Source organism: Plecotus auritus (assembly GCF_963455305.1).
Source record: "Plecotus auritus genome assembly, chromosome: 4".
NCBI lineage: Eukaryota > Metazoa > Chordata > Mammalia > Chiroptera > Vespertilionidae > Plecotus > Plecotus auritus.
Genome location: NC_137775.1, coordinates 176338116 through 176410204, shown reverse-complemented (window position 1 = coordinate 176410204; position 72089 = coordinate 176338116). Strand labels below are relative to the sequence as shown.

The following is a 72089-nucleotide window of genomic DNA, read 5'->3' as shown; positions in this document are numbered from 1 at the left end:
CTTCAGTCCTTGGCCTGGTTTCAGTTTCTCAGTCCAGCACTGTAAAATAAGACTGCAGCTCAAAGCTCTACTTTTTAAAAAAAAAAAAAAAAAAATTCAGATTTCTCTCTTGCATGCTATTGTCAAATCTCACCACCTCCAACATTATCCCTCTAGTCCACGCCTTCATTTATAATTAATTGTAATAAACTCCTATTGCTTCTATCCCCACCCCATCCTTCAGTGGTTTGTATTTGGAGTCAGCAGATTGGAAAATTGATTTTATTAAAATGTAAAGGATATCATGTCACTTCCATTCTCAAAAACCTTTAATCTGTTCACCTAGAATTAAATAAAAAATATTACCATGATCAAGAAGCCTTACATAATCTAGTCCCTGGCTATCTCTGCACTCTCATTTCCAACCACTTTCCCCCTAACTCAGTCTAGCCACTCTAGAAACATACAGTGCTCATCTCTGCCCTTTGCCAGCGATGCTTTCTCTTGAGTTCTTCCTCAGGTTTACACACTCACCTCATTTAGGTCTCTCTGATTGTGTGTCACCATCTGGACACTGTGTAAAATACCCATTTATCACTTCCTTCCCATACCTTGATTTAATTTACTCCACTATCTGAAATTTTATCAAATAATTATTTGTTGATTTGTTTATTGAATGTAAACTGTTTTAAAGAAAATATTCTTTATTATTTATGGGGTGTCTCCAGTGGCTAGAATAGTGTCTTGTACATAGTAAACACTCCATAATGTTAGCTGTTATTAATTTTTAATATTATCTTATAAATCAGTATTACCCTGTCCCCCTGCTCAGAAAGTGTTCCAGGGTCTGAGACGTTACATAGAATCCCAAGTCAAGGTCTGGTGTATCGGCAAAGGAAAACTAATTAGAAGAAGAAAATTTAATTTAATCAAACTTTTTAAACATTATATTATATCTCTCTTCCTAATCCAAGCCCCTCAAAATAAAGTTTGACCAACTTCTTTTCAGACAATGCAGCAGTTCAATCAATAAACCTAAAAGTTTTCGTTGCTATTGGCTACATAGAGTTCTGAACTGAGAACCATTCCTAAGTTATCAAAAACTTCGATGTGAGAGCAAAACATTGATTGGCTGCCTCCTGCACACCCCCTACTGGGGATTGAGCCTGCAACTCGGACATGTGCCCTGACCTGGAATTGAACCAGCAACCTATCAGAGTAGAAAACAATGCCCAACCAACTGAGAGCCACACCAGCCAGGGCAAGAACTTCCGGTGTTTTTATATTTATTCCCAACATTTGGCATCCATGCTGAAAGAATATAGTGTTGGCTGAGCAGAAAGGGTTTCCTTCGAAATCACAGAAACTTTATGCTTATTCAACCCCTGTGGCATTTTATTTGCTACAGTTATAACCTATCACTGGAGGGATAAATCCTTCTATATTATTGGATTTTCAATGTTTCCTTCATTCCTAAAGGGCAGAAGAATTCATTTTTTTAAAGCTTAAAGATTTCTTATTTAAAAAGTCATTTTAAAACTTGTGATTTATTCCCCTGGCTTCTTCAACTGGGAATAGTCAACATAATATAACTTTAATTTCCAAACATTATCATTATTAAATTAAATTTTAATATAATGGTGGTCTCTGGAGGTATTGAGATTCACAGGCATTTTCCTATGAATACTAATGATCATTTTTAAATATTTGTCAGTCCCATGTGAGAATTAATGACCAATTGCACATTTTGCTATTGAGTCTGAACACCTTTTAACATGTTAACTAGCCATTTTTATACTTTGTTTGGGCATGAAAATTGCCTATTCATACATCGTGACCTTTTCCATCAGGTTATTTTCATTTTGGTTTGAAATAGCTATTTATATATGAATAAAGAAACTTTGTCATTTTGTCATAAATGCTTTATGTTTTTCCTCTTTCATTTTATTTTTAAATGGATCAGTGAGAGAAGTAAGGAGAGGAATCACTATGCTGATTTGATTTTGGTAATAAAATGTAAGCAGTTGAATAAGTTGAAGTAGATAAAATCTTGGAAAAATAACACCATATCTCAGTTTTTCATTAATTCTTTTACTTTTTTATATATTTGTTTGACAGATATTTATTAAGTATTTCTTCAGTGAGTTTATAAGTTAGTGTTGACTCAAAATAGGGAAAACAGCTTTGACACAGTGAGATAGTCACCCGAATCCCTAGATCATGGAAGACAAGCGCCTGGCCAGATACTTTAGTTTTAAGGTAGCTGAACTGGATAGGGATCTCTTGAAACCAAAATTCTGACTCTAACTATAAATTCCCCATCTGAGGGAAAATAAAAAGACAAAAACCATTAAATCATGTGCCTGCCCAGGAACAACTCTGGTATTTTGAGGGAAATATGAAAAGCTCAAAGGTGGGGCAGGGACATGATGAAAAACCCTGGAGTGGCAGGAATCTGAAATAGAGACAGAAATGCAAGAGGCATAAATGAGCAGAGGCTTGTTAAAAATGCCGAAGATGGTAAAAGTGACAAGTTTTAGAAATGTTCAGAACAAGAAGAATGAAGCCAGAATAGGCCCACTGCTTGGGGGCATATGATGTAATTTTGGAAAGAATAGCAAATGCATCAGATGACAGAAAGGGGATTCAAAAAGATTTCTACAGGAAAGAATGACGGGCCAAACCCAGCAAGATGAAATTAGTGATAAATAAATCAACCTGCCCTTAGGTTAAACAAAAATCAGCTGTTTCCTGCAACTTTACTGTATTTGTTCATTGTTTCTAATCATTTTTTTGTTGGGAGTCTTTAGGATTTTCTGTGTACAGAACCATCTCATCTGCAAAAATGTGACACTGTTACTTCTTCTTCCAAATTGGTATCTACCCGAAAAACTCAAAAACATTTATTTGCAATGATATATGTACCCCTATGTTCACTGCAGTATTATTCATGGTGACCAAGACATGGAGACAACTAAAGTGTCCTTTGATAGATATGGCATATATATACTATGGAATACTACTTAGCCATAAGAAAAGATGAAACGCTGCCATTTGTGAAAGCTTAGATGGACCTTGAGAATATTATTCTAAGCAAAATAAGTCAGTCAGGAAAAGCTAAGAACCATATGACTTCACTCATATGTAAGAAACTCATAGATATAGACAAGGGTATGGTGGTTACCAGAGGGAAGGGAGTGGTGGGGTAGTAATGAGTAAAGGGGCCAAATATATGGTGACAGAAGATCGTTTGACTTTGGGTGGTGGGCACACAGTGCAATATACAGATCATGTACATTGAAATGTGTACTTGTAACCTGTATGGTCCTGTTAACCAATGTCATCCCAATAAATTTAATACAGGGGAAAAATCATCTGTACAAGATTGGGGACCAGGGAAAATACTCTGGGTTTTCATTGAAAATTCAGTATGAATCGGTGGTTCAGAGTGTGGCCAAAAATGGTCGCATCACTACAAGGCACATTTATAAAAATACATACTTACAGAGGAATTATCCTCCAGTACTTGGTTCTGATCAGAACACAGCAGTTGTACTTGATAGTTGTGTTTTTACTTTAGAGAAACAGGGACAAATTAAGACTCGCTAGAATCAATGACCTGAATCTTTTTATATGTTCTCTAAGGGGCTGGGAAATTTCTCCTTTAATGTCAGACTCTACAGAAGGCATGGAAATTATAAAATATTTGAATGACTCTGATGATAAAAAATAGGTTTTACTTGTTCTCTGTTGTTCCAGAAGATAGAACTGAGTGGAGTGGATGGGATTTATAAAAATATAGGTGTTTGTTTGTTTGTTTGTTTTTGTTTTTGTTTTTTTTAATATATTTTATTGATTTTTTACAGAGAGGAAGAGACAGGGATAGAAAGTCAGAAACATCGATGAGAGAGAGACATCGATCAGCTGCCTCCTGCACGCCCCCTACTGGGGATGTGCCCGCAACCCAGGTACATGCCCTTGACAGGAATCGAACCCGGGACCCTTCAGTCCGCAGGCCGACGCTCTATCCACTGAGCCAAACCGGTTTCGGCTATAGGTGTTTGTTTAATGTAGTGTGTTTCTGGTTACTGGAAGAGTTGAGAAAGAGGTCAGGAATGTTTTACTTTAAATGTAAAGACAGGATTAAATCTAATAAGAGGCATTCTGATGGCCCTATCATTTTTACCATTCTATGCTAATCTACTTTTCATATCCTATCTAATAAAAGAGTAATATGCAGCCCTGGCCGGTTTGGCTCAGTGGATAGAGCGTCGGCCTGCAGACTCAAGGGTCCCAGGTTCGATTCTGGTCAAGGGCATGTACCTTGGTTGCGGGCACATACCCGGTAGGGAGTGTGCAGGAGGCAGCTGATCGATGTTTCTCTCTCATCAGTGTTTCTAGCTCTCTATCCCTCTCCCTTCCTCTCTGTAAAAAATCAATAAAATATAAAAAAAGAATAATATGCAAATTGTCACTCCAACACACAAGATGGCTGCCCCTATGTGGTCAAAGATGGCTGCCCCCATGTGGACACAAAATGTTCGCCACAAGATGGCCAGCAGGGAAGGGCAGTTGGGAGGGACCAGGCCTGCAAGGGAGGGCAGTTGGGGGCGATCAAGCCAGCAGGGGAGAGCAATTAGGGGTGACCAGGCCGGCAGAGGAGGGAAGTTGGGGGCAACTGGGCCTGCTGGGAAGGGCAGTTGGGGGGGACCCAGGCCTGCAGGGGAGAGCAGTTAGGGGAAAACAGGTTGGCAGGGGAGCAGTTAGGCATCAATCAGGCTGCCAGGGGAGTGGTTAGGGGATGATCAGGCTGGCAGGCAGAAGCGGTTAGGGGCAATCAGGAAGGCAGGCAGGTGAGCAGTTGGGAGCCAGCAGTCCTGGATTGTGAGAGGGATGTCTGACTGCCCATTTAGGCCCGATCCTAGTAGGACAACCCTCGAGGGGTCTCAGATTGGAGAGGGTGCAGGCTGGGCTGAGGGACACCCCCCACCCCCCATGCACGAATTTCGTGCACCGGGCCTCTAGTTTGTTAATATAACCTAATAGTTTGCTGTCATTGATTTCTTTGTCTCTGAAATAATTTTGTAAAAGTTTGTTCAGTTAATACATAACAAAATAATTATTAAATAACTTAGCACTCATTTTTTTAAAGTATTCAAGAGGGTATCAGAAATCAGAAATGGTGTGAAAACTGTCTCTTTCTGGAAAGAATTTAGGCACACTGCATTTCACTGACTCTCAATAGCCAGTCAGCGGATTCTTTTTAATGTAGAAAGCAAGTCTCAGTAGGCATTATTATCCCTGGTTTATGGATTAGAACAGTTGGTTAGTAGGTGCCGGAAATGGATCATTGTCCCACTAATAGAGAGATGTGGAAAGGGAATCCGGAAGGCTGGTCAACCTTAATTGCTCTGAAAGGTCAGAGCTAATCACTCACTGTTTAGTTGAAACATTGTTAGCTGAAGCAGCCTCCACCTCTGTTTCTCCTATATAAATTTCTGTTATTGGAATTTCCTGCCTAAGGGCTATGGGTGTATCCCATAGTCTCAATAAAAGGGATAGCAAGGCCAGAGCAGGGGGTAGTCCTTCCACTAGAGGTGGGCTCCTGCCTGGCCCCCAATATTCCCAAATTAATACTTTTCTAGTCTCTGTCATTTGTGTGCAGTCTTCTCCAGAACCCGAACCCTGAACCTGAACCCTGAACCACGTGGGACATGAAAGGTGTTCCCACAAGTAGGGTTGACTATTTCTTCTATACCTTTGCCAATTTTTTCTCTATTTGGTCTATCAGTTGGGTATTAAATATCTCCACGTATGATTATGAAATTTTCCAGTTCTCTTTTAAAGTCTATTAATTTTTGCCTCATGTTTTGACATAGTTGTTGGGAGTTTCCACATTTATGATTGTTATGTCTTTGTATTAATTAGTCTGTTGGTCTGTAACATATCATGCCAAAACTTAATAGCTTGAGACAACATTTATTATCTCTGTTTCTGGAGGTCAAGACCCCAAGTGCAGCTTAGGTGGGTCTTCTCTTGCAGTCAGATGTTGGCTAGATTGGCAGTCATCTCAAGGCATGTCTGGTCAAAGATCTGCTTCCAAACTCACTTATGTGATGATCGGCAGGATTCAGTTCCTCATCCTGTTGTTGGACAGAGGGTGTCTATTCCTCATCGACTATTAGTCTGAGGCTGCCCTCAATTCCTTGTCTTGTGGGCCTCACAACATATCAACACGCTTTCTTAAAACACACAATCAGAGGCAGCAATAGAGAGGACCGTAAGATGGTAGTCAGTCTTTTGTAACCTAATCAAAGAGGTGTCATCCATCACTTTTACCAAAGTCAAGGGGAGGATGTTATACAAGTATTTGAATACCAGGAGGCAGGAATCATTGGAGTCAGAAGCTAACTGCCACAATCTATTTGTTGAATTAACCCTTTTATCCTTTTATGTTCATTTCTTTCTGTTTTGAAGTATATTTTATCCTTTATTAATATAGCCACTGTTTGCATAAAATATTATTTCCTTCCATTTGTTTTTATTCTATCTGCATTTTTATTTAAAGTGTATATCTTATATTCAATATGTAGTTGTTAGACTTTATAAGTTACTTAAAGAAAAATTGATACTTAAGGGATCTGTTTTATAGCATTTGAAGGCAAGATACAGAGTTGTCTTTTCTTCAGATGTGGTTTAGCCCCACTACTTGTGTGTACCCCACCTGTGTTCTCCACTGAAGGCTGAGTGTTCAACAAGGACTCTTAACTCTCTTTATTTAAGTATACTAGTACTAGTAGCCCTGTGAACGAATCCATGTGCCAGTAGCTCTCTGTGGGGCCTGGCTGTTCCAGAGGCTCTCCGTGACCCAAAGGCCCATCCGTGGCTGGGCGCGGAACGCTTGCCTCATAGCCGCGGTGACAAAGCAAGCATTCCGCCAGGCCGCTCACATTGCCCGCTCTCAGCTGCCACCCCCGGGGACTGGGGAACTCTGGCGCGGCTGAGAGAACTGGACACCGCCATCTTGTGGCTATGGGTGCCACCATCTTTGTGATGGAGTGACAGATAATTTGCATATTACCCTTTTATTAGATAGGATTGTATATAGTTGGAGAGTAAATCCAATCCCAGTTACTCCAGAATGGCCAGGAGTAGAAATATCCACACTCTTTATTAAAGAACAGAAATAACTTTAAAATTATTTGATTTTTCTCCATGTTTAAAATTTATTAATAATAAAGATATTTAGACATAAACAGAAAATTATAATTAATATGGTACCAAGTACTATACTTTCTCTTATTTTCATAAGTAATGATATTATTATTAGACTAGAGGCCTGGTGCACGAAATTCATGCACAGGGGGGTGTTGTCCCTCAATCCAGCCTGCACCCTCTCCAATCTGGTACCCCTCAGGGGATGTCTGACTGCCGGTTTAAACCAGCAATTGGACATCCCTCTCACAATCCAGGACTGCTGGCTCCCAACTGCTTGCCTGCCTGCCTACCTGCCTGATTGTCCCTAACCACTTCTGTCTGCCAGCCTGATCACCCCCTAACCACTCCCCTGCCAGCCTGATTGACGCCTAACTGCTTCCCTGATGGCCTGGTCGCCCCCAACTGCCCTCCCCTGCAGGCCTGGTCACCCCTAACTGCCCTCCCCTGCAGGCCTGGTCCCCCAACTTCCCTCCCCTGCAGGCCTGGTCGCCCCCAACTGCCCTCCCCTGCCAGCCCAGTTACCCCTAACTGCCCTCCCCTGCCAGCCTGGTCACCCCTAACTGCCCTCCCCTGCCAGCCTGGTCCCCCCCAACTGCCCTCCCTCCCCTGCAGGCCCGGTCCGGTCGCCCCCAACTGCCCTCCCCTGCCAGCCTGGTTGCCCCCAACTGCCTTCCCCTGCTGGCCTGATCACCCACAACTGCCCTCCCCTGATGGCCATCTTGTGGTGGCCATCTTGTGACCACATGGGGGCAGCCATCTTATGCAAGGGCATGATGTTCAATTCGCATATTACCTCTTTATTATATAGGATTATATAGGATAATAACCTCTAAACTACATTATTACTATAAGACAAAAAAGCTAAATTCAGATTTTGTTATCTCTGCTTCTTGATCTTTAAGTAAGAAAAAAATCCTCAATATTTTGTTTTCTTTTTTTCCCTTTTTGGTTGAATCACTTTATCAAAGCATAGCTAAGTCTTTGGGTACAATCATTTTTAACCACAATGACAATAGTATTATAATATTACATATATTTGTAGCACCTAAAAACAGCTAAATGGTTTGTAACAATTTTGTGATTTTTATTTTCCTTAATCGTCAATTCTACTTCAGCCGTTCAGTCCAGTGCTTATGGTCACCGTACAAATTTAGTTTACAATATCTTGAACACTAATTCAGATTTCAAAATTAATCACTTTCAAATGTTGACCTTTTCAGTCACTAACCCTATATTTGTGATTGAATTATTTCATTAATTTACTTCACTATATTAAGACAGGTGGTATTTGTTTATCAAATCTTAGATTTTCCTTTACTCATATGTTAAAATGTCTATAAATCTTATTTGGATAAAATGGGTACAGAAGGATCCCAGAATTCTTAAATACTTATTGGCAGAATTTAGGTCCTTGAAGAGAGCAATTGTGAAGGATTTTATTCTGATTAACTGCTATGTTTAATAAGAATTACTTTGAGGTTATCCACACATTTGTATTCATTGTGTCATATATAAGCCAGCAGGTGGCAAACTTGAGATTTTTTGTACTATTGCTCTTGTTGAAGATGTAATAAACAATGTGTCAATGAATCTCATGAAGAGCTCTTTCGGTGTACCATAGCATAAGAAAAATTAAAACCTCTAATTGTAGAGCCACTGGTATTTGGATAAAAATGTACTTATTTAGTTTTTTCTTGAGTTACTATTTTATCCTATAATTCTTTCTCTAACAGATAGTTTTGAGACATGTATGATGCCAGTTTGAACCTATTTTTGCTGTGATTTTCATCATTAAAAGATAAATTTAACTGCTCTTGCATTTACTATGGGAGGGAAAATCTTTACATCGTTTAAGAGACCATACAACATATACTTTGTCTCCCAGAACAGGCATGTCATATTCTTTTGAAAGTTTTAACAACATTGATCCTCATGTTTTTAAACACAAAACAGTAATTTCTTCTATGGGTGATAGTTTTTTATTTTATTCCTACAAATATTTCCATTTTAGTGTCACTTATTGTAGTAAGTAATACATGAAGATGAATTTAATTTCTTTCATGTACATTCGATTTTCAAAAGGTTTACATTTTGGCCCTACCCGGTTTGGCTCAGTGGATAGAGCGTTGAACTGTGGACTAAAAGGTCCCAGGTTCGATTCTGGTCAAGGGCATGTACCTTGGTTGCAGGCACATCCCCAGTAGGAGGTATGCAGGAGGCAGCTGATCGATGTTTCTCTCTCATCGATGTTTCTAATTCTCTATTTCTCTCCCTTCCTCTTTGTAAAAAATCAATAAAATATATTTTTTAAAAAGGTTTACATTTTGTACCAATAATAAAGGATCAATCAAGATTGATTATATTGAGGCATATGACTAGACTTTGGGGTATTTAAATATATTCTCTCTGTCACATTCAGAGACAAAAATTCAACCACAATACATGATTTGCTCATTTTTCTCTCTGTGAATTTCATCTATTGTTAACACTACCTCTATGTTCTCTACAAAATTCATTTCCCTTTATATGTTATTTTCTTTCTATATGTCTGTGTTATATTTTAACAATAAGTATAGCTTGTTATTCTCTTCCCAATGGGGAATACAAAAAAAAAAAAAAAAAGAAGAAGAAGAAGAAGAAGCCCTAGCTGGTTTGGCTCAATGAACAGAGCGCTGGCCTGCGGACCGAAGGGTTCCAGGTTCGATTCTGGTCAAGGGCACATGCCTGGGTTGTGGGCTGGGTCCCCAGTAGGGGGCCTGCAGAAGGCAGCTGATAATGATTCTTTCATCATTGATGTTTCTATATATCTCTCCCTCTCCCTTCCTCTCTGAAATCAATAAAAATATATTTTTTTAAAAAAGAAGAACAGCAATGATTTAAAACAAAGCAAAGTTAGGTAGTGAGATGCTTCATGATTTCCACATATAAATTGGATCATTTAGATGACTTCTAGAAGATTTAAATAAAATAAAATATGTTTCATTAAAGTCACAAACTACTTGAAGGATTCTAACAATTGACTGCTTGGTGGATTTAGTTGTTAAGAAGTAAAAAATGAATCCACTCATTAGTCAACATCAATGTATTAGTTCTCCAAATATCACAATAACTGAAGACTCTTTCAGGCCTAGTAACATAATTCTCCCATCCTTTCTATTTTATTTGTAAGGGAAGAAAACTCAATTTTTTAAATGTAGAATATAAACATCACATAAGAAAAGTAAATTATAGTGTAAAATTGAATTAAAATATGAAAGAAGCCCCGATTCATTCAAATTGAAGAAAACAGAAGCTGCTGCAATTGTATATAACTCAGCTTTGGTGTTCTCATCAATGGGGCTTTTAAAAAAGAAGCTTCTAAAGAGAGAGGTGCCCGCACTGCACAGGTCTGCATGTATTCAGAGGTCACGTAACCCTGGTCTTGCTAATGTGTCCAAATCAATCCTCCTTTCTTCTATTTTCCTTCAATCCATTTCCAACTGGGGCACCCACTTTTCAAGAAAGATGATCCACACCCCAAAACACCTTCTCATTCCTCCATGTCCTGGGTCTCCTTGATGAAATAACATGTGATTTTCCTGGGATAAAATCAGAGCCGTGAAAACAGGGTCCTGACCCAGCGATTTGCAGGCTTCAAGAGTCCCCTATGCATCAGACTACCTCACAAAAATACCCAAGTGCAGGTTAGGCCCTGCCCATATGTTTCTCTCGACAGTAGACTGTCAAACAGTTGTGCATTTAGGCAGATACCTGTTTTTAACAGCATCCTTTCCAATATAGTTAGTACTTAAATGTACACATCTCCCAAATTCCAGTGAGCACACAGGGTCCCAGCCCTGCTCCATCAGGGAACGCACCCTAGAAGCTGTAGCAGTGCTCACAGGGGACAGGGACAGCAAGGGTCTGCTGGCCACATCCCCACCAAAGTGTGGTCCCGGCCAATTGCATGTCCCTCACGCCCAGACAAGAAAGGTGACAGGGGAGTGGATGCTCCTTGAGTCTAGCTCTTCCAGAGAGAGGAGTTCCATGGCGAGGGTCCTTCAGTCCTACTGAATTTAGGGGTCTGGCCTTTCTCCATCTCCTGTGCTCTCTCTTTGCCCACTGCACCCCCACCCTACCCTCGCATACACGTACAAGTGTTTTACACCGAAGGAGCCCCATTGACATATGCATCCCTTCCCCTCCCATCTGGATAGAAGCCCAGAAGGGAGCGAGTAGGGGAGATGCGGAGGTGGGGATCCCTCCTGTCTCTGAGTTTAGGGTCCCAAAACGAGACCAATTAAGGGCCAGCCAAGAGTATTGGTTCTAGACCCACAAACAGACCAAGCATTTCCCTCCTCCATCAACCCCTTCAATCCCAATGAGGTCACCGCAATGAGAGAGAAGCAGATCAAGAGAGAGGGGGAAGAAGAGGACGAGGAGGAGGGCGAAGAAACCCAGACTGGAAAAGGCCATCAGACAAGGTTGCTTTTTCTGGCCACACAGCAACTGCGAGGCACGTGGTGCTGAATCTCATCCGCCCGCTCAGCCTGGGGAACGGGGGGCTGGCAGGAGCACTTGGTGGTGCCGCGAAAACAAAGGCGAGAAGAGGGGCGGGCGTGCAAGGGAGAGAGGCTCTGAGCAGTTTGGCTCTGCATCTCCGGGAAGCAAAGCTCATCTCCTTGGCCAGAAAGGGAAGGGGAGCCCGGCCGTCTGGGAGGCAAAGGAGGGAGCGGGTTTCCCTGCGGAGACCAGGACGCGGCAGAACTCTGGACAGCGCCTCGTGAGCCGCGCTCGGAGCTCCCGGCTGCTCCAGGTTTCCGGCTCCTTTTTGGAAACCCTGCGACCTGTTTCCTCTCCCGTCTTGGACTCCGACCACGGATCCTTCCTTCCACGATCCCTATCTGAACGGGCCCGGGAGTGGAGCGGCTGTCTTGCCTCTGGCCCGGTCAAGGAAGCGGGTCTCCGGTCCTGGAAATCCAGTCCTTGTGGATAGTGCTCGGCTGGTGAAGAAGGAAAAGTTTTGGGGTCTGGTAGGGGGAGGGAGGGGGAAGGAGGATAGCGGAAGAAAGAAGGTGGATGGTCGGTTTCCCACTCTGATCTGGAAGGAATGATGACCGAGGAAGGATGTGCACCAGCGGCCAGATTATTGGGAGCCTCTTGGTGCTCTCCGTGCTGGAGATAGGGCTGGGGGTGTCCAGCGTGGCCGTGGGGGCGGTCAGCTTCAGCCTGGCCCTCCGACAGCACAAGCCGCAGCTCGGCGACTCGTCCCCGGTATGGAGCGGGGTGTGTGTACGTTGAGCCATTTCACTCTCTTTACCTCCTTAAGGTGATGGTCAGTGTGCGTGCGTTAGTCACCTCCCCCCGGGGGAAGAAAAGCTTAAAGCTCCCGGGCTTGCATGTAGGTTCATGTGGACGGGCTATGCCTCTTTACGTTGTCTTTTTATTTAGCCCAGCAATTGTTTTCTTTTTCCTTTTTTGTTTTTTGTTTTTCTTCCTTACCTTGACTCAAGACCAAATTAAATGCCTTTGTTTAAAGTTGGGGAGGGGGCCCCTTGTCACCAGCTGAATCTGCAGAAGCCTGCCCGGTGGTGCTGATTCGGGGTCACACCTGTCAGGGGCAGACTGTTTCTTTTACAAGGGAAATCAAAATGAAAGTGTTACATCATTGCTGTGTACCAGGAACAAGCAAGGGTAGACTTTGTGCATTTATGTCTGAGGACACGAAAGGCAATACCAGTACGACAAAAAGAGAAATGTGGTGTGAGTAAAAGGAGCATTTTATCCCCTCCCCCCCCAAAAAAAAACAACAACACTGCTCTGAATTTTCCCATGCTAGCTTCCTATACTTCATTTCTAAAAACTCTCTTGCAAGTTCTAGGCAATAAGTTGAACAACAAATGGTATGGTATTTAACAACATTCTAATTGGAGAATAACTTAGCTCAAAGAGTGCCTAAGGCTCAGAGAAAATGCCATCATCTTTTCTAGGTCAGATGGCTGACCCAGAGAGCTTCTTGTTTATTTACTTTGGGTGAGTCTCCAGGAAAGCCTTGGAGACCCATCGCTTCCACCAAGAATCAATAAAGTAACTTAGCACTATTCCTAGTATGGGCCTAATTTTGAAAATCAGCTTTTCTTCTCCTTTAATGTATAAAGCTGCTCTATTCTTTGGGGTCTCTAGCTCCATCTTACTTTAGATAACTTATGGGATGTTATTCTATCCCTGATAATCAATGGGCATAATTAGCAATCATAGCTTAGTTACTTGTGCTTTAAGTTACTGAGAAAAAGATGATCATGTATGAGTTCAAATAAGTTTTTACAAAGCAATTCATTTTTGAGGGAAATTCTAGCACACTTAAAATTCTAGCATTCTTAAAGCATTCTGCTTTAGAAAATTTGTTTTAATATTATAATTTTTCAAAGTGAAGTGAATGTTTTTAAATTGCAGAAGTTACAAGAAAAATGGTGTTCAATTCTAATGGTGAATTCTTCCAAGAATCCTTGTTCTAAATGCAATACTAACTTACTACCAACCTCTGAATAATTACTTTTTTCTTTATTATACAATTTTACCTATGAATATTTTAAGTTTAAGTATGAAAGTCTAAAGGCAAATCTTAAATCTGACATTATGTCTTATATGTAGTAGTGATTATTTTGAGAGTTGTAGTTATTATAATTAACAGAAATAGTCATACTCTAAAACTTCTATCAGACAATTATAAAAATGAAATGTAATGTCAACATTTAAAACAAGAGGAAGAAAATGTGATCTTTTCGGGCCAGATCATAGGATGTTGTTCACCAGTTCAAGACAATGGACTTATTTCTTATGAGGGAGAAGCCTCAAATACTTTTCAAAACACTTCCCCTCTGACATGTAAGAGATTGAGTGAACAAACTTAAGTTGTCTCTAAATATTACTGAAGTATCCTGTTTTTATTTAAGAATTTAAAAAGTTACATTTTCTTGACATCATGTAAGAAAAATAATTAAATTATTTGTATCCCTCTTCCCAAACTATTTACTGTTATCTAGATGAGTTGATATATGTGTATATACAGAAAATGAAAATTTGAATCGGATTAGTGAAAAGCAAATAAAACAGTTATATATGTAGTCATTATCATAAAGAACTATTTCCATGTTTAACTGGTTCTTTATATATATCTATATCTATATATATCTATATCTATCTATATATATATATATATATATATATATATATATATATATATATCTTTATTGATTTCAGAGAGAAAGAGAGAAGGGAGAGATAGATAGAAATGTCAATGAGAGAGAATCATTGATTGGCTGCCTCCTGCATGTCCCCTACTGGGGATCAAGCCTGCAACCTGGGTATGTGCCCTTGACTGGAATTGAACCTGAGACCCTTCAGTCCGCAGGTTGATGCTCTATCCACTGAGCCAAACCAGCTAGGGCTTAATTGGTTCTTTAGAGTAGCCAAAATTCACCTATGATCCTAGAACAATAGTTTTGACTCAGTAGAAAATTTTAAAAACTACATGTGATTGAATGAAAGGATTTGAAACTAGAATGCCCAAACAGTTAGTCACTTTTATGAACTCAAATTAAAAAAGCAAATTTGTGAAAGAATCCATAGCAAGTTGTGATCATTGTTTATCAAATTATAGGCTTGCTAAATTGATTTTTTAAATCATTTTTCAGAGGTCATTTCTGATCCAGTTTGAATTATCTCTTCATTCTGCCAATGATGAATTCATGTAACCAACATTTATAGAGGGATTGCTGTGTGCAAGGCATTTTACTGTATAGCACCAAGACTATTGAGATGAATCAGAATGCCTAGTAAAGGAAACATGATGGATAGGTATGTCACTAACTTTTCAGTGACACATTAGAGTTTGGCCTCAGAGAGATACGGGGGCAGGTAAAGGGAAGAGAAGTGGGGATGGCCAATGAAACATCCATGGGAGAATGATTATTTTTCTCTTGATCTTACAAGTTTACTGGGAATTAATGTATCACAGTGTTGAGTAATGTAGCACAGTGTGAAATCTGGAGTCTACCTGGGTACAGATCCCAGATCTGCCATTTACTATGTGGTTGACTAGCCAGAGTTTCCTCATACATTGTAAACCGTGTTGTGAGAAGGCACAAATGAAATAAGGCTCTTAGTAAAAAGCACAGCATGGAGTAAGCACTGAGTAAATGTGAGCAGCTAATACTGGGTGCACAGACCGGCAGAGAAGAGCAGGAGGAAGGAAAATCTTTCAGGCAGCATGAATGAAGGCAAACACCTGGGATGGAGTGCGTTATGTCCCAGGAAGAACTGGCTCCTCTATTGTTCTGGGGTGTAGGTTTGTGAGGAAGAGATAAGGTTGGGAAGAGTGGTTGGGGCCAGATCATGGGAGGTTGTTCGCCAGTTCAAGGCAATGGATTTATTTCTTAATATTTTAAAAAATTAATAATAGCAATTCTTACTTTCTAAAAAGACTCCAGGGAGAGGCAAAGGAAAACTAGACAGTTTTCTGGTATTTTATGAATTAAAAGTCTGTGTTATTTATGAACACATGATGATATTTTATAATAACCTGTCAGGATAACCATAGTCTATAATCAGAGTGTGTTTTTTGATTGGTGCATGAAGATTTTTTTTCACACATTAATATCATTATTACAAGACTTCTGACTTAAATTTTAGAAGTCAATGAAAATAAAAACTGTACTATGAAAAGATTGCTTCTTACTAGCAGAGAACCCAGCATCATAAGCTTTTTGTCTAGGTCAAATGCACTAAGAATGTGGATACTTATTTTGATTATATGCCCCTAAAATGTTAAATATATAAATAAAAGATGGCTTAAAAATAAAATAGTACCAAGATAAAGGACTTACTAGTAAAATCAATGAAACTGATACTTATACAGACTATTTTCAGTCTCTATTTTATAATCAGGCAAAGGGTGCGTCTGCGATCAGTTTAAAAGATGTGGGCATTTAGAAGGGGAAAAAATCATTTAGACTTAGAGAAAGAAAGCTATAAATGCCTTTGTAGTATGTTGCTTCTTCTTGATTCTTTTTTATAGCTGATATATGGTCACCTCATTAAAAGCATAAAAGACATAACTGTCAGATAACAATGAATGAACCATTGAGTAAACTGCTTTGGAAAAAACGTTGTCATGTGAAATATAATTGATGTGTAAGATGTATTAGCGGGGCATTAAATAGATAAGGCTATGTTTCCAAGTTGCTGTGTGATAGGTATTTTCTCAGTCTCCAGTGCATTATCTATAATGGGAATGGACTGTATTTACTAGCACACAGATTCATGGGTCCAAGAGAATTTTATTTTGTTGCTCTAGGTTGACAGTTGGAAATCTAGAGATTCAGAGGGCCATGCCCAGAACAACCTGTCAGGATTCTGAGTTGTAGTTGATATATCCCATGGTAAATTCCATTATGTATATCTGATAATCATTCTATAAACTAAGTATATTAAAAGAACTTTCTAAACCCTGTTCACCCCACATATAAACATAGTCTTTTATAATATTCAAAATGTTTTATTTAAGTCATATAAAGTTTTTATTGATTATTTTTCTGGAGCATACTTGTTTTGTGTATCATAACTTTATCTGCTTAATAAATCTGATAATTTAGGTGAGTGAAATGTATAACATAATCAAGGCACATGCCTGTTGTGTGGACGCCTGATTCACCATGGCAACAACTCAACCAATTTTAAGATTGTGATAAAATTCACCTACTGTACATTCTGATCCATACCATAGCAATACAAATGATGTGCTATATATGAATTATAGCTGCTCCAAAGTCTTATTTTTAATATTTAAATCTGCCCAAAACAAAATGAAACAATCAAGTGAAAGAAATCCCTCAGTTACTTCAAATGTGCAAAATTTGAAGCTAGTGTGTCTCTGACCAGATAATATATCGTTATTTGTCAGAGTCAAAATATATATAAAAACACTATCCCATCCTAAGAAAAAATTACAATGTATATTTATACCTTGTTTTAAATTAATTTTAACTATGCAAGTAATTAACAAATAAATTCTCATTTCAAAGGATTAGAATGAATTAAAACTGAAGTTCTTTCTCCTGTCATATTATCTAAATTAGACACACTTGTAAATTTAGTGTGTAATTTCATAGATATATCTCCATGCATAAATAGTATTGTTTGAACATATGGACCAATTTGATCAATTTTCTGGATATAATAAAGCCTATATATAAACTCTGAGGGCCCAGGTAAAGAATCTCTTTCTCATCTGGTATACACTCTTATTCTCAAGTGCTACTTGTTATCTACTGGGGGTTAGGTTAGGGAAATTAGAGAATAGGCAATTAAATAAGTTAACCAAGCCAAACTACTGGGAAATGTGCTTATTATTCAAGGAACCTCGGTCACCTTCAGTCATCTACTTGTTGACAATTTGTTTGATACAAACAATCTAAATAAAGCCAGTCTTTCATTTGAATGGTTTTGCCTAAAATGTTCAAGCTGGTTCTCTGCATTGACTTAATTATCAGTCAGATCATCCATTATGTGCTTTGAATATGGCCAAGCAATGTAACTTTTTGTACATTTACTTTGCCCTGAGATAATACTTAATTTGATTGGTAGGTAAGAGCATAGCCCAGCCATCCCAGCTGAAGTGCTTGTCTGGAAAATTCAGTAAAAACTAGAATACGCCCACCAAAGGAAGAAAAAAACATCTAGGTTATGTTCAAATAATGTTGGGTCATTCATTTCTGAAGTGAACAAACTTTTATTTTACTACTGCACTAAATATATATATATATATATATATATATATATATATATATATGGCATAGAAATGGTATTCATTCAAATAGCATTTTATACCTAAACTAGAGGCCTGGTGCTTGAATTTGTGCATGGTGGGACCCCTCGGCCTGGCTGGCAATCGGGGCCAATTGGAGGGGGCGGGGGGGGTGGCCAGCTGGGTGAGGGACCGCAGGAGGTTGACCCCAGCAGCAAGCTAACCAACGGCTGACTCCGCGAGGAATCAGGCTCCCTCCTCCCTCCTGTGTGGGTCTGGGGTGTGGGTGAACCAGATTCGGGGCTGTCAGGGCCCCAGCAGCAAGGTCTGGGTCAGTGCGCGTCATAGCTACCAGTGGGTCATCCGGTCGTTCTGGTAGTTTGATCATAATGGTCACTTGGGCTTTTATATATAGAGATAACTAAGTTCAGAGTTGTTCAAAATACTTCATTTTCTTAGTAATTTAATCAAATAACCAGATGGTCACTCTGCAGATAGATGTGTATTTTAACACCAAATAGACAATGCCAGAATAATTAGATGATGGTATATAAGGTCTATGATGGATCATCTTTCTGGGAGAAAGAGAGAGACAGACAGGGAGAAAAAACTGTGTGACCACTTCATCTGTGATGTTCAAAGCCACACAGCCCTCATGCATACAGATCTAATGTACAAATACTTTATTCAAATTGAGTGATAGTTTGGATTCACACATCTCTCTCGGTGTCACTGTGGCACTAGGTAATTTGTGTCTGTTCACTAAGTCCAGGGAGCATTACCAGCACTATTTCATGGGCTGCTGTGAAGTTGCAGTGAAGCTGAGGCAATGCTTACAAAGCTGGCAGGACCACGCTGGCACAGAGCAAGTGCTGAGGGAGCATCAGCTGCTCTTTTTGTCTCCTGTCCTCCTGTGATCCATGACTGTCTGGAACCCACAGCACACCAGTGGTACACTGCTTCTCAACATTTCCCCAAGCCCCTGAATCAACTCTAGTTTGACTCATCCTTTTCTTTTTAATGTATAGTATTTGGCTAATTAACTTTTGATTTAATTCAGGTAAATACATTAGCAACTTCAAAAATGTACCAAAATATCTACATCAGATAAAACTGAATGGAGAAATAGCTGCTTTCTTTTGGAAATAGTGAGGGTGATAGAAACTCTATCATAAAAACATTCCGTAATTGGATAAATGAGCCAATTATCTAAGTTAGGCAACTCCAACTTGAGGATATCATAACTGCTATTTATGTCATAAATCAAAGTCCTCATAATGTTAAAGTAAATGTACAAATTAATACTTCTAATAATGATACTTAATATCTTAGAGGCTTGTATAGTTTTGCTTGAACTACCCATGTAGCTTTTGAAGCAGTGTTTACTATATGTTATATTAGCAGATACATCAATGAAATATCTGTATTTCAATAATGATTCTTATAATGTTAATTAGTGTCCATGATCTTTAGCTCCAGTATTAAGATTACTGAGAAGCAATTCTAAGTTCCATTTGTCCATAAAATATTGGACAAAATTATGTGGTCAAGGATAAAAGAAAATATTAGTGATTCAGTAGATCACCTTGGGAGACAGAGTGGCTTGAGCTATTTATCCTGTAGAAATAACAGTAGGCATGATTTATTTATTTATTTATTTATTTATTTATTTATTTATTTTTATTAAGGTATTATATGTGTACATATCTTACCATTGCCCCCCTCATCCCACTCCCATACATGCCCTCACCCCCCAATGTTTTGCATCCGTTGGTTATTCTTATATGCATGCATATAAGTCCTTCGGTTGATCTCTTATTTCCCCCACCTCTCCCTAACCTTCCTGCTGTAATTTGACAGTCTGTTTGATGCTTTACTGCCTCTGTATCTATCTTTTTGTTCATCAGTTTATAATGTTTTTTATTATCCCCAAATGAGTGAGATCATGTGGTATTTTTCTTTCATTGACTGGCTTATTTCACTTAGCATAATGTTCTCTAATTCCATCCAGGTTGCTACAAATGGTAAGAATTCCTGTAGAAATAACAGTAGTCATGATTTATTAATAGTTAACGACAGTTCAGATGCTTTGATATACATTATTATTTCTAATCTTACTCACTTTGTGAAGAAGCTAGTATTTTATAAAGTCTATGTAGAGAAAAGAAATTATCTAGTGCTCACTGTTATTTCATCAGCTGAGTTAGTATTTAAAGCCTGGCAGTCTTATTTCAAAATATGTACTTTTACTGTTGCATTGTGTGGAAATATTTTAAGGAAAAGTCATTCACTGAGGCCTGGGAAATGGAGTTATTATTCTCATTATTTCCTCCCACTCCTGAGTGTCTGAGTCAGGCAGTATGGCATAAGGGCCAGGTCTTGATCAGTGTTTGTATCCATTTTCCAGTAGAGAATGGCATAGTCAACTGGTCAACAAACTCAAACCCCTGTTCTTAGAAGAGAGTGAGATATTCAAATAAGTTGTTCCTACCTTTGAAGCTTAAGCTTTAGCTTTAAAAACAAGATGAACGAATACATCTCAACTGCTTGTTAAATATTATGAGGGCAAGTCAGGAAGACACAAAACAACATATTTAAACATAGTTCATTCAAAATGAGAGGTTATCAGTGGGGGTCAAAGATGACTTCCTCCTGCAGGGAGAACTTTTTCCAGGCATTGGAGATTGGGTAGGTTTCCAGTGGGCAGAGGAGATAAGATGCACTAAGATTGCTATCACCATGTGTAAGATCATGGAAGGGACAACAAAGCAGTTTGTGGGGAATTGAGGAGACGGGACTTGTTAGGGCAAATCCATGTTTATATAAAAACTGGTGAGTAAAGATCTACTTCATTTAAATAGAATGGGACCAGCTTTAAACGTGTCCAGAAAGCCCTAGCTGATTTAGCTCAGTGGATAGAGCATCAGCCTGCAGACTGAAGTGTCTGGGGTTCGATTCCAGTCAGGGGCATGTGCCTCAGTTGCAGGCTCCAGCTCAGTTGGGGTGTGGGTGGAAGGCAACCAATCTATGTGTATCTCTCACATCGATGTTTCTCTCCCTCTGTCTCTCCCCCTCCTTCCCACTCTCTCTAAAAACATCAATGGAAAAATATCCTCAGATGAGGATTAACAACAACAACAAAAGTCTGCTCTTGATTCTCTACTAAGCTTGGTGAGCTCTGCTGGGTAGAACTTGATAATCATGAGGGGAAGGTAGTTAAGCCAGGCACTGCTGCACAGTTTTAAGGCAAAACACCAGCCTTTGGTTCCAAGATGTGTATCCTGGATCAAAAGAACTACTTGAAGGAAATATTGAAACTTAAGGGAAGCATAAATCTACCACCATAAACCTAACTCCAACTTCAAGTGACTTCCTTGTTTGACAATGGATTTGTAAGGTCAGAAGTTCCTTTTGTTCAGTTACTCTTATAGCTGCCTGACATCTATATATATATAAGCCTAAGCGACTGTTATGACTGGATGACCAGCCGGTAGCTATGACACACACTGACCACCAGTGGGCAGACACTCAATGCAGAAACTGCCCCCTGGTGGTCAGTGCTCTCCCACAGCCAGCCAACCTCCCATGGTCCCTCCCACAGCCAGCCAACCTCCCATGGTCCCTCCCTAGCCAGCCCCGATCGGCCCCAATCAGGACTGGGCGAGACAGCCCCAAATTCGTGCACCAGGCCTCTAGTTTAAAAATAAGAGACATTTATTTCACTGGAGGTGTCAGCATGACACAATGAAATGAAAATAGGTTGTGGAGGTATGAAGACTTGGGTTCAAATTCTAGCTCTAGCATTTCCTAGTTTTTTAAGTTTAAGTGAGTTACATTATCTCACTGAGCAATCAGCTAACTCATCTGTAAGATAGCAATACTACTCCCTATCTCACAGAGTTGTTCTAAAAATCAAGTGTAGCCCTGACCAGTTTTGCTCAGTGGATAGAGCATCAGCCTACGAACTCAACGGTCCCAGGTTTGATTCTGGTCAAGGGCATGTACCTTGGTTGTGGGCACATACCCAGTAGGGAGTGTGCAGGAAGCAGCTGATTGATGTTTCTCTCTCATTGATGTTTCTAACTCTCTATCCCTCTCCTTCCTCTCTATAAAAATCAATAAAATATATTTAAAAAAATAAATAAATAAATAAAAATCAAGTGTAATACTTAAATGGGGTTTATATATGTTAGGTATTCAATAACTACGAGTGGCCCACAACAATGACTGCATGCTTTTGCCATACTTCTGGAAAATCCATTTTCTGGATGTGGTTTCTATTTATGTATTATAGACATTTTATTTGCATACATATCTGAAAGGGAGCTTATTGTGAGACCATTGATGAAATAGACTCAAGGTTTAGAAATATTTAGGTCATGTACTCTCTCTTAGAAAATATGTACTTTTCATAACCAATTTGGGGAATTAATAGTTAATTGCAATTTAGTGTTCCAGGGATATTTTCCAGGTCAATATTGGGATAAAGAATAATTATTGTTTACTAAATAGAGATTTGTGCTTGATTTTCTCTTTATTTTTGGCTGGGCTGTTGGATATCTTAGTTCTCTCTCTAATTTGTTTCCTGCCAAGTATTTTCCTGCATGGATTACTCTGAGGAATTAAAATAATAGTGATAATTATGATATCAATAATAACAGCAATGGCAGCTTATGTTAATGGTATACTACATTGTGTATGAATTTCATCTGCTTTCATTATACCATGTTATTTCAGCAGATGAGGTTCTTCACTGAGGGATGAGAACCTAAAGGATTTAGGATTTAGTGACTTAAGATCTGAAAGTGATAAAGCTAACAGGAGTAGGATAAGAACCTAAACCACTGGAAGAAAGAATGTGTGTATGTGAGGGGGAGATGAAGAGAGAGGTGATTCGTTGGAGGAAGTTCACAATTGTCATTCATATGCAATAAAATCTGCCTTCAGGTTGCTAGTGCCCTGGTTTGGGGGCGTGTTCACAATGCTGTACCCCTCTATCAGCTGCAGCTTATTTCCATAACTGGCCTGCTTTCTGAAATGGCCAGGCATGTTGGATGGACATTCATTTGTGGTGTTGACAATTCCTGGGAAGAGCAGAAGCTCTGTCCTCTAGTCCCCTGGAGTCCCTGGCCATCTTCAACTCTGGGAGGACCAGTCACAAGTCCTACACTCATAGTTGGCACATGTCCAAAGTTTTTTTTTTTTCTATCCTCTTCACCAAATCCATCTTCCACATTGTAAACTCGGTTATATTTTCCACATTTATCAAGCTGCCAGCATTATTTTTGAATGTTACCCAAATATATGACAAACCAACGTTAATTTTACTCATTTATGATGTGAAGGAATCTTAAACATAAAAATATAAACAAAATCATGCAAACTGGGAAAACCTAATTTGTGAAATTACCTTAAGGTATATAGAACTATTTTATATTGAATTGTGGTTATGAAATATATCATACATAGGTCCTGAGTATAATGTATAATAAATGTTTAAGTTACTCTAGTAAAGAGAATGTAATTGACAACATTATCTATACCTGGAGTCTCCATAGTGGTTGCATCCTTCTTTACTTTCTTTCAAAGTACAAATCATTACCTTAAATTTTTATATAAGTTGGAATTTTTAAATTTGGCAATAATTAAAATAACAAAATAACAAAAATTGGGATTCAGGAGATAAACTCTTCAGATTCTGTTACTGCTATATAGGAGACATTTATTTTGTTTTGTTTTAAGGACTAACATGAATAATGACTATACCTAAGATTTATTTGGACAACTGACACTTAAACATACTGCAAATTCAAACTCCCGTTGACCCAAATTCGTAAGTTTAGTTGTAATTTTCCTTGCTACTGTTGGAGCAGACACAGCTCTCACAGCAAACAACCTATTTAGTGAGCATACTCAAAATATTCAACAGATTATTTTTTAAAAAGAAAAACTATCCTAACCCAGAATTGAACTGGACACAATGCATAATGAATTAACTTCAGGAAAGGTTGGGTTACGTGAACATTGAGGGGGACATGTGAAGGAAAGGCATTCTGAGGATCGGAGCTGATTTTCTCTGTGCAATGAAAGATCTGGGTCTTAAGCCAGAAAGAAGGTCCTGAGATTTTTGAACTTGGATTCATTTAGAAGAGCTTGGCATGCCAATCAGCTACATGCTATGTTTGACAATTTCTTCTAAAATTCATTCTTGTGTGTTGCTGGTTTCATTCAGTTACTTTACAGTCTCTAAAAGGGTTTCTCTTAGTACCTGCTGTGACCTCTTTACCATTGTGGGGTTTTTATTTCCTTCTCTCCCTTGAGTACTTTTGGTTTAATTTCTTTGTTTGCTGTGGTTGCCTTTGAGCCCACGCTATCTGCTACCACCAAGGTGGCCTGGTGGTAATGGAGGACTGCTTATCACACCAGCTTATCTGTTGTACATATTATCCTCTTGATATTTTATTTTTCTGTGAAGGTGATTATATTTGTGAGATGTTGTGGCTCTATTGATAAACATGTACATTTCCCCTTTTACAGTTGAACTTTGGAAATTTTCAAAATTCTCCGGAGTGGCAGAAACATGGCTATGTGCCTTGCTTTACTTCAGTGTTCTTTTTGGGGGTAGAAAACAAGAAATTGTTCTAGCTTAAGAGGAAAAATGAACACTGCATAATTAGCAGAGTTTTCCATGGATTAAGGAAAGAGAGAAATATAAATAGAAAAGTGACTTTTAAAAAAAATTTATCTTTATTATTGAGAGTATTACCAGTGCTCCTCATTTGCCCCCCAATAATCCCCTCCACCTGACTCCTGCCCCACCCCGCTACACTATTGTCTATTCAGGGGTCCTCAAACTACGGCCCTCGGGCCACATGCAGCCCGCTGAGGACATTTATCTGGCCCGCCGGGTGCCGCTGCCTGTCCTGCTTAGCAGCCGACTCGTCCCAGGCCCGCAGTACGCATAGGAATTTGTTCATAGTTTTTTTTTTTAAACTATAGTCCGGCCCTCCAATGGTCTGAGGGACAGTGAACTGGCCCCCTGTTTAAAAAGTTTGAGGACCCCTGGTATGTCCTTGGGTTTTGCAGATATGCATATATGATCTTTAGTTAATTTCTACCCGCCATTCCACCCCCTTTCCCTCTGAGATTTGTCAGTCTGCTCCAGGCTTCCATGTCTCTGTACCTATTTTGTTCATCAGTTTATTTTGTTCTTTAGATTCTACAGATAAGTGAAATCATGTGATATTTGTCTTTCTCTTACTAGCTTAATTTCACTTAGCATAATACTCTCCAGGTCCTTCCATTCTGTCTCAAATGGCAAGAATTCCTTCTTTTTTATAGCTACATAGTATTCTATAAATATTTCTCTCTTTTCCGCGACCAGCATGGGTAGAGAGCGGACAGGAGTCCTGAGTAGGGGCGACAGGGGATTGAGAAAATGAAAGAGACAGATACAAAGACAGCAGGGAAAGCTGGGACCGGGTGGGACAGCTATCCTCTGATGGAGAGACAGGGACCCGGGGCCGATATAGTGCATTTATTTTATACAGTAAGATACCAGGAAGTTTTACTAAAGTTTAAGATAAAGAAATTATGTGCATTCTTGTGGCTTCTTTGTAATCATCACTTCTGGGTGGGCCCAGATAATTGTGTTTGTTTCTGGTGCCTGGCTGGATTTAGATAATGAAATCCACCCCCTGGCGCCTGAGCTAAAGGTCAGACTGACCACACACCTGCCTCTGGCAAGATATGTTTCCAGGGCATGGCTCTGCCAGGCGCCACTGGATTCAGATGACAATCAGCTCAGGGGCCTTTCCCAAGCACTCTCTACAGTATTCCATTGTGAAAATGTAACACAGTGGGGTTTTTTTATCCATTCATGTACTGACGGGCACTTGGGCTGCTTCCAGATCTTAGCTATGGTATTATAAATAATGCTGCTATGAACATAGGGGTGCATATATTCTTTCTGATTACTGTTTCTGATTTCTTAGGATATATTCCTAAAAGTGGGATCACTGGGTCAAATGGCAGTTCCATTTTTATTTTTTGAGGAAACTCCATACTGTTTTCCTCAGTGGTTGTACCAGTTTGCATTCTCTCCAGCAGTGTACTTTGGTTCCCCTTTCTCCACATTCTCACCAGCACTGGTTATTTGTTGATCTATTGATGGTAACCATTCTGACAGATGTGAGGTGATACCTCATTGTCATTTTAATTTTCATCTCTGATGATTAGTGGTGTTGAGCATTTTTTCATATATATATGTCTCTTGGCCATCAGTATGTCCTCTTTGGAGAAGTGCCTACTTAGAAAAAAGTTACTTCATTTTAACATAAACATTAGGCTAAAAATACAGAAGAATTGGGATAGGAGAGAGCAGAGGCCACCAAGGAGATCAATAAATCTAACAAAGGCAGAACAAGTCCAAAGAGCTGAGTTGTGAGATAGTACAGCTCAGAGCCCAGGACTCCCAGGGCTAAGACTAAAGCCAAAATACGTTCAACAAATATTCCTCAGAGCATATAATCTATGCTCTGGGTTAGATTTGGAGGATCTGGCAGTGAATACAATAATCGTGATCCCTGATCTTCTAAAGCTTAATTTAAAAAAGAATATAGACAAATAACAAATAATGCACAAATTAAAAATTACAGGTTATGACTTGTTAAATAAGAGAAAGGTAGGCTTATGAAGAATATAACTGTATTAATAATAAGAGAATCAGGGGAAGCATCTCTAAGAAAACAATATTTTCTGAAGGAGAATTTACCCAGATGAAGAGGAGGAAGAGCATTATTATTAAAGGGAACAGCATGGGTAAAGACCCTGAGATAGGAAAAGCTTGATGTGTTTGAGAGCCTGAAAGAAGGCTAGGGTGACTAGAATATGGCAAGTAAGCAGGAAAATATAGAAGGCCCTAGTGGAGGTGGGGAGGCCAATGGGAAACACTCAAATAAGACACATGCTACCATGCTTTCATTTTCCCCTTAATTATAATAGCAGCCACTTGGGACTGCAGATTAGAAAACGTTTTAGAGTCAGACAAGTTAAGAAGTCACAAGTCTAGTTAGGAGGCTACTAGGAGGTATAGTATAATGGTTACATGGATAAGAGTGAAAGAATCAGATAAAAATAGAGAAAACACAGATATTTGAGACACAGAGTTGACAAGACTCTGTGTTTGATTAAGATGCCATTGTAAAGTAGAAAGAATGAGTCTCAGATTTTGGGACCCAGCAACTGATAGGATCCCATTTACTCTTTTGAAATTTAGATGCTTAGAAAAGGTAAAACTCCTATGTGTGTATGTGTGTGTGTGGCGAGGGGGGGCGGGGGGGGGGAGTAACTGTATAAGGGGAGGAGATATCGAGGATCTATTTGTAATCTGTTAAGTTAAAGGTGTCTGTGAGATATCCAAATGGAGATATGCTATGGGCTGTTAGATGGGTCCAGAGTTCAGAAGACGGACTATGCTGGAAATAGGATCATGGGAGTAGTGTATAAATACATTAAATACATGTAAATGTATTTTTAATGTTTTTCTTGATATTTGGAGAGAGAGGGAAAGATAGAAATATCATTGATCAGTTACCTCTTGCAAGCCCCCACTGAGAATTGAGCTCGCAACCTGGGCATGTGCTCTGACTGGGAATAAAACCAGTGACCTTTTGGTTCATGAGTCGATGCTCAACCACTGAACCACACCAGCCAGGCCATGGAAATGTGTTTAGAACCATGTGACTGGGAACCACCCAAGACAAAGCCTTTAATTGCTATAATATTTAAAAGTTTTGATGAGAAGATAGATAAAAGAGACTGGGAATTTTTGACCAGAGAAATACGTTGAAGACCAAGGGAGTATGGTGGTCAAGAAGCCCAAAGAGAGGGCTTCCATGTAAGATGAGGACTGGAAGGGGGAAGTCACGGCCTCCTTTAGCAGAAGTCGTTACAATAAAACAATGGGCGTGTAAGCAGCCTGAAGTCCGCTAGAGGGAGAATGGGAATAAGAATGGAAATAGCTCAGTGTAGACACCTCCTTGTGAAGGGAAGATGGGTCTGTGCAGAGAAATAGAGCAACAGATCTAAAAAGACTTGGAATCTAGAAAGGTTTTTACTTAAGGGAGATTTTGGAACACTTTTGAATGCTGGTGAATAATAGAGTAGAAAGTGAAAATATAAAGAGAGAAGGACTCTGAGTAGGTGAAGTGTGATTGAATTTAGAGCTGAAGTGGAGGTTTCATGTTGATAAGTTTTATCTTTTTCTATTGTAAAAAAAAAGAGAGCAAGATGAATATGAGTAAAGATGTGGAGTTTTTCATACGTAAGGGTGAGTGGTGAGAGGCCTTTCTGATGGCTCCCGTGTTTTCTGTCTAATCAGAGATCTGATAGCTAGGGAAAAGAAGAAACAGAAGTCGGGTTTGAGGAGAATTTCATTAAAATGTATCTTTCCCTGTTTGGTTGAGAATTAAAATTTGCACAATGAATCTGGATAGTGACCTAGGAATAATTTATTCTGAATTCATCACTTCACAGATAAGCAAACTGGAGCCCAGAAAACTAGCACAGCTGATACAGAACCGGGACGAGTCCAAATCCTGGTCCAACACGATTTCCACAGATGCCTCAAAATATTACAGATCCTTAAAATAAGTGCTCAACCAAAAGGAAAATGCAGTTATTTGGCTGCTGCCCCAAACTGAATAAGGATGATCTCAAATTACTGGCACTGCTAAACCATCACACAGATATAATAAGCATTTTAACAGATTCGAGGGGTTTCCTTCCAGTTGGAGTTTCAAGGAAATGACTTTCTACAAAAATAGTCGTGTAGTTCTCCATGGTGCTTTTCCAAAGAAATTGAAGATAATTTTTTAAAGTTCGCTAATGTTTCCAAACCCACAAGAACTGGTGATCAACTTAGGTTTTGAAGCCTTCCTGAGTTTCCTTCAGGAAGGCTTTAAAAACAGATTCTTTTTTTTTTGGGGGGGGGGGTATATTTTTTATAGTTGATAGTATTACAGCTGGCTCACATTAACCCCTCCTTTACTCCCCTCAACCCAGCCCCTACCCACCCACCCCCAGGTCTTCACCACTTTATTGCCTATATCCATGGGCTATGCATATCCTATATTATAAAAGTGTAGTATGCAAATTGTCCCCTCGACCGGGAGGTCATCCAGGAGTTTAAGCAGGGGGCGGTGGCGGTGAGAGCAGGTGGCTGGGGGAAGGGAGGGAGTACCTGGCTGGCAGCCAGCAGCCGCTAGGGACCCTACCAATTCATGCATTTCGTGCACTAGGCCTCTAGTAGGTATATAAGTTATTCTCCCCAACCCCACATCGAAGTAAGTCAGTCTATTCCATGCCTCCCTGCTTCAGGTTTCATTGTATTGGTCAATTCATTTGTTCATTAGATTCCACAAGTAATGAGATCATGTGATATTTGCACTTTGCTTGACTTTTTAAAAAATATATTTTTATTGATTTCAGAGAGGAAAGGAGAGGAAGAGATTGAAACATCAATGATGAGAAAGAATCAGTGATGGGATGCCTCCTGCACACCCCCTACTGGGGATTGAGCATACAACCTGAGCATGTGCCCTTGACTAGAATCGAACCTGGGACCCTTCAGTCTGCAGGCTGATGCTCTATCCACTGAGCCAAACTGGCTAGGGCCTTTGCTTGACTTTTTAAAACGGGATTTCAGTTGTCCTTTTGCAAGTACCAAAAGTGTTTGGGAGAGGAGAGGTTTTTTCCCCCCACTTCTTCTACTAACGTGAACTTCATTCATTCATTTATCTGTTTATCAACAAATATTCATTTGAACTTCTTATATATACAAGGTCCTGTGTTAGTGCTAAAGAATTAAAGATTTAAAAAAAAAAACACCTCATACAGTGACAAAGATATAGTGAATAATTACCATAAAATATGATCAGTGTTGCAACAGACATGAGTATCATACTTTGTTAGGTTTTGACTAGGAATGCATAGCGAAGTTGAAAAATACTTCACAAAAAAAAAAAAGTTATTATTTACACTGGATCTTGATGTTTAAGAAAGAATTTTCAAAATAGGGAAAAAAAAGAATTTTCAAGTGGAATGAAAAAAATAAACATTTATTGGCTGCTGCCATGTCCCACAGCCAAAGCTAAGCTCTCTCACGTGGTTCCCTCTTTTAAATTCATAATCATGCGGTATTTGATTAATCTCCTCATTTGTATAAAAGGAATCAATATATATTTAGTGTCACAGCGCTATGATATGTGTATCATACATAGCGCTATGATATGTGTAGTATCTAGAGAAATGTCTGCTAAAAATGAGTAGGAGAAAAGCAGGACCGTTGAGATCAGTGATCAGAGAATGTCAGGGCTGGGAGGATCTCACAAACTCCATCCACTCCAACTCCCTCCTTTCAAGGAGAAAGCCCATTGACTGGCCTAATGTAAGTAAATGGCAAAGGAAGGCTGAATGGGAGCCTGGGGGTTCTGCTTATCTAAAGGGCAGAACTTTTTCTCGGTAGTGTGTAGCCACAGCCTGCAAGCTGTCAGCTGGTTTGTACAAGATTCCTTTCTGTGTTCTACTATTTAGAGTCGCAATTATAATATTATTAACACTTTTATCGCATCATCTCCCCTTTTTAAAATTCTGCTGCTTTTCCCTCTCTTTTCATTCCTTTCTACCTAGTTGTTCCTGTAGCAGGACTGATCTGATTGAGATAGTGATGGCAATGCAAAGCCTCAGAACATACAGGATCCTAGAGCGTCCCAATATATCAATTTGGCAAATAACTACTAGTCTAACTTTAAATTACGTACTTTGCTAAGAGTGTGAAGATAGATAATACACTGGAATTTAACTCTAAGGTCTTTACAGCCGGTGGGGGAAATGATCTTGCATATTAAGCACGTAAATTCTTCTAAGTGCTTTATATCTGTTGTTTTATCCAATATTTACAGCAATTCTATGAGGGATGTACTCTCATGCACCTAATTAAAGAGAACACCATGATACCATAAGTTGAGAATGTTCTCAAAATAACACAGCTGGAAAATGATGGAGCCATGACTCAAACCCAGCCACTTTGACTCTAGACCAGTCTCTCTTAATCACTAACTTAAAGAAAATAAAAACAACTAAATATAGAATGCAATGTATGCTAATTCCATGGATGCACAAAGGAAAGGGAAGAGGGGGACAGATGGCTTCATGGGGGCTGCCTCTTTGGGAGCAAGCTTGGGAACATGAAGTAGAGGGACTGATGGGAGGTGAGGAGAGAAAGGCATTCCAGGTGGGTGGAGGCATGATCTGTGGGAAGCTTGAGAATGTCTGTTTCTGAGCACTGAATGGACAGGAGGAAGAGAGCCCGCAGAGGTAGGCTTGACCTGTGAGGAGCCTGAGTACTATGCTATGAAATTTGAATTATATACTTTTTAAAGAAATAGACAGGTACTAAACATGTTTTAAAGGTTTTGAGGGTAGGAGTAACATGAGTATTTTAGGAATAATTGCCTAGTCAGCAGTGCAGAGAATTAGAGCCAGGGGGTTTATGTGCATCTTTCATATTAAAATTTAGAATCAGAATGAAGGGCAACTCCAGTGGGAATGGAAATAAAAAGGGCAAATGTTTATGACCCGGCCATCTGGGCCCTGATTACAGGCCAAGAAGTGTGTACAGCCATTGAAAAGAATGAACAGAGGAAAAATCATGCTTAGAATGAACTTAGAATGACAAAGGGGCATCTGAGGCCAGGGAGACTCTCTAAAATAATCCAGGGCTGGTGAGGGCCTGAATGAAATAAGAGGGTCACTGTGGATGTAGAATTAAGGGCACACAGTGATTGATTTGATGGGAATGCTATGGAAAGGGGGGCGGAATCAAAAGTGCCTCTGCGTTTTTGAGAGAAGAGTAGTAAGAGTAATAAAAAGTGGGGAAGTCGTGAGTAGAAGCAGATTTGAGAGGTATTTTCTGAGTGTTTGGAACTGACAGTGTCCCTGAGCTTCTGGCTGCGAGCACACTGAATTGCAGCCTGATTGTAGGCTGAGCTAAAAATAGATGAAGCTTTCATGATGACCAACATCCTGTGTCATTCTCTGGTCTCTTGTAACATGAACCCACTTTACACATGACATTTTGCTTTGAAATATCACATTCAGAGGCAAGTAATATCAGTAACACTTGAAAGACTTCCCTTGTATCAAATAGAAATTAGTACATTTGATTATTACTTTCTAGAATGTAGTCACTTATAAGCCTTAAAGTCTTCATCATTGCAGCTCAGCATAGCAGGGCCAGAAGAAGCTGGAGGGAATTATAATACCTAAATCCCTGGATACATATTGATTTGATGTCAAACAACCCACTTCCATGAAGGAGGCTATGTAATCAAATATACACACGGGTTGGCATAAGGCAAGATTCTATAAATAAGAAAAAAAAGAATGTATAAAATATATTTTTTAATTTTTCAGTAATTCAGACACTGGTCTATATCTATCAGATGCTCAAAAATATTATACAATTTTTATAATTATGAGTAACTCATTTATGTATGCTCTATTGGGTATTTAGAAATCATAACAAGTTCAACATGAGCATTGTCTCAATCCTTCTAATAGCACTATAAGTATCAGGATACCTGTAGTGTATAATTTTATCGATGGGGAAGTTTAAGTAGCTGCTTGAAGTCCCACTAATATGTTGCATGGCCAAATTTAAAGCCCATGCCTTCCTGACTCCAAAGTCTGTACTCTTTACAGTTATGCTGTCCTGTACCCATTTCTTTTTTTAAAATTTATCTTTATTGTTGAAAGCATTACAGATGTCCCCTCTTTTCCCCCTTGACCCCTTCTAGCCTGCACCTGCCCCCCCGCCCCAGGCCTTCCCCACACTATTTTCTGTGTCCATGGGTTCTGTACACTGAGTGGCCAGATTATTATGATCTCTAAATGCATGATAATCTGGCCACTCAGTGTATATCCTATATAATAAAAGGCTAATATACAAATTGTCCCCTCAACCAGGAGTTCGACCAACAGGCAGGCCAGCCAACCGCCCATGTCACCTCCCCCTGGCCAGGCTGGCTGGACCCCACCCATGCACGAATTCATGCACCGGGCCTCTAATATATATATATATATATATATATATACACACACACACACACACACACACACACACACACACACACACACACTGAATGGCCAGATTATTATGCGTTCAGAGATCATAATAATCTGGCCATTCAGTGTATATATGCATATACAATCTTTGGTTAATCCATTCCCACCCACCCACCCACCCACCCCGACTTCCCTCTGAGATTCCTCACTATGTTCCATGCTTCTATGTCTCTGGATCTATTTTGTTCATCAGTTAATTTTGTTCTTGAGATTCCACATGTGAGTGAGATCATGTGATACTTGTCTCTCTCTGACTGGCTTATTTCGCTTAGCATAATACTCTTCAGGTCTCTCTATGCTGTCTCAAAGTGTAAGAGGTCCTTTTTTTTTTTTTTTTTTTTGCTGCCACTGCTGCATAGTATTCCATTGTGTAACTGTACCACAGCTTTTTTACCCACTCATCTGATGGTCACTTGGGCTGTTTCCAGATCTTAGCTATTATAAATAATGCTGCTATGAACATAGGGGTGCATATATACTTTCTGATTGGTGTTTAGGGTTTCTTAGGATATATTCCTAGAAGTGGGATCATTATGTCAAATGCGAGTTCCATATTTAATTTTTTGAGGAAAGTCCATACTGCTTTCCATAGTGACTGCATCAGTCTGCATTCCCATCCACAATGTACTAGGGTTCCCTTTTCTCCACATCCTTGCCAGAACTTGTCATTTGTTGATTTGATGATAGCCATTCTGACAGGTGTGAGGTGATACCTCATTGTCGTTTTAATTTGCATCTCTCTGATGATTAGTAACTTTGAGCGTTTTTTCATATGTCTCTAGGCCATCCACTTTGGAGAAGTGTCTGTTTAGGCCCTTTGCCCATTTTTTAATTAGATTGTTTGTCTTCCTTTGATTCAGTTGTATGAGTTCATTATATTTTGGATACTAACTCCTTATGAAATGTATCATTGGTAAATATGTTCTCCTATACAGTGGGTTCTTTTTTCATTTTGTTCATTTTGTTGATGGTTTCTTTTGCTGTGCAGAAGCTTTTTATTTTGATGTGGTCCCATTTGTTTATTTTCTCCTTTGTTTCCCTTGTCCTAGGGCCATGGTCGGCAAACTGCGGCTCGCGAGCCACATGCGGCTCTTTGGCCCCTTGAGTGTGGCTCTTCCACAAAATACCACGGCCTGGGCGAGTCTATTTTGAAGAAGTGGCGTTAGAAGAAGTTTAAGTTTAAAAAATTTGGCTCTCAAAAGAAATTTCAATCGTTGTACTGTTGATATTTGGCTCTATTGACTAATGAGTTTGCCGACCACTGCCCTAGGGGATGTATCGACAAACATATTGCTACAAGAGATGTCTGACATTTTGCTGACTATGTCTTCTTCTAGGATTTTTACGGTTTCATGACTTACATTTGAGTCTTTTATCCACTTTGAGTTTATTCTTGTGTATGGTGTAAAGTTGGTGGTCTAGTTTTATTTTTTTACACGTATCTGTCCAATTTTTCCAATGCCATTTATTGAAGAGACTGTCTTTACTCCAATATATGCTCTTGTCTCCTTTGTCAAATATTAATTGAGCATAATGACTTGGGTCGATTTCTGAGGTATCTGTTCTGTTCCATTGATCTACACTGAGTCACCAGATTATTATGATCTCTGAATGCATATTATATTAGAGGCCCAGTGCATGAATTCGTGCATGGGTGGGGTCCAGACAGCCAGGCCAGTGGGAAGAGACATGGGCGGTTGGCTGGCCTGCCTGCTGGTCGAACTCCTGGACGAGGGGACAATTTGTATATTAGCCTTTTATTATATAGGATATACACTGAGTGGCCAGATTATTATATGTTCAGAGATCATAATAATCTGGCCACTCAGTGTATATACCTCTTCTTGTACCAGTACCAGGCTGTTTTGATTACAGTGGCTTTGTAGTATAACTTGATATCTGGTATTGTGATCCCTCCAACTTTGTTTTTCTTTCTCAAGATTGCTGCGGCTATTTGGGGTCTCTTTTGGTTCCATATAAATGTTTGGAGTATTTGTTCTAGATCTGTGAAATATGCTGTTGGTTTTTAATAGGGATCCATTTCTTTTAAGTCCTGGCTATAAAGAGCAGTGCTGGCTCTACAACCCAGGACTTAGTGGACAGCACCCATAGATTGACCTTTATTTAGGGTGAGAAGTGACCTGAAGCATAAATATGGCTCCTCTAAGGCTTCTGAGTAGCCAACAGCTCCGCCTGAAAAGCCAAGGGTCCCCTTCTCCCCCTTGTAATCTCATCTGCTAGTCAATGCACAACCACCATGCTATCTGTCTGCTATATGTTTCCTTCCAATATTTATGTTTCCTCTTCATGTGATCTATCAGATGCTCAACCTGCTTCTTCCTAGTTCTACCCTAAACCCCAAAATAACGATGATGTGTGTTTTTTCTCTATTCAGATGCCCTTTATTTTTCCCCAAGAAATGAGTGTAAAACTTAAAATTGTGTTGCACGTTTAACCATTCTCCTCACCTTGTTCTAAGTATTAGAGTTACTTCTCTCAGACACCTCTGAACACAAAACATTATTCAAGGAAATGAGCTTTGGGGAAACTGGAACCTTTAAAACAAATATTTAAAATGACATAATACACGATGTTTCCTCCTTTGGAGATTCTGAAGCCGTATTTTGGGTGTAAATTGCACAATCCTCACTTTATTTCCGAGGGAAGGACATTAATTTGATTGAGTTCTGTAACGTATAGAACAATCTGTAAAGGAAGGGAATTGGATAATGGATGGTATTTGTTTATAAAGGTCTAAACATCGTAGATCTCATATATTTTAACCTCTGTTGTCCTATTTGGGAGTAGGAAGTGGCCTGGAATATCTAACAACAGAATGCCACTGCTTAAAAAGATCTGTCAGTCAACAGCAAATTTCCACTAGTTTAGGACACATATTAATTCTACAAATATCCGTAATGAGGGTAAATATTATGGACTAGACATAGTGATCATTAGGGACCTCAATGATCTGGAAATTTGCCTAAAAGAAATCTCTTGTTGAAAGAAGTTCTGCCAATTTATTTATTTGCTTTCCAGACAGTTACTTTTTTAAGGAGAAAGACAACAGAACAGTCAGGAGTGATCATGAAGCTAGCCAAGAAACCAGGGCATGTTTGCCCCAGAGAAAACACAGGTAAAGGCGTACTTGTCTTAAAATGTGAGCAATGGGTAGATACAGGGATAAAGGTTTCGGGTTAATAGAAGAAAGAACTTTCTGCCGATCAGAGTTACTTAAAGATGAAAAGGACTGCCTTTCTTAATGGACAAGATTGATCCAAACTGCAGACTCTTGTCAAGTATATGCAAATAATATAGTGATGTTGGTCACATTATGAGTCATTGACATCCCAGCTTACTAAGTAGGAGAATTGTTTGTGAATGTTGTTTATTTGGAAGCAGGAACAGGGAGTAGGATAAAGGAAGGAAGATAAATGGAAGAGAGGAATCTGGAGGAGCCGTTAATGAATACAAGGCCAACTCCCCAATCCCTTGACCTTTTCTTTCATTGGAAACAGAACTCTCTAGGACATTTAGCACTGCCCTGGATTGCTACCAAGGTTCTGACGTACACATAAACAAGAAAATGATGTTTCCCCCATATGGATACTAATTTTTGTGTGTGTAGAACCCACCCAAGTGATATGTTGGAATTTAAATGAATGCCCTTTGGGGATTCTGTGACTTAATTCAAATATATATTCACATGGTGGGAACTTAAAACCAGAGAGGGAAATATTTTGATTAGTTTTTTCCATATTACACTTTATGTCCTTCTGTGTTTTTAAGAAGGGTTGTCTCTGCTGGCTTATTTTCCATCTTGTTCATGTTCATTAACTCCTCTAAAGGCTAAAGCCATAATCATTGATTTATATAATGTAACCAGAACAAAGTTCTAGAAATAATAAATGAAATATTCTGTTATTTTATATAGTTCACTATAGAGAATTGGGAAAATAAAAAAGAGCAAAAGTAACATTAAAGTGAGCAATCACTCCACTACTCAGAGATAATCACTGTTTATATTGTGATATATTGCCTTAGCTTTGTTAGTATGAAAATAATAATTTTTGCAATATAAAAAGTACATAATATTTTGTATTCTGTTATGTTAAAATTAAAATGTGTTCATAAGTGTTATAAGTATTAAAATGTGTTTATAACATAAGTGTTATAAGCATTTTATCATAGCCCAACACATTCTAAGAAAACATGATTTTAAAGACTAAGTTTTAGTTATTTAGCCCAGTCTTCTTCTTCCAGATACTTCCATACAATCTATACCTCCTAAAAAATATTTGCTTTTTCTCATCTTAGTAGACCTCTCCAACTTCCTACCTAACCTCAAAGCTAAACAAAATGTATTCTTTATCAAGATAAACTCATTTCTTCCTGTCTCTACATTAGAGAGTTGAGCATCCTTAGAATGTTATTCCCTTTCGAGCTTGAAAATTAGATGTCTTTCCTAACTGCTTCTTTCCTTTGACATGATAATGTCATTATTAGAGTCAGCATGAGACAGCAGAGAGCACACATGCTGTAGAGTCACACAGATCTGAATTTAAATTCTGATTCTGCCATTTATGAACACCATCCGAGTATATATTGGACAAGATCATTTACCTTTCTCTGAACCTTACTTCCTTTTCTGTAAAATGAACTGGTTTTATCGATTGAGACAATGTGCTTGAAGTTCCTTGGTTATTATAAACCAGTACTAATAAGTTAATACTCAATGAGTATAAATTCCCTTCCATTTATGCCTTGATAAGCTCTCCTATCCCTTTTTCCCAAGATCTTTCATCACCATGTTTTGGTTAGCCACACAATGAACACCTCTAAAGCTAAAAGGTTGAATGGCAGAAACTTTTCTATTGTAATTATGTATGGTCTTTATTCTAAAGAGAAAGCAGAGGACTTTAACTTAGGAGAGGCAGGAGGGCATTATAAATATACATGGGAGAGGAACTCATAGAAGTAAATGTGGTTCATTAAAAGGTTGATTAATTGAAGGGAGACATCTTTTTAAAAATCTCTCCCAACTGGAGATAAAGACCAGTATTATAGTGGTAAATTGAAAAACAATCCTGTATATTAATTAGTAATTACTGCCACCAAGTGGTAGGAAATGTTTCTTTAGAGACTGGAATCCATAGCCGTTGGGGGGGAAGTTCCTTGTCACAACTTAGTGATTACATGGTGGACCCGCACTTACTCCATTTCTTCCCATTGCGTCATATCCACCCAAGCTGTGATCTTCATTAAATGGAAAGCTGTCTTTGGTTTCTGTTACCACGCTGCCAAAATATCCTCCTTTCAAAAGAGAAATCTAAGGCTTATTTTGATCTTTGTCTCAGGAGCTTCCTCTAGTACAGAAAGGAAAAAGCAACATGATTGCAATGAATACGGAGAGAACTGGGGTGAAACGATGATTGGAAAATCGTAATTTAGTTCAGTCTCTAGAGTTGGAAAGGCCAATGCTTGGATACTTGGTCTGCTGCTTATCAGCTGCATGATGTGAAACGATTAGTCTCAGGATCCGTTTTCTAAGTAGAATATGGGGATTAAATTAGATGATGTATGTACAATGTTTAGCCCAGGGCCTGGTCTCTAGCAAGTGTTCAATAAATGTTAGGCCATTCTTTTTTCTTTAATATAGTTTTATTAATTTCAGAGAGGAAGGGATAGGGAGAGAGAGAGAAACATCAATGATGAGAATCATTCATCAGCTGCCTCCTGCACGCCCCCTACTAGGGATCAAGCCCACAACTCAGGCATGTGCCTGACTGGGAATTGAACTGTGATTTCCTGATTGGTAGGTTGACGCTCAACCACTGAGCCACACCCGCCAGGCTAGCCCATTCTTATTACTATGCCTATACACTACATTTACATTCCCTAAACCTAAATATTTATTGTCAATACAATAATTGTTAATACAATCCAACCCAACCCTAAAGAGGTAGAAGCTAAGAAGGTAAAATAAACGCAACAGCGTACTTTGCCAACCGTGAGAGGGATGTTATATGATTTCTCTAATTCCAAAGAGAGAAGAACTAAGGAGAGAAGGCAGGAACGAAAAAACCCTCTACATCTAAATCAGATCTGGCAGTAGTTACTTCCTGCTGAGGTTCTGGGAAGGCAATTAAGTCCCCTTTTAGTTCCCCTAACTCACACTGTGCTCTAAAGAATATGAATTAATTTTTTGGAAAGTTGCCTGCAAAATAAAACCCATATATGGATGCCAACTATAATTTTATACACTAGGAACCATCAAGTGTCATCTATTATTAACCTTAAATAAAAAGAAAGGTAAAAATAGCAAGGCTATTTTTGCAGTTATAGTAAACTGTTATCTGACATTCTATTTTCAGCAGCCTCAATTAAGCAATACATCCATACATTTATATGTTGTCTTGACTAATTTATGGTCAGAAAAGTAAATAGCCCAGGACATGAGGAGCCTAAAATTAAAATGTCTTCTGTTTCATCAGAGATAGATTGCATAGAGTCACATGTTTGTCACTAAACTCCAGTTCTTTGAAAATTGATCATCTAGCCATGAATGTCAGTATAGTTCACAGGATCCTACCTCAGCCCCTTGTCAGAATTATACCAACCTGTCCTCTGTACTCCAAGGGGTGGTCATTCGGTCACTCCCTGAACACCTCCAAAGGGACCTCATTAATTTTATGGGGCCCCCCAAGCTACTTTGTGGACAGGTCTATTCATTAGAAAAATTTTCCTGGTAATGAGTGAAAAAAGTCCCTCCATGTAACTCATATGCATTATTCTTAGTTCTAGAATATAAATCCAGGAATAATAGTCAACATTCTAAACTACCCCCATGTCCCAGATAGTCCAAAGAACCAAAATTTTGGTACTATTACCTTCATCCTATGAATTGGTACACGCTACAGCACAAAAGGTACCTGTTCTGCATAGCTTATCTTTGACCAATCATGTGACCAAATGGACAGGTATTTTTATGTTCTCAGCACTTTAAAATCAATAAAGATAAAGAACCTGGAGGTACTCAATTTTTAAAAATCTGGATAGAGATCAGAGTGAAAAGCAAAGAGGTCACCATTTTCATTAAATCAACTCACGGAATACTCCAAAGGATGATTTTAGTTGGAAGCAGGTGATCATGGAGGAGGCCTCTGGTTTGATATCCTTTTGAAACCATCAGTCCTGGGTCCTTCAGACAGGACGTGCATATTGGGTGAGTTGTGTAGCAGGGAAGGGGATCATCGCCCTGCATCTTAGATGTTCTTTGTTAATTTTGCTGTCATACCCCTTTGTTTTCTTACCAAGCTTTTTTTTTTTTTTTTTTTTTTTTTACAGTATCAGCTTATCTTAGTTGTCTTGAGGAGATAAATAGGAAAGGATTTATTTAATGTTAGGCTTTATCCACAATGGAACTCTGGAGATACAGCCCATAACCTGAGGCTGAATAGCAGAATGACTGTGAGGATAGAACAGAATTTCAAGGGGCAGGTTAAAACTAAGGTGACAGGCACACTTGTATATCTGTTCTTCTCTCCAGAAAGGTTTCTCTCAAAGCATTTCCTTGGGAACATTTTATAACTTCTCTATCAAAAGAAAATTTTTGGTGAGATGTCTCTAATATACGGAGAGCTGTTGTGAAAGAGGGTGTAACACAAAACAAGCAATAATTTGGGAACCCCAATCTTCAGTTCTCATTGAACTCATGCCACTGACGTGCTGTGTGATTTTTGGCATATTAATTCCTATATCCATAAAATGGAAATATTAAAGAGGGTTTTTTTTTCCAGCCTTCCCAGAAATACTTAGAGGGATAACCCAAATAAAAAGTGTTACAAACTATTGCAAAAGTAAACTGCGGAAATTTGAGAATTGATCTCAACAGAACACTTAAGAAAGTGTTTCCATTTGGAAAAATAGCCCCGGACACCGAGGAGCCTAAAATTAAAATGTCTTCTGTTTCATCAGAGATAAATTGCAGAGAGTCACATTTTTACAATAAATGAGAATCAAAAAGAGGGACTGCATGGTGAAGGGAGAGGCCCATCTGCTAAGACCTCCTGTGCATGTTCTTCCAGTAAGGCAAATATGCTTTGTGCTGAAGTATACTGGTGGAGAGTGCAGCATTTCATATTTTCTTCAAGGACTATATCCGAAGTGTATGTTTATGCTCCAAAATTCCCTTTTTGTCACGTAATTATTTCTTCCTGCAATCTTTGTGCGGTTTTCAGTAAAAGCACACCTTAACTCCAGGAAACAGGGAATCTGTCAGGGTAAATCTTTTTGCTCCTTTAAGTGCCAGAACAGATTGCCTGGCTCTTTTGTGTGTAGATGTTATTTGTTATACACTGTGGTATCATCTCCTAATACTACCAAACCATATACGTGACTATACAACTACACTGGGAAAATAAAGTTGCTGAGTAATGAAGAAATGAATCAGTAGAAGCCTGGCAGGTGCGTTCCAATTGTTTATGATGGTCCTCTTTATCCAGAGAAAGCTGAAAGCCATTGTGTGAATAACACAAATCAATGAGGCCCAGAAACCACCGTTTAGAGGTATGCTGAACAATTCAGAAACTCAGCATCTCCCCTGGATCCTTTCTTAGGTTACGTTTATAAATCTTCCACACCATTATGGCACTTCAATTACAATGATTGCTTCCAAAACTTAGGCCTCAAAAACCTCTCTTCAGAATCATTTCCCGGAATATGCTTGTTTTAACAGCCTGATTCATGTTCTTGTAAGATTTTTTCAAATTATTAAGGCAATGAGAAATTTATGATCAGTTTCAATTTTACAAGTTTTCCAGTGACCTTTTTTGAGATTTGACTTACAAGTCTCTCTATTTGCCTTGTCAAGGTTTTAGGCAATCTACCTGAACCAGGTACGGGGGAGATGCAATACATGTTTGCCCTGGTTTAAAACCAGTTTGAACTTAACTAACTAGCTTTGTGGAGAGAAGGGACACTTCTCCCTAAGGAAATTTCAGGTGAGTTATAAATAATGCTCTGCAACTCTTTGGTTACCCCTGGTGTTTGCAAACGCCTTATTCTGGTTTTGACTCCCACCTCCTGGTTTTCACAATCCATTTATGTTTACTGACAGGCTCTGGCATAAATATATTCAAAAAGAAAACTATAATTTTCCACCTGATCCGAAATATTTATTATAAGAACTATTGGGAACAGAGGAAGCCTAGCTAAATAATATAAATTATAATGCTGAATCACACCATGCAATTAAAAATTTTCTATGTTTATTTTGCAAGACTCCAATCATCTGGTCCAGACTTTCTTACAAGATAGAGGGAGGCAGATAGAGAAAGAGATGAATAAGAAACATTTGGGAAAGAAAACTTCCTGTTTGTTAACACCCTTTAGAGAAGCAATTCTCTCATTCCTGTAGGCTCCATATGGAATACTGGTAGCCCCACCTTCACTTAAATCTTGGTGTTCTGTTCACCAAAAATTATTCACCCTCATGTGAATCAAAGGGAGAAAAAAAAAAAGTTTAAAGGATCTTAAAAGTCCAAATATACCCCCAGTTCTATGATGGAAAAATGAACCTGTCAAAGATAAACCACATAATACTGGCCAGGCAAAGGCATAAAATGTTTACAATAGGATCCAGAAAAATAAGCATCAACTTCCTCTCCTGTGGTTGATGGAAATATGTATGAACAAAACACTCTTACTTCTGCTAAGGTGCTTCTGTTAACTGGCTTAGTCCCTGGGAATGGAGAAATAAGTGTTCTCTAGGAGAGTTTAAACCCTCCAGGAAAGAGAAAACACGGGGTTCATCAGCTAAGCCTAGTGTTCAGGTCTGATATTAGATGTCCATTGCTGCTCCCGTGGTGGGTCCCACCTCCAGCCAGCTTATGGAGGGGCCAGCTCATTAAGCCAAACTAGAAAAGTGAATCAGTCCCATGCTTTCAGACAGGTTTGATTTGCCAGGTATAGTACCTAATGGCTTAAAAAAAAAAAAAAAAAAAAAAACCCACAAAGTAACAAACCAATTTTTAAAAATTTGTATTCTGATATTGTAACATCCTAAAGCTTTTAGTGATCGTTTTTACATTATTTGATCTTGACTGAATAAAAAGTGCCAGGGTTCTTGTCCCAGCCTTACAAAGGGTTCAGCATTCTGGAGAAAGGAGCTGCGCGTAGATTCAAGGAGTCCAAAGACGAAAGATAATTTTGAAAGGCTTTGGGGGTCAGAGGATCTTCAGCTAAAGGAGCTGAAAGACTACCTCCTTGTCTAAGGACCTGTGCTTTTATTAACACAATTTGTCCTAAGGCAAGGTGGAGATAATACACTTCAAAGGGTAAGGTTTCAAAGGGTAGGTTTACAGAAGCATTGTCAGTTTGGGGAATAGCCTACAGCTGTTCAGGTGTTTGGCCAACAGGAGGCAATAAAATGCCCTGAGCTGTCTGGCAGCAAATGATTATCCTATTCAGGTTTGGGGGAAGTGCCGTTTAGCCATTTCCAAGAGGTAAACTACATATGTGGCTCAGCCGTTGTTGAGTCCACCAAACTTCACCAACCTTTTGATGAAACTCTTGTAATTATTACATGCTGGAATTGGTTCCCGGCAAATTCATTGATTCTTCCAGGATCAAATTTCTGAATGGGATTGGGATATAATGTGTGCATCAAGGCTAAAGGGTGATTATAGGAGAGATTGAACTATAATCACTAAGCACAGTTTGCTGCAGAGGAGAGTGCTGCGGAGACACTGCCCAGTTTTTAGTTTCAGGAAGTGGAAAAGGCTATTTTGTGTCTATTCTGAAGCCAATCCTGGTGTTCTCAGAGAAAATGAATCGACAGCTGGGAAATATACTCATAGGTTACTTTCCCAAGTCATCTTGTTTCACATAATTAAGAACACAAGCTAACAATGTTGTATATCAATTATACCTCAGTAAAAATTTTTCAACATTTTTTTTAAAAGATCATAACCTTTTCTAGTTTGGGAAGTGACTTCTCACCTTCAAAAAGAATGTGGCAATTATCACTCAGTGCCAAGGTAAGATCTTTTTCAGTGATTTTTGTGTTGAAAGGTCTAATGCTGACATATAAAGAGCATCTGAGGTTTGAGAAGGAAATTTTGAAACCCATAAAGCTATGATTGTGACATTTAAAAGGTCAATACCATTCAAATTATTTTAAAATGCTACCATTGAGAAGAGAATTAGCTTAATCTGATCAACCATGAGTATTTCAGAAAAACAGAGAAGAAGTTAATTGGATTTTATTCAGTGAAAAGACTAATTACAGCCTGTTATGAATCTTGAAATTGGTTAAATTTGATTAATTTCTTTCCCTCCCATGTATATTGTAAACACATTCATCCATCCATCTACTAACTCATTCATTCAGTTTCAAATTCCATTATGTCATCTAGAAACTTTATTTCAACAGCACAGCTTTGTCTGAGTAGCTGTGGCAAAGTTAGACCTAAAAACAGAAGTTCTCCCACCATAACCGTACCTATAATGGCAAATGAAATAATACATTCAATTGTATTTTTGTGTAATATGAGGTTCAAAACTCTTTCTTTGCTCCAAAATTTATTTTCTTCATTGATTTGCTCATCATGGAGTAAAATTTCCTTTTTCAATCCATTTATTTTTTTCTAGAGAGTTGAGGGACTTAAAATGCTTTGGACAAGAACACCTTTATTTCCACTACTATCATGAATGTGTAGAACTACAAAATCTCTTCTGAATAAAGATGAAGTATTTTGGTCATGGAAGATGAAGCCACATCTACTTTAATATGTAGTGGTTTATGATTTGTCATATTTAACTCAGAATAAACCACATTCAGCTTTCAATCTCAATTCACCATGATAAGCTCTCTTTATTTCAGAAGGATGACCTCAATTCTTGTAAGCTACTCTGTGGCACTTTTGGATTTGTGCCTGAAAGTTCTGCCCCTAGCAGGTTCCAAATTCAATTCCATCAAACATGCAAAACCAACCTGTGTAAAAGCAGACAAGGTGATGTTGGCCTTACATGTTGAGACTGAAGAAATCTAAGCAGAGCTCCTAGACCTCAAAATATGGCCAGCCAACCTCCTTTCCAATGACACATTCTAAAAACAGATACCCAGCCAGTGTTGCTCAGTGGTTGAGCATTGACCTATGAACCAGGAGGACACAGTTCCATTCCCAGTCAGGGCACATGCCTGGGTTGCGGGCTCGATCCCCAGTGGGGAGACGTGCAAGTGGTAGCCGATCAATTATTATCTCTCATTGTTGATGTTTATATCTCCCTCTCCCTCCTCTCTAAAATCCATAAAAATATATTTTAAAAAATAAATAAAAACATATAGATTAGGGAATTTTCATTCACTTTTTTCTTTGTAAATACCCATAAAGGAGTACAGAACTTTGAGTCATTCACCAATCTATACGTTTTCAGAATGTGTCCAGACGACAGCAGCCTGTACTTTGGAGTCAAGGAGTTCTGCTGGTGTTTCTTCAGTCTCAACCCTAAGGCCATTATCTTGCCTGCCTATACACAAGGCTGGGAGTCATTCACTAGTACGGATGAATCATGACGGGCAATTGTTTCCTAATACCTCAAAAATAGTTTTGTCTTGAACAAATAGAAGGCTACTCATTAAACTTTTTGAATAGTACACTTACTTATACATGGCTCAAACATAAATTACCAAAAGTATTCGATGAAAATTTAGCCACCTTCATTCAGCTTCCAGCACTTCTCCAAACAAGGTAATCACAGTTCTTTGTTTCTTATATTTTTCTAGAATTACTTTATACAGGTAAGAGCAAATATGTATGTAAATTATTATATCTTTCTTGCATTTTTACACAAAAAGTCACTTGCTACGCACACAGTTCTACAGCTTATTTTTTTCACTTAACCAGATAGGTTGGAGAACTTTCCAGATCAGTGTATAGAGAGCTTTCTCAGATTTTTTAATAGATTCAAAGAAATCCATTGAATTTAATCAATTATCTATTGATTGACAGTTGGGATTGTTCCCCTTGCATTGTTGCTAACAATGCTAAAATAAATAATCTGACACAGATAATTTTGCAGATATACAGCTATATATGTTGGATAAATTGTCAAGTCCAGGATTGCTGAAGCAAAGGAGATATACATATACATTATAATTGTATATAAGCATATATATTTAATTTTTTATAATTATTGCTAAGTTCCTCTCAGTAGAGGTTGTATCACTTTGCGTGCCTACAAGCAATGTATGACCATCTAGTTCCCCATATTTTTGCCAAGATTATCTAATTTATTACCAAACTTTAGGATTACTACCAATCTGATAGGTGAAAAGAAGTATATCTGAGTTAGTTTGAAATTGCATTTCTCTCATTACACATGAAGTTGAACAGATCTATAAGTAGCTATAACTATATTTTTAAAGGTTAAGCTAAAAATCAGTTCATGCTGATATCTACAACTCTAATCCATTACCAGATGGATCATGTCAGCTTGTCCCCTTGCTTATCTATAAACTCTCTCCAACAGCGAGAACCTGCTCCCACTACCCACTATCCATTGAATTTACTTGTTCAATTTCAGTACATGTATAGTAGTATAAGAATTATTAACCAGTAACTCTGTGTCAAATAGAGTTTAGTGCTTATGTACATGTTCTTTTGCCTTTAGTCTTACAGACTCCACTCATTTCCAAAGTTACTTAGACCAGTATCTTTTCTCCCATCTCCCTCAGTGAAAATGCTTCATACATTTGTTATACAGTTAGATTTGTCATCACATTCTGCTTTCTATCATGGGATTCCCCTGACCCCCAAAATAATTTTTAAATGTGCATACATTAAGGTTTATTCTTTGTTAACAATAGTATCATGTATCCACAATTACAGTATAATATAGAATAGTTCCGCTGTCTTAAAAATGTCCTCTATTCATCTATTCAACTCTTTCTACCTTTTCCAAACCCAAGAAACTACTGATCTTTTCACTGTCCCTATTGTTCACTTTTTTTCAGAATGCCATATAATTGAAATCATACATTATGCAGCCTTTAAAGACTGTTTTTTCATTTAGCAACATATATGAATATTTCATATATGCAATATACGTAAATTTCATCTATGTCTCTGAGTAGTTTGAGAAGTCATTTCTTTATATCACTGAATAGTATTTTATTGTATGGATATACCACAGTTTATCCACTGACCTACTGAAAGATATCTTGGCTGCTTTCAGTATTTGTCAATGATGGCTAACACTGCTATAACATTTCAAGTTAGTTGAGTAAATACCGAAAAGCACAATTGTTGGATCATATGGAAAGTATGTGTTTGGCTTTGTAAGAAAACTGCCATACTGACTTCCAAAATAACTCTACCACTTTCCATTCCTACAAGCAAGAAATGAAAATTCCTGTCGCTCTACACCACCAGCAATTGATATCACCAGTTTGTTTGTTGTTGTTTTATTGTATTCTAGCCAATTAATAGGTGTGTGGTGCCACTTCATTGTTGTTTAAATCCATAATTTTTCATGACAGATGATGGTGAATGTTTTTCCTACTTTTACTTGACATTGGCAGATCTTCTTTAGTCAGGTCTGTTCAGACCTTTTGCCCATATATTTTTTTTAATATATTTTATTGATTTTTTACAGAGAGGAAGGGAGAGGGATAGAGAGTTAGAAACATCGATGAGAGAGAAACATTGATCAGCTGCCTCCTGCACACCCCCTACTGGGGATGTGCCCGCAACCAAGGTACATGCCCTTGACCGGAATCAAACCTGGGACCTTTCAGTCCGCAGGCCGACGCTCTATCCACTGAGCCAAACCGGTCAGGGCTGCCCATATTTTAATTCAATTGTTATTTCCTTGTCATTGAGCTTGTTTGATTTCAATCTATTACTTTCCAATATTTTTTACAATGATGATTATTTGTATATGTGACTTTTTATGCCTGTTTTCTCAATTCCCAATATAAATTTGGTCAGATTCTTCTAGATAATAGTGTGTCCTGCCCAATTCTAGGTCTAGTTAACTAAAAATTCAAGAAAATTTTGAAAAGATTAGGGGCTTAAGGAGAAAACATGTTTGCAATGATGAAAGAAAGGCACTGGGTAGAATAAGTTAAGAGATAATGAAATAAGGATCTCTATTTTTAAGATCCATTAGAGACCAAACAGTTCTGACACTCTGACCTTATGTCATAAACAAGCACTTGATGTTTCTCCCTTGAGGAGCACTTTACGTAGCTTCGTGTTCCTTCACATCTCCCTGAGAGTAATTAAGGGGAACATCGGTGCCTCAGCGGTGAGCTCTAAAGTGAGCAGTTCTGCTGATAAAGCACTGGCGGGCACTCTGCATGCAATTCTGGACGTTAAGAACACATTGAAGGTTTTAAAATACTGGAGAGATTTAAAAATACTGATGCCTGAGTCCCAACCTGGAAATTCTGGTTTTTAATTGGTCAAGGTATCAGGAATTTTAAAAGCTAATACGCAGTCAGGAATCACTGCCATCAGGCAGGCTTGCCAACTTAATAAACTTTTCCCATTTTACACAGGTAATTTATACTGGAATCACTAGAGACATGGAATCCCAAATGGAAGGAAGCCGATGGCATAGAAGGCAGCCTTAGATGTCTAGCCAGGGTGTCCTGTAAGAAAATCACAATCCTATCAGCACAGTATCCAAAAAAAAAAGGAATTGCTCAGCACACTGGCATTTTGTGAACTAAACTACAAAATAACACTTTTAAAAGAGTCCAGTTGTCATTCTTTAACCGGTGACTGAAGCAGAATAAAAACATTCAAGAATTGGTGGTAGCAAAGTAAATCACCAAACTTTTAATCCAGACAAAAGGAAAATGCACTATTTAACCAGAGATAGATTTCTCCCATATCAATTAGTCAACATTTAACATTTGTCTGTGTTTTCCTATTATTTTTTCTACACCTCCCCCCCCTTTATTGATTAAGGTATTGCATATGTGTCCTTATCCCCCCATTGCCCCTCCACACCCCCCACTCATGCCCTCACCCCGCTATTGTCTGTGTCCATTGGTTAGGCTTATATGCATGCATACAAGTCCTTTGGTTGATCTCTCTCCCTTACCCCCACCCTCCCCTGCCTTCCCTCTGAGGTTTGATGGCCTGATCGATGCTTTTCTGTCTCTGGATCTGTTTTTGTTTATCAGTTTATGTTGTTCATTATATTCCACAAATGAGTGAGATCATGTGATATTTATCTTTCTCTGACTGGCTTATTTCGCTTAGCATAATGCTTCTTTTTAAAAAATTGACTGGTTTTGATAAAATCATATAAAAATCTTTAAAGGTTATCAACGTATTAAAGCTCAATTTGAGATTCAGTTCATTATCTTGAGGAGGAAAATCTAAGCCCATTTCTATTCACCAATGAATGTATTTCTGTAGAAGTGAATTTCAGTGAAAATTATTTCATCTGAGGTGGGGAAAAAATTCAATAAGCTGTCTTAAAACAACTCAAAGTTTTCTTTGCTAATCTGAAAGCCCTTAGTAAGCTTACTATTTATTAATGAATGATTATTTTATTACATGGGTTTCTCTCAACCAGAATTATGTATAAATGTGCATTTAAATGGCCCTGTTTCTATATAACTTAAACAATTTACTGTTTTTTGACAACTATCATTGATAGGTAAATTGATGCAGTTAATTTTGCAAAGCAAATAGGTCACCCATGTATTTTCTTACAAGAAATTAGATGCCATCAGTATAATATTTCCCCCTTACCCATGGTTTTGCTTTTTGCTCTTTCAGTTACCTGTAGAAAACTGTTGTCTGAAAATATTAAATGGAAAATTCCAAAAATAAAAAGACTATAAGTTTACACCTTATTCTGAGTAATGTGATGAAATAACATTAACTGTTGTGATATCAAAGGCTTGGGTTCAAGTAATCCTTCTTTTACTTAATAATGGCCCCAAAGCACCAGAGTAGTGATGCTGGCAATTCGGATATGCCAAAGAGAAGCCATAAAGTGCTTCCTTTAAGTGAAAAGGTGAGTACAGTACAATAAGATATTTTGAGAGTGAGAAAGAGACTTCATTTGCATGATTTTTACAGTATCTATACTAATAAAAAGGTAATATGCTAATTAGACCGGGAGACCTTCAGGGAGACCTTCCGGACGTCCTTCCAGACAAAGCCATGGAGGTGGGGCCAAGGCAGAGGTGGTTAGGGGTGATCAGACCAGCAGGAGGGGGGCAGTTGGAGGCCATCAGGCCAGTGGGAGGGGGCAATTGGGGGTGAGCAGGCCGGCAGGGGGGGTAGTTGGGGGCAAGCAGGCTGGTAGGCAGGTGAGCAGTTAGGAGCCAGCGGTCCCGGACAGCCCCCAAGGGGTCCCAGATTAGAGAGGGTGCAGGCTGGGCTGAGGGACACCCCCCCCCCCCCTGCATGCACGAATTTCATGCACTGGGCCACTAGTCCTATATAATAAAAGCCTAATATGCAAATTGTCCCCTCGACTGGGAGTTCAACCAGGGGGCAAGGCCAGCTGGCCAACTGCCCGTGGCCCCTCTCCCCGGCCAGCCCAGCCTGATCGGCCCTGATTAGGGCAGGCCCCAGACCCCACCAGTGCACGAATTCGTGCACCGGGCCTCTAGTATTATTATAATTGTTTCTTTTATTATTAGTTATAAATTACTGTGCCTGATTTATAAGTGAAACTTTATCATGGGTATGTATGAATAGGACAAAATGAAGTGTGTATATAGGGTTTGGTACTCTGTGGTTTCAGGCATCCACGGGGGTCTTGGAATGTGTCCCCAGTGGATGGGGGAACTATTGTAGCTTCATCCCCTCTGTTCTTCTGACGTATCTCCAAGGACAGTATTTCTGGCAGAAGGAAGGGGTAGCCATTTTACCTGAGAGGTATAAAGAATGTCTCTGTAGAAAAACATGTCCCTGTCTGATGCCTTATCTTTTCATTAGTGCTAGATTCCCTACCTGTAAGATAGCCCATTGGTTTCTGATTGCTTCGTAGGAATGATTGTATCACACCACTGTTCTCCCTGAGAAAGTGGGAAAGGACAAGAAGACAATGAATGGAAATAGGAGGAACAACTCTACTTCCTAATTTTGCCTGGTGGTAAAACTGATTCAAGTTTTGCTTAGATCCCACAGTTACCCATTCAACCTGGCAAAAACAAACTTTCATTAGCCCTTACACTTTCACCCCTTCCTATTCTGGAATGGAGGATGTTCCTTTTCAGCTACATGAGAGCATAAATTTTTCCAGCTTCCCTGGAGCAAATGTCATGAGTGAACTACAAGCTAAGAACTAGGCATTCTTTTATCTTTGGATGTGAAATGATTGTTGTTCTTTTCCTTTTCAGTTTCTTCTTTGTGGCATATGTGGAATATTGTGCGCCAAAAAAAAGTCTGGACTTATCGTAAGTTTCTGCCTTGTTTGCATTGTGCATTGAAGTATTGGAAATGTCAGAACTCAGAAATGGAAATGGTGACTAGTCAACTTTCGTATGTTGAATGTGACTCATTTAGGGTAGAAAAAAGACTAACAAATAAATCCTGGCTTTTTTATCTTCAAAGAAAACCATCAAGATTATTAGAGCCCCAGCCAGTTTGCTCAGTGGGTAGAGCATCGGCCTGTGGGCCGAAGGGTCCCGGGTTTGGTTTCAGTTGGGAGCTCCTCCTCAGGCCCAGGCCCTGGTCGGGGCTCATGCAGGAGGTAACCAATCGAGATATTTCTCTCACATCGCTATTTCTCTCTGTCTTTCCCTCTCTCTTCCACTCTATCTAGGGGTCAATGGAAAAATATTTTTGGGTGAGGATTAAAAAAAGATTATTACAGATTATAAGCAAGAAAGAAGGAAAGAAAGAGAGAAAAAGAAAGGCTTTGATATACTCTGTAAATGCATGAATATGCAGCCTTTATGACTTCTGTGGATGACAGTATCCACTTTTCCAACTTATAGACTCCTAAACATTCGCATGAATCCCTCAGTAAACTGAAAAAGACATAACTTGAGTTCATGGGAGATTTAACTGTTTAAATATGGAACTGGGCCTACGGATTGCTGGCTTTGTTTGACTGTCAAGTTAATTTTACAAAGCAGCGAAACAGCTGCATTGTTATAGTGACAGTTAATTCACAAAGATGTTTTCTTTTATTTTTTTATTACTGTGAATGCAAATGTAAGTGTTTTCAGATGCTTTATGGTACTATCCTGGGCTTCGGGGTATGGAACATGCTCCCAGTTAACTCCGATGTTGGCTGGAGGATAGCTTCTGCGTGCTCGAATGTGGCTTCCCCGCTGCCTTCCACGGCATTTTATGAGAGTTTGGAAAGAAGGAAAAGGCATGGTTTACTTTATTGAGTACAATAGGAAAATACACCTTTAAAGTTTGGCAAAATGAATAATATACATGGACCCTAGGAAGTGATCTTTGAGCCTAAAAAGTGTTTCCAAGCGGAGACCAATTATCTGAGGAGAGCAGGGAATGGGGAGCGGTGCAGCTATTTTGTTTATCTCCTTTTCTAATTACATCTTTCTCTGTGAGAATATCTATTGTGACAAAAAGGATGAAGGTCCCATTGTTTAGACATGTGCGACCTGAAGACTGGTATTATGCTAAGTAAAATAAGCCAGTCAGAGAAAGACAATTATCACATGATCTCACTCATGTCAAGGAAGTCTTGTCTGAAACCACTGGTTGGGCTAAATTCCCTGCTCCCTACTCTGAACAAAATATACTGACGAACAAAATAGATCCATGTAACAGACTGTTGAATCTCAGAGGAAGGAGGGCCGGGGGACAGGATGAGATTAACCAAATAATTTATATGCAAATACACATACATTTGGGTATAGATTTTACATTTTAATTCCTAGGTGAGAATGCTCTATCTGCACCTGTTAATTAAAGTCAGGTGCCTTTAAAGAATTACTAAGAAAAACATCTGAAGAAATATATTTTCTTCTAATAGTCAATTGGATTTGCCATTTTTTTAATTAACAGTAACGACCTAATAAAAAGCTAACATTTAATATCTTTTCATATTTTCTGAGAATGACTAAACATCAAAACATATTATCAAGAAACTACATTTCCTGAATATACTTTAAAATGGAATATAACTGGTTGATTCTACCTGAATTGGGAGCTACAGGTTCCCACTTGGGATGATTCAATTACTTGGTAATTGATACTCAGTATTACATTTAATCGCTATAAGAATATTTTACTTATCCATCACTGGATTTTTTGCCTTGGTGATAAGTACCACGAGACAGACAATAAGGAGTGCTGAATTAAGTTGGAGAAATAAAAGGAACTACTTGTAGTTCTTTCTGTCTATCATGCTATTTTATTGTGCTAGTTCTTGCATCCATGGCCTTACCCTTTACTGGGAACTGCATGCACTTAGCTTAGATGACATATGGTCAAGGAAGTCTTGTCTGAAACCACCGGTTGGGCTAAATTCCCCTGCTCCCTATTCTGAGGGCAACCCATTCACCTCTCTTCACATGTGCTATGTTGAAATGTTGGATCTTCTCCAAGACTGCAATATACTCAAGGGGAATAACTATGAGCTGTTCTTTTTTGTAATGCCAACTGCTCCCTCACTCAAGACCTAACAGATGCTAGGTGCTCAGTACGTGCTTGCTAGATTCAACTGTCAACAGCCAAAATACCTGATGTTGTAGAATTAAATGCTCAAGTCAGGTGTATAGCTGTTTGCCCTGAAGATTTATGCCAAAGGAGGAGATCAGTAAAATCATGGAAACGTTCTGAGAAAGTTAGGACAGGATTTGGGCCTTCCATCTAAGAGTCCAAAGAAAAAAAGCAAAGTTATTTTCAGGAAATGAACATATTGTTGAGGTAGGAATGTACAAGCTATATCGATGGATAAGAGAGGTGACTGGAACAGATGCTGTGCCAGGAGAATGATGGAGATATGTTTAGATAATTAAATTAGCATCATACTGTAAGGTATCATGAAAACCCTAGATCCTCGTGCAAAATAAAATAAAATTATTAAAGCTATTAGAATATTCTATTAAATTTATTAAATATTCACAAAACATTTGCTACGCAGCAGGCATTATATTTAGTTCTACCAGAGACCCTGTGATAGTTAAATAAAAAAAACACTTTGGTTCTATTAATAGAGACCCACATCAAGCCAATAGGAGGATCAAAAGCAAAGCCACATACTGAGTTTCTCTAAAGCAGCCAGTCCAAGTGTATTGTGGGAATACCTACTGTGTATGCCTCACTGTGGTGCCACATAGTAACACAAGATTTGCAAGATGAAGGGTCAGTTCACGGGGAGTCCCTGAAGCTCCTGTTGGGGAAATAAATACACACACAATAAAAATTTTATAAATGAAATAGTCAACTAAATTCCCTCACATCACAAAGCTAAAGAAGTATAAAGATCTGAAGCCTGTGGAACTAATGGCAGTTCAATGAAAAGGTATTTAGATATTTTGGGGGTGAGGGGGTTTCACATAGTGAAACTGGATTGGAGTCAGAAAATATGGGTTCAGTCCCTGAGTAAGATTGTTACCTGCCTCTCTCAGAGGACTGCTGGATGGGTTCATTGAGATAGCTGTTCAAGTTCCTAGCAGAGTAGCACATAGTAGATATTAAATCAGTATTAGTTAAATCTGAATCTACCTAGAAGACAAATTCTGCTCACTTCAGAGTTTTCTTAAGATGTGTCCCTGGCTTCTGTATAGTCAGCGCTTCATTCTGGGAACACTGTGATCTATGCCCTCTCCATTCAGTCCGATGGCATAGAATCCCGGTGAAATAACAGCTCCTGTCCTACAGGAAACACCAAAAGCATCTTGATTGTAGTTCAACCGTCCTTCCTCAACGTTAACGCTCCTTTCTTCTTACCAGATGATCCTCTTTTCCGCCTGCTGCATCTGTGGCCTCATCGGGGGCATCCTGAACTTTCAGTTCCTTCGGGCCGTGACAAGGAGGACCTCTTCCCTCTACCCGCTGCATCTGGCCTCCATGTCCCTCGCATGCATTGGGATCGGGGGCTGCACCCTCTCTTCCTGGCTCACTTGTCGACTGGCCAGCTATGAACAGAGGAGGATGTTCTCAGAGAGGGAGCATTCCCTGCATCACTCCCATGAGATGGCTGAGAAAGTGAGTCTCGTCCCTTTTCCTCTCGCGGCTGGTATGTGATGAAGATCGCAGGCAAATCTAGGTGAACCGACGCGTTGCTTTAGATGAGAAAGTGAGAAATTAGATTTTGCAAAATGTAGATCCCATTGGACTAAGGATAGGAATTTATTACTTTTTTCTCTGCAATTCTGGGTACACTTATTTTCAGCATAATTTTGTAGCCTCTCTATACAAAAGCACAGCTCCTAAAATAAGAGTTCATAAAATATCCAATGCCTAATAAAGATGGATTTTTATGTATTGTACTGAGGAAAAACACTAAGTACACTCTCAACTCAATAACCCCAGTTTTAGAAATCGGATGAATTCGCCTTTCTAGCCCACCCTTATGCTTGTAAGGAGATGCATTTGATTATGTAAATTAGATTTTCAAGCATAAAAGGGCCTTTTAATAAGGCAACAAAAAGCCTTGCCTACCAGTGCAGAAATTACAATTCACATAAAGCTTCACTTAATTCTCGTCTACACGTCATGCATATTTGGGTAGCTTTGCCTGTATTTTAAACAGTGTTCCTTGCATAATTGTTTCATGAAACCCATTCAAACAGGAAGTTACATTTACCACAGAAAAGGACAAATGATATAGTGAGCTGTCTGTGTTTCTACTACATTTGCATATGTTTTAAAATTTACTTCCTGCTACTGGATTTATTAAGGAAAAGTCAAGTATCCGTGACATAAACTCACTAAGATAATGGCTACATCATATTTCACTTGAGATCAGGGAAATAAAACTGCATGACCACAGATCAGGAAAGAATAGCAAGGATTAGTGCTGGGTGTTTCTGTATAATGTTGTTTTGAAGAAAAAGCATTTATTCTGTAGTTTTAAGTGTTTCTATTTTGTGTATGTCCCAATAAACAGAACAAATGCTCTTAAATTGTTTCAAGAAAGCAATTTTAAACAGATTTACATGTATCCTTGAAAAAAGAGTTAATAGTAAGTATGGTCATTTACAGAAATGGGTTGTTCAAAGTAGATTATTATTATATGTTTAGATAGTGGCTATATCATGCTCTATTTGTTATGCTAGTGTGATGTAGTTTTTGTGTATCTATGTGTGCAATATTTACTGTATAATTGTTATATTTATATCAGAGATTGAGGGCTATTGAAATAACCGACTTGCCCAGCTGCCCGGTGGTGCCCCCGACACCAGAGTTACCTACAAGGTACGCGAATTTCTAGGGAGTTACCATGTTGTAATGTCACTGCCCAAAGTGCCGCCTCTTCCAGGAAGCCCTGGTGTCAGCAGATCAGCCTCGACTGATGCTGGATGTGGGTCCTCAAAGTCCCGCTTTCACGAGAGCGACTTTGAGGACCTGCCGTCACCTACATGGCCGAGTTTTGCAGCTTGAAACTTGGTTGAGTATTTAAAATATTCAGCCTCCTTTTAAGCATCCAAACACCTTTCTGCTTGGATGATTCCTGACTCCTTTATTCTCTGCTACATCATGATTCCGACTCAGTCTCATCCTTCACAGACCAGAGTTTTGTTTTTAATCATAGATGGATCTGATAAAGACAAACTGCATCTGCCTCATGCCAACGTTGCATGAGCAGATAAGTCTGGCACTAAGACAGTAACAATTCTGTAGGGAAACTTTCTTCTTGTAAAATTATCTGATGTGATGCATTTCAAATTTAGCTCCCTTAATTTGGATTGCTGAAAGTAGTCACCATTCTTGGTTTGGTTAAACAATAGAATTGGAACTACAGACGGTCACACAGATACCGTGGTCCAACTGCAGACAATATGTCCATTTGCAAATACTCCCATTTGGTCAGGCCCAAAGTTAGAGTATCATCTCGTTAAGTTGGATGTGCCTACTTGCAAATAATCTAAAGATACTCATCCAGTTAAAAACTGATTTTCACTGTTATTTTTTTCGATAATTTTATTGTATCTGTATTAGAATGAATTTAGTTAAGGAAATTCTTTTTTTTGGTAATATTTCTAAAAACTGGATTTTTAAAATCCTGCAATAAAAGATTATACATTAGATTAATTTTTTAAATAGTTGTAAAGCTACATTTTTAATGCAAAGTCATTTTAGGAGAAGAAAAGAAATCTAAGGAACTTATTTCTTATAAATTCATTAGGAAATTGTATTTTTGTTCTAGTAGGAAAAGCAGAAAAAGGTTTATGAGTAATTTTGTTAAAAGATTGTTTTGTTTTGGAGGGATTAGTTCTACTTATCTTGCCACCAACACTGAGTTCTTGAATGAAGCCTCAAGTCAGGTTTCTTATCTACTAACTAACCACAGCTCAATAATCTCAGTGTATTTTTAGACCTACTTCCACCTCATCTATCACTCACAGAGCCAGCCCCTCAATTAGCTGGACCATCACCAGACCATTGAGGCTAGCTGCTGGCTCGAGGGATGTTCTTCACTTCCTATCAGAGCCTTATCCTAAAGGGGTTTGAGTTTTTAGGCTTTTTTTTTTTTTCTAGTAATTTCTTGCCATCTTACTAGAGGAGACATAATGGCTTCCCAGGAACAAGACAACCAACCCCCTAGAGCTTGGAAGGGGCTGGGGCACGCTGCATTCAAAGACAGGTCTTGATGTGAGAGGAAAGGTCTCCAATCCCTAGTGTCTCCTTTCCCACAATCTTCTTGGAAGAAACTCTACCCATCCTCTAAAAGATAGCAAAGTTTTCAAAAGTGAGATTCCAACACCAGACCGATTCCTAACTTCAAGTCTCTCATAGTTCCTCCTAAGCAACTTTCAAAACCACCAAATCCAAAAAAGCAAGCCTGTTCACTCTTTTACCTTCTGTATTGAATTTTCAAAGAGATAAAGGCTAAAAATGAGGTATGGATGACTTTTCATTCCAAGTAAATATTTGGAAGAATTTCTAAAATTTATAACAGCAAATGCTTTACTTGGTAATTGTTAATTCATCCAAACTGAAAGTCGATATAAACTGATAGGCATCAAATCATTGAGAAAATAATTTTTATTTGAATTATTCTTTACCACACTGTTGCAAATAGTCTTGTTCAAGTGAGGGAAGATGTTGTCATCTACTTTTACATAATTTTGCCGAAACATTATTTATAATCTGGTGCACTAACCATTATAAATGTGAATGGGCTGCACATCTCCTCGCTACCTTTTATTGTGTAGGGAAGAGTTTAATGTTTAATAAAACACAAATTGAAAGCTTCTAAATTTTTATTAAATTAATATATTTTCTATCATTGCAAATGGAACTTATTATGTTAGGTCATCTTTTATATTTAAATTTTATTGCCTTCCCATGTAGTTTTCCTTATTAACTTAATAATTGATCCCTTAAAAAAACGTTATTAAGAATTTTATTTTTTTTAACTGTATGAGTAACAGTGTTGTGAAAACTACTCTTTCCACTGTGATTTATAGTTACGAGTAAGCATTAGTCCCCTCGGGGGTCTTTTTCAGTTCTTAGCGAAAAGGCCACACACTTTTCTCTAGAACGAAGGTAACCCCTCGCTGGCCCTTTGTTGACATGCTCAGCAAAGGAGCCTGCACTGGAGAAACTTGGGCATATAACCATCTTCTTCTTTCTAGGTAGGTCTTCCCAAAAGAGAGCTAAGGAACGAACGGGGAATCGGGACTGGGGAGAGACTGAACTGTTCATGAGGGCAGAAGACTTTGGTCTCAGAGACTGTCACTTCAGCATTTTCATGTGCCCGAGATGCCATGAAATTTCATTTCCTCAAACGCAACACCAATATCAATCCTTGACCTTCCCCAAAACTCAGCAAGTTTTTCAATGGCTTGAAATGTCTGTTTTGCAAACCCATTAACCAAATCAATGTCTTACTCTGAAAGAAATGTTAATTAATTCATGTTATTTTCCTAACAGGAAATGACAGACAACATGAGCAATGGAGGACCACACCTGATATTTAATGGAAGAGTATAATGAAGGTTTTAAAGGACTGAACATTTTTTAGGATTTTCACGAGGCAAGGAAATACCAAAGGACTAGGAGATAAAACTGAAACAGTTCTTGCATTTGCTGTTATCTCTCCCAAGCACCCACTAAAATTATTCTTTCTCTATTTTGCCTCCCTTGTGTCTTCAGCTTTTTTTATTAGGTGAAAACTTTCCAGAAATGTTCTAGTACAGATGGTTCTGAAAAAGACTTTTCAGAGGGAAAAAAAGAGGAAAAGATAAACCTGAAAGATTCCTCTTCTATACAAACATTATTTGACTAGCATGTGTTAGATTTGTTATCACCTATTTCATATAAGTATTCAAAAAGTGCAAGTATCAAAAATTACAATAACTTGTTGATGTCTTTGTTTTGAAAGACAGTGGCTTCAAGAAAGCCATGATTCAAAACCTCAGCAATGCCTTGTTGTAAAAACACTGTAATTATTTTCAACTTGTGAATGAACTATATTTCATAATTTATTTGTAAATGACAAAACAACATAAACCATAAAAAAGATTTTTTTAGAGAGAGAACACTAATCTGTATGATATTTTTGCATTTTTGCACAAGAGTGAAAAGTTGTAAATGAATATCATTTAAGGCAAATAAACATGTATTGATCATACTGTGCAGATTGATCTGCATGTTCATGAATGAGCCTAAGAATAAAACAAACTATGTGTGTGTATGTGCGTATATATACTGTAAATATTGAAAATATATACAGCACATATGTATAGCATCATGAATGTAAGTAGGTAGTAGAAAAGAAATTGTGATATCGTGGGGTGTTATCAAGATTCCATTCCTACAGAGATGGGAAAGCAATTGTTCAAGGCTTTTCTATACCCCAAAATCACATTTTAATTTCTACTTAATTTGTTCATTTTCATTCTTTTTATTATGTCTGCTGTAAAAATTATTGTGGTTGAGATTTATAGAGTTGAGTCATCTGAACAGTGTAATATAAAGATAAATTACTTAGTTATTTGGCTACTTTATTATTATTATGGTATTTATGTAATGACAATTATTAATATTGATTTATAAGCATAACTTTAAATTATATACTTCCACATAATTACTTTTGATTATTAATGGTATTTACATCTTAAACATTTTATAGCCCAATTAAATTATATAAAAGGATGGGAGAAGTATGTCCAAATGATGAAGTTACAATTAGCTTTGCTATAACTTAATTTACTATTTTGTTTGCTTTATAATTCCAGAATAATATAGACAAACCATTTTTAAGAATGCATATATCCAAAGAACCTGAAAGACTTCTCTGTAGAAGAAAATAAAAGGATAGGCTCACATTTACATAGCAAGATTCAATACTTCCATGATGGAATGTTAAAATAGCAACCTGAGACAATATGTATAGGCAAGAAAATAGCATGGTTTTTAAAAATATTTATAAGAACATAACCTCTGGCAGCAGATAAAGAACTCATTTTAAAATATATAACTCTCACTGTATTGCATACTTTTATTTTTCCCCAAAGCTAATAAATTTTCAACTGATTTTTTATGACTTGCCTACTGAACTCTAGGTAAATTAATACCTTTAATATCTAGTATGAGAACATATTATAACTTAGAAGCAAAATATGGGTATTAATTGTGCTAAGAAAATAATAATTCCAGCTAATGGAAATCTGAGGGTCTTTCAGTTTTAGAGCAACATAATCATCACCTACCATATTTAAATCAGCTCATTAAAAATTTCTGGCTGTATCCAGTCAAAAGAAATAACTGGACCATGGTTATGTAGTGTAGTTTTTGAAGTCTCCCAACTCATTTGGATAACTTCATTATCCAGTAGATTATAGAAGTTGCCATAAATGCAACCTCAGATGGTGAATCAACATTATCACTGTTCATTGGATGCCACAAGCAGGCATGATCTTTGTTTCTGGAAATCTAAACTATACAATGCAGATATTTTGTGTGTATGTGGTCCTACTGAATTTATCTAAGGATGCACTGAAAGAATAATCACCAACTCTAACTTTAGGTTACATTTCTTCATAGACATGTTTGCACAATACACAGTTATAATACATCAGTAAGATCTTTCATTGCCTTTGAAATAATTTATGAAATCACACTTAAAGGGCAAAAGCAGGCATCCCACTGCTTTGACATAGAGTTAAGAAGAAATACAATCATCACAATTTTCCAAATAGTCTACGGTGTATTTAACCAAGTAGAGCTGTATCTTTAAATGTAAGTTATTTTAACCCAACTTTTTCAGGGCTCAGTTACTTAGAGTGATATATTCGGGATGTGTAGTAATTCTTTTTGAGATAGATAGGGGAAATTAGGAAGACGTTGTTGCAGTACTTGAAAATTTAATTTTCACAATACAATGAACTATGAACTAGAGTATTTTTAAGTGACTGCATTACAGCTTTAGTATGAGCCTACCCTTGGGAAAAAGTAATGTGATCCTAAAATAGAAAAAAATATGTGAAGCTAGTGTGATGGTATAGAGACTAGCTACAAAAGGTGCAATTATAAGAATAGAAGATTAAAAGTGGACTCATCTTGAAATTTTTAACCATATATGTGTGTGTATGTGTACACACCTACACACAAATATATACAATTGTTTAAAAGTAAAACATGGTATGATGACTCTATTAATATGTCTATGTAATAAAAATGGTGTCTTTTGAAACTACATATGGTGCGGGCTTTCTTTTCATCATGATACAAAAAGTAATTTCCTACCCCTGGCTGGTTTACCTCAGTGGCTAAAGCATTAGCCTGCTCACAGAAGGATCCTGGGTTCAATTTCCAGTCAAGGTCACATACCTGGGTTGCAGGTTCGTTCCCCACCCTGATTGGGGTGAGTGTACAGAAGGCACCAATCAATGCGTCTCTCTCACATAGATGTTTCTCTCCCTCCCTCCCTCCTTCCCTTCCTCTCTCTCTCAAAAAAGTCAATGGGGAAAATATCTTCTGGTGAGGATTAACTACAACAACAAAAGAGTAATTTCCCTGGATAGCTAGGTGAATAAATGTTCTGTTCTGAGATTGGCAGGGGACAGAAGGCAGAGATGGTGCCAGCTTGAGTATATGGAATTAAGGAAAGATATTATTTGAGATAGGATAGATTAGAATGTGCTAGATACAGAGAGGGAGTGGTTGGAGATACAAGACAAAATGAGCATCATTAGAAAGTGAGGTCCCTGAGGAGGCAGAAGAAAACAAGATTGGATCACAAGAGGCAGGATTTCCTATAGATAGGACTGAGATCACAGGAGAGCTCACAAATGAAACCACAATACAGATGGTCCCTGACTTTCAATGGTTGGACGTTGGATTTTTCAACTTTGCGATGGTGCAAAAGCTATAGGCTTTCAGCAGAAACGGTACTTCGAGGTTTGAATTTTGCCCTTCTCCTGCAGTAAAATACTCCCTGGAGAATGTGGGCAGCAGCAGTGACCTTCATCTCCCAGTCAGCCACGTGATTCTGAAGGTAAACAACCGATACTCTACAGTTAGGACTATATTGCCAGTGTTTTTGGATATTATGCTTTGAGTTTTTCATCCCATCATGTTTACAAAATGCCCAATGTGTCTCTTGCTTCTGGTGAGAAGAAAGAGGAAGGCAAGTACAGCTGCTCCTTGACTTAAGGTGGGATTATGTCCTGATAATCTAAGTATTCTGAGAACAGTTAGGTTAGGTTAAGGGCTCTGATAATCAGCAGGTTAGGTATATTAAATGCACTTCTCACATGATATTTTCAATGTATGATGGGTTTATTGTGATGTAACTCCAACGTTAAGTCAAGGAATATCTGTATTTAGAGGACTCTGCTAATCTATTTGGGTTTGTCAAATTGGTTGCTACTGGCATTTGAGGTAGACAATAATTCATCGGCAGGGTGTCCTATTCATTTCAGGCCATTAATCACCTCTGGGCCCCACGCTCTAATGCCAGGAGGATTCTCCAGTTGTAACAACCAAAAATGTCCTAGCAACTTTTTACCTGTCTCTTTGATAGGGAACCATTGCCCCCTAATTTAGAATCACCCAGGGAAACCTCTGAACATTACCCAGAGCAGCCAATGTTAATGTTACTCATAAATGTAGACTTGAACAGCTCAGGGTCATAAACTCACTGTTCTAAGGTTGGCCTATGTTATCTGATACAATAGCCACTATCTTATCTCATGTGGTTATTTGAATATGAAGTAATTAAAACAAAAGCAAATATTCAGTTTCTCAGTTGAACTAGCCACATTCTTAGGGCTTGAATAGCCACATGTGGACAACAATTACAGCATATTTCCATCATCTCAGAAAGTCCTATGGGACAATGCTAGTCAAAAACACGAGAGGGGAACTGCTTCCTAACCTTCAGTACTTAGGTTGTGCCAGTGTCAACCAATGACTTTTATAATAGAATGTATGAAAAGATACTCCATGGAATTTGAAGTCGATGGACCAGTTCAATCCATGGACTGAACTCACAAAATTATAGTGTAGACCAAAACCACAATAAAGCTGAGCAATTACATTAGAGGGTTCATGTTTTTAAAAAAAATTCTATTCATGGCAAGCTTTCACCAAATATTTTCTGTTTGACAGGTAAAAAGAGATGTGTAGCTCCAATTTCTGAAGAAATTTATTCAGCCTATTTCCATGTGTCAATGAAAAAAAATCTGCAGACTGAAGGGTCCCGGGTTCGATTCTGGTCAAGGGCATGTACCTTGGTTGCAGGCACATCCCCAGTGGGAGGTGTGCAGGAGGCAGCTGATCAATGTTTCTCTCCCATCGATGTTTCTAACTCTCTATCCTTCTCCCTCTCTGTAAAAAATCAATAATATATATATATATATATATATATATATATATATATATATATGTAGCATGCTTAGAAACCTTATGTTCAAACCTACTTTCAAAAATTATTTAAAGATTATTTAGCAAACATGTTTCAGAAAGTCAGAGAGAGCATCTTAAGTACCATTTGGTTAAGAATGCAGTTTCCAAATACAGTTTCAGAACTTGGCGTCTCTTCAATCTTTTCTTCCTTAAATCATTCTTCTGGAAACATATGTATATTTCTTACTCAAAGTATATGACAGCCAAGAAATTCAATTAGTCCAAATCCATAAATCACAGGTTGTCAGTTAGTGATAGCAGAGGAAACCAATTCAGAAATTGCTCGGAAATGTTGATGCCTCATAAAATTACACAGAAGGATTTTTTTAAATCTTTTTGCCAGCAAAATTACTTACTGAATATGAGTCTTTTTATCAAGAATGTTTTTCTGGAGCAATATATTTTGAAAAGTCAAACTCCAGATCTAATAAAAAAAATTTTTCAATATTTTAACAGTTAAATATTATCTATATCAACTAATTATAGGCAGATAGCCCTTATTTAATTGGAAATCTTTAAGAACCAGGATCCATATTTATTTATTTCACATCAACTACAAACTATTGTTTTCAAAATTTTTTCTTCATTAACACCCAAAAGATCTGCTTCTTTGCCATACAATATATTGCAAGCCCTACCCCAACAATTCAAAATGTGCTAAAAATTGCCTCTAGATCTTGGCCGAAGCTTTACAGAAAAAGCTAAAATCTTGTCAAATTTGCCAAAAAACAAAAACAAAAACAAAAAAACCAACCTTTCTTTAACCAGAAGGAATCAGGACTCATGACTGTTCCTTGTTATTAATCTATTGGTCCCCACCTTACTCAGACAGAGGTAAGGAGGCCTGGAAGAAATGCATATCTTGGGCCCTCCAAGGTCACTGCCCAGATTTTTTAAAAAGCTACATTTTTCTTTGTGGGTGGCTTTACCAGCCAATACTAACCCTCACTCTGTCCTTCATAATAAATCAGCCAAGCAAAGAGGTAACATTCAACCTTATCGTATAAACATACTCTAAAGGCCCTATGCTGTCTAGATGTCCACTGCCCTCATTACAATTCCAAGTATTTTGAGATCTGAGCTTTTCTGTCTTTTCTGCCTTCTAGGTATAGTTATACTTATACATCAACCTCAGAGAAAAATGAAATAAAATAAGACTGTTCTCTCTAATAAAGCAAACTTTTGGAGAGAATGTCAAGTTTCCAGGTGAGGGTAGCATGAATAGTGATAATTTTAGCTTATTGTTATCCTTTTTATTTTATTTTTTTAGCCTATTGTTATCTAATAGTAAAAAGGATGGTGGTGCAGCAGATAAAGCATAAGGATTTATCAAGTGCTATTTTAACACATATTGTCTATAAGTGTAGATATCCCTTTATGATATTAATATTATTTATTTAATATGAAATAAGGAAAATGTGGGAAGACATCAATATTTCACCTAAAAGGTGAAATAATGTCTGGCTGTAGACATGTATTTTAAAGCCATTCAACCGAACCATGCACCTTGTATACACTTAGGTCCAAAAAAACAAACCACAAATCCATCCCATATGAACCACAACCCTTTGCTTGTTCTGCTTCTTCTGACCTCAGATCCAAGTTTCCGGTTCTGTGGTGCTGTCTTGATTTCAGTTTCTGGCCTCCGGAACTTGAACCTGAGACTTTATCTCTCTAGTTGTCAAGCTTTGACCACTAACACCCACTCCCTTCACTCCAGGCACTCAGGACAGTTTCACAGATGCCTTCACCTGCATCAGCCAGGGAAGTCCAGCCTTGGTCACCAAGCAGCAGCACCTAGTGACAGAATCAGCATCAGGGAAGTCCAGCCTTGGTCACCAAGCCAACAGCACCTAGTGACAGAATCAGCTTCAGGGAAGTCCAGCCTTGGTCACCAAGCCAGCAGCACCTAGTGACAGAATCTGCTTCAGCAATGCTGGTCACCTGCAAACAGGCATGAACTCAAATCAGAAATAGGAACTCCAAGGAAGGATCTCAGATAACTAAAGAGAAAACTTGAGCTTCCTATCCCCCGAGTGTAAAAAGGAAAAGGTTGGAAAATCTAGGAGATCATTGGTGACAGGCAGGAGCTGTCAGTTAGAAGCTGGGGCAAGACTTATTTTACCCTGGGCTTCAGAAGGGAATTGGGTCAGTAAGCTATAGAAAAAACTAATTTTGTCATGAACAAAATTCTTCCTTTGTATGTGAGATATGATTACTTCTTGTAATATCTGTCACTTTTTACTGAAATGCCTAGTTTAGTCTTCCTACCTGCATAAAAGACATCAAAAGAAGAGGTTTTATTCAAGCAGAACTAACACTCTCAGTACCACACTAAATGGATATGGTACAAGGCAGCAGGGATTCCAGTGAGAAATGTCAAGAGAAAGTGAGAGTTGCTCTCATTAATTAGTGGTCCTCCTCACCCAGAATACCCTTTTCAGTGTGATTCTTGGAGTTCCAGGTCTTTATTTTACTGACAAATGTGGCTTTCATCTAGTCTTCCCTGGTCAAGTTCTGCATGCTGTTGCATTCTTTTAAAAATAAAAAAAAAATTTTAAACTGATTTTGAGAGAGAGAGAAACATCCATGAGATAGAGAAACATCAACTGGCTGATGCCTGCACACCTCAAACCTGGGATCGAGCCTGCAACCTGGGCATGTGCCTTGACTTGAATTGAACTGGCAACCTTTCCGTGTGCAGAACTACGTCCAACCAACGAGCCACACAGCCAGGGCTGTTGAATGCTTTGTGACTGGGAAGGTCCACTCTTTGCTACTGGATAAAGATAAAAGCATTATTGTAATAATTTCCAAAGCACAGAAGTATTAAGAACACCCTGTGGACTCTTATGAGGGTGTCTAGAATATGATCCATTAATTTGCATTTGTCTAATGACTTGAGAATGAATTATATATCCGAATGCACTGTGTCTAAATTTCATATCTACTTTTCATCCTCAAATTTTCCATACCATGTTCTTTGGAATACATTTAATGTCAAGGACCTGTGAGCTCACACCTACACAAACGCTGCAGCCAGCAGGTGGCTTATTACACTCCAGCTTTAAAGTAATATTCCAAAAATAAAAAAGAAAATCGTTTTCTATTTTTGTGTTGCACTGAGCTAAAGACATGGAAGTAAATGAGAATTTTCATGGTCACCCTTGAAAGCACCATGGTTAATTTTATTGGCCCGATTCCTGGAGTTTGAAAACCTTGAAAGAGGGGTGTTGAAACTCCATTGCAGTAAGATTTAATTGGGAAAGAAATAGGGCCTGATGAGAAATGCTGACTCCAGTTCTCATAAAAGGACAGTATAGGCCCTAGCTGGTTTGGCTCAGTGGATAGAGCGTTGGCCTGTGGACTGAAGGGTCCTGGGTTTGATTCTGGTCAGGCTCAGATGCCCAGGTTGCAGGCTGGATCCCCAGTCGGGGGTGTGCAGGCAGCTGATGAGTGATTTTCTCTCATCATTTATGTTTACATCTTTCTCCCTCTTCCTTCATCTCTCTGAAATCAATAAAAATATATTTTTTAAAAAGGATCAGTATAAATTACATAAAGATGGCATCATAGCCTTAGCTGGTTTGGCTCAGTGGATAGAGCATCAGCCTGCGGTCTGAAGGGTCCCACGTTTGATTCCAGTCAAGAGCACATACCTCAGTTGCAGGCTCCATCCTGGCCTTGGTTGGGGCTCTCATGTGGGAGGCAACCAATTGATATGTCTCTCTCACATCATTGTTTCTCTCTCTCTGGCTCTCCCCTTCCCTTCCACTCTCTCTAAAAATCAGTGGAAAAATATCCTCAGGTGAGGATTAACAACAACAGCAAAGATGGCAAGATAACCTCAGAAAATGGCCCACCCACTTCTGATACCTTCTTTATTCCATCCTAGCCGCCATTAATTCTCACAACTAGTGTACACGTGCACATACACAAACAAACATCCAAATTGATTTTATCACTTAAGCCAATCCTTTTCAACTAGAGTCTTTCATCCAAAAGGGCTATGTAGTTGCCTCCTTGATTGATAGATATCTAGACAGATACTTGCAACTTCAGGTGAAGCTAAAACATGGGTATGGCTTTATCAAAGTCCATGTCTTAAAGTTCAGATTTAAAATGTATATGTATTATGGATATACACACACGCATATATTTGTAGATAATATTCAGAGTTTTCAATAGCATATCTGGTTACTCAAAAGTGAGGAAGACACACATAATTACATATTCAGAGAGTAAGAATACAACGATTAACTTATGTTTTTTGCTCTTATTATTACCCTCATAAGCACCTAATGTGATATACAAATAACTGGTTTATTAAAACTGTGTAAAAACTGTATTTATACATTATGGACAAGAGGAAAGGTTGCTTCTGGATTGAAGAATAAACACTTTGATGGGAACTGGTAGTTTATGTGTTCCTTGAGAAATTCTGAATTAATAAGAAGGTAATCCTATCTAATAAAAGAGTAATATGCAAATTGACCGTACCTCCCCTACACCCACAAGCCATGCCCACCAGCCAATCAGGAGCGAATATGCAAGTAAACCCAACCAAGATGGCAGTGGCCACAGAGAGAGCAGGAGGGAGGCTTGGGTTTCCCCGGCAATGGAGGAAGACAAGCTTTCCGTCTGCCCTTGCGGGCCCAGGCCTCCACTCAGTGCTACAAAGTTTCAATGATAGAAGATAAATAAATCCCAACAAAAATGCTCCGGCAGCCATGGAGCTGGAGAGAACAGGAGGCTAGGGTTGCCCCCAATGATGGAGGAAGCCAAGCTTCTGCAGCCCTGGCCTGCCTTGGCCTCTGCTTAAGGCTACAAAGTTTCAATTATAGAAGATAAATAAATCCCAACAGAAATGGCTGCCGCCACGGAGCGAGCAGAAGGCTTGGCTCCGCTCCAGGCTACAAAGTTTCAATTGTAGAAGACAAATAAATCCCAGATGCCAGGGCCTCCACTTGGGTCACCGGGGGACGTGGCCAGCCTGCAAACCACCACAGGCTACTCACCCAGGCCACCCCACGCCCCAAAGGAACCCCCACCCTGATTCGGGACACCCTTCAGGGCAAACCAGCTGCCCCCCCCCCATGCACCAGGCCTCTATCCTATCTAATAAAAGAATAATATGCAAATTGACCATAACTCCAACACAAGATGGCTGCCTCCATGTGGTCAAAGATGACTGCCCCCATGTGGACACAAGATGGCCACCACAAGATGGCCAGCAAGGGAGGACAGTTGGGAGGGACCAGGCCTGCAAGGGAGGGCAGTTGGGGGCGATCAAGCCTGCAGAGGAGGGCAGTTAGGGATGAACAGGCCGGCAGAGGAGGGAAGTTGGGGGCGACCGGGCCTGCAGGGAAGGGCAATTGGGGGGGACCCAGGCCTGCAGGGGAGAGCAGTTGGGGGAGACCAGGCCTGCAGGGGAGGGCAGTTAGGGGTGACCAGGCCTGCAGGGGAGGGCAGTTAGGGGCAATCAGGCTGGAAGGGGAGCAGTTAGGCATCAATCAGGCTGGCAGGGGAGTGGTTAGTGGTGATCAGGCTGGCAGGTAGAAGCGGTTAGGGGCAATCAGGAAGGCAGGCAGGCAAGCAGTTGAGAGCCAGCAGTCCTGGATTGTGAGAGGGATGTCCGACAGCCCTTTTAGGCCCGATCCTACCGGGGGACCCCAGATTGGAGACGGTGCAGGCTGGGCTAAGGGACACTCCCTTTCCCCCGTGCACAAATTTCGTGCACCGGGCCTCTAGTTTCAAATAATAATTGAGGGGGGGAAAAAAAAGTAGTGTTTAGGATAAAGTTACCACATAGGTAAACAGTTGTTGTATACCTTCTCTTATTTACAAATGAAATGTGGCCTGAGCATTTTTTGTTCATTGAAAACAGTCATTGGTCTTATTTCAGTGACAGAAGAATTACAGGAGGATTTGGCTACACCTAAGAAAGAGTGGAGCACACACGTGTGCAAGTACAAATGAGAATAACACATGTTTTATAGAGAAATCTTTTCCTCCTAAAGATTGTTCTATACTCCTTGGAAAGAATCATATTTTTTTTTCTTAGTTTTACTTGTTTCATTAGTTAAGTTTTAATGAAAATTTACCATAATGTGGTCCCTTTTTGTGTAATCCAAAGGGGAATACAAAGTAAAATTCTTTATTCAGCATAAGAAATGTGTGGAAATTAAGTAATGGCATTCTACCTTTCTGAGTCTATATACACTGAGTGGCCAGATTATTATGATCTCTGAACGCCTAATAATCTGGCCACTCAGTGTGTGTATATATATATTAGAGGCCCGGTGCATGAATTCATGCATGGGTGGGGTCCAGCCAGCCTGGCCAGGGGAAGGGGTCATGGGCGGTTGGCCAGCCTGCCTACTGGTTGAACTCCTGGTGGAGGGGACAATTTGCATATTAGCCTTTTATTATATAGGATATACACTGAGTGGCCAGATGATTATGCGTTCAGAGATCATCATAATCTGGCCATTCAGTGTAAATTGTGCAGTATTTTATGTTCCTTATTTTGCAGATTTTACTGAGTTGGAACACTGAACTATATGAAAGAAATAATTAACTACGTTGTTAAGTATCACTGCATTTACATCAATCTGAATAAAAAGGATCGATTCAGAGCCCCTGTCCTGTAAGTCAGTCAGGACTCTTCAGGTGCTGGTTCTTGCACTTCAGCAGGTAGTACAGTCGCCTGGAGGGCTTGGTGAACAGACTGCTGGGCTCCACCCCAGGTGCTGGGTCAGTAAGCCAGGTGGGGCCTGTGAATGTGCATTTCTAACCACTTCCCTGGTGATACCCAGGTCCCCCGTCAGGGACCTAACTTTGAGGACCACCAAGAAAACATAACTTTATGAAAGGAGTTGGGTCTAATCTTATAGACAGAGACATGTGAATGATTTCTGTGTATTTTCAGTAACAGCCTATTTAATAAAATGTAATACTTCTTTTCTACATTTGTACATCTCTAAGTTCAACAATCTAATGGGGAAGTGAGAAGGATCAATTCAGAGCCCCTGTCCTGTAAGCCAGTCAGGAGTAAAAAGTTGATCCTAAGTCCTCTTTTTGAAGAACTGTAGTTAAAAACAAGTCGTCAGTAAATAATTGCCTCAATTTTTGCCGTTCCTACAGTACTTCCGGTAAAGTGAGACTTTACCCATTTAAAGCTCACGTTTGCCATCTGCTGACATATTTGTGAGTTACAAGGGGTCTGCATCAACCAATAGCTGGTGGATACTGATATGTGTGGTGTTCAGATATTTGTTGTTTTATCATTTCCAAAACCCATTAGGCAAATTTTAAACATGTGTTTCCCCCAGAAGCACTCTATTTTACAAATTACTTCAAACAACCAGTTTGTGTTAAACCTATTTTAAGTCTTGCTACTGAGAAAATTGCACACTTGTATCTCAGTATACCTAGTGCATATACACAGTGAATTTTATCAATAAAATATTTTAAGAGGATACTATATTGAAATATGTGTTTTAAGCTGAATCAAATGTTTATATGTGTCGATTGCTTATAATAACAGTACCTTGAAGCGGAGTTGAAGTTAATCACGCTAATAATACCAAAATAAAACATCATTCCCAGAGATGCAGCCAAGGCACTCTGCAGTTTTTATTCATACCCTATTCCAAAAATTTCCTCCTAAGTCCAAGGCTCCACCTTGATATTTATCCAAGGAGGTCATTTGCTCCTGCTCCCAAGTTTAGTTTTTACAGTCTTAATTACGCTGAATCATGCATATGATAACTGAAGTGCTGATCATAGACTCAAAAAGGGATATTCTATTGATCATTTATTTATATATGATCATTTATATTGATCATTTAATAGTGGCCAGTCATTGTGCTTAC

The 72089-nt window shown here is 38.7% G+C and overlaps 1 protein-coding gene across 6 annotated transcripts; it reads left to right on the top strand.

Moving 5' to 3' along the window:
• The first annotated feature begins 11550 nt into the window (after positions 1–11550).
• On the top strand, positions 11551–61999 carry TMEM196 (transmembrane protein 196). Of its 6 annotated transcripts, none has more exons than XM_080663411.1 (5): positions 11551–12450; positions 51546–51602; positions 55084–55338; positions 56477–56550; positions 59233–61999. In XM_080663411.1, the coding sequence occupies exons 1-5, from the start codon at positions 12304–12306 to the stop codon at positions 59237–59239; spliced, it is 540 nt and encodes a 179-aa protein (XP_080519537.1). In that variant the 5' UTR covers positions 11551–12303; the 3' UTR covers positions 59240–61999. The 6 variants fall into 6 exon arrangements, with proteins under 6 accessions (XP_080519537.1, XP_080519538.1, XP_080519536.1 ...); XM_080663410.1 differs by having other exon boundaries at positions 11557–12468; positions 59233–61998; XM_080663412.1 differs by lacking the exon at positions 56477–56550 and having other exon boundaries at positions 11551–12468; positions 59233–61998.
• Positions 62000–72089: the final 10090 nt, after the last annotated feature.

Bases quoted from the DNA above. Each gene is read 5' to 3' on its own strand.
- TMEM196 (XM_080663410.1), top strand. From the start codon at position 12,304: ATGTGCACCAGCGGCCAGATTATTGGGAGCCTCTTGGTGCTCTCCGTG. The intron at 12,469-51,545 runs GTACGTTGAGCC...TTTCCTTTTCAG, and splicing joins CGGTATGGAGCGGGGTGTGT to TTTCTTCTTTGTGGCATATG. The intron at 55,339-56,476 runs GTGAGTCTCGTC...TATTTATATCAG, and splicing joins CCCATGAGATGGCTGAGAAA to AGATTGAGGGCTATTGAAAT.